The sequence below is a fragment of the Pinus tabuliformis genome, chromosome 7, assembly GCF_031772625.1.
Source record: "Pinus tabuliformis cultivar Carrire ecotype Pingquan chromosome 7, CPIR1, whole genome shotgun sequence".
Taxonomy (NCBI): Eukaryota; Viridiplantae; Streptophyta; class Pinopsida; order Pinales; family Pinaceae; genus Pinus; species Pinus tabuliformis.
Genome location: NC_142293.1, coordinates 1,011,547,484 through 1,011,619,572, shown reverse-complemented (window position 1 = coordinate 1,011,619,572; position 72,089 = coordinate 1,011,547,484). Strand labels below are relative to the sequence as shown.

At 37.6% G+C, this 72,089-nt stretch overlaps 1 protein-coding gene and 1 long non-coding RNA gene across 4 annotated transcripts; both read right to left on the bottom strand.

Annotated features, from left to right (window-relative positions):
- Window positions 1-17,006: 17,006 nt before the first annotated feature.
- On the bottom strand, window positions 17,007-17,911 carry LOC149250998 (uncharacterized). The gene is made up of 3 exons (XM_089456507.1): window positions 17,454-17,911; window positions 17,316-17,376; window positions 17,007-17,117 (listed from the first exon to the last, which is right to left on the bottom strand). Exons 1-3 carry the CDS (start codon window positions 17,717-17,719, stop codon window positions 17,043-17,045), a joined length of 402 nt encoding a protein of 133 aa, XP_089312633.1. The 5' UTR covers window positions 17,720-17,911; the 3' UTR covers window positions 17,007-17,042.
- A 5,302-nt stretch (window positions 17,912-23,213) lies between these two features.
- Window positions 23,214-32,289, bottom strand: LOC149250997 (uncharacterized). Of its 3 annotated transcripts, XR_016265967.1 has the most exons (7): window positions 31,953-32,289; window positions 31,543-31,804; window positions 25,606-25,727; window positions 25,398-25,495; window positions 24,587-24,619; window positions 23,857-23,910; window positions 23,214-23,637 (listed from the first exon to the last, which is right to left on the bottom strand). It is a non-coding gene; the product is annotated as an uncharacterized LOC149250997 (long non-coding RNA). The 3 variants fall into 3 exon arrangements; XR_016265965.1 differs by lacking the exon at window positions 23,857-23,910 and having other exon boundaries at window positions 31,953-32,284; XR_016265966.1 differs by lacking the exons at window positions 23,857-23,910; window positions 31,543-31,804; window positions 31,953-32,289 and having other exon boundaries at window positions 25,606-25,810.
- Window positions 32,290-72,089: the final 39,800 nt, after the last annotated feature.

The window sequence follows — 72,089 nt, the reverse complement described above, 5'->3', positions numbered from 1 at the left end:
GAATGGTACTGTTTCGAGAAGTAGAAATCAAGACCTTGGATCTAGTTTCCACCATCCAGGCTGCAAGGAATTTTGTATTCATTATACAATGGAATATTCATAAATAGATGGTTGTGCCCATACTGTGTCTACATGAGTCTATTTGTGATGTTTGCAAGATCGTTCCTATATCAGAGCAATTTAGCTAGTTTTCTAGTTAGTTTTGATCTGAGTATGGGAATGCCTACCTCAGCGATGATATGATCTCATATATATATATATATATATATATATATATATATATATATATATATATGTAGGAGTATTGCAGTGTTGGAATGGAGAGTAGAGACATTACATATGGTATCAGAGTGGTAGGTTCAATATTGAGGTCTATGGGTCAACCTATAGCTAGAAGATAAGAATGAGCACTAGCTAGATCATACTTAGGTTTGAATAGGAGGTGAATTATCACCTTCCACTACATAATTGTTGGAAGGAATAGAAGATTGGAATACTTGAACTAACTAGTAGTAAACCAATTCATAAGAAGGTTGAGGAAGAGAGATATTAGTAACATACTATTTTCTAGAGTTATAGCTAGGATATGAGTTGTATTAAGGTCTGAATAACAAAATAGAATAAAAACCAATTACATTAAAAGCTCGAGTGTATATGTATATTCGAAAAGACCCCTAGTAAGGTGAGATGCAATACAGAAAGTTAAATTAACAAAAGACACCGTAATAAAACACTACTCAATTAAATAGATTTAAAGAAATTGGACGAGGCTAGTAGAAAAGAGAATGTGGTGGTGATATCTATATCGAGTAGTTATACCAAAAAAAAAAACAAAAACATGCTACTATTATATTGCTTAGATCTAAAAAGAATGAAATATCAATATATACTAGATGAGATATGTAATGAGTGTACAAAGATTGTCCAATATTTTGCATCGATCTTTTGTTGTTAGTGTTAAGTACTAAAAATTCAATATTATTACCCCATACACCAACTTGCTATAGAGAGAGATAACCTCATTTTAGCCCTTTTAAGCTTGTAGCTGACGTGAATAAAGTATAATAACAGAAGAAGTGATTCCATCCTCTGTTCTAAATGGAAATATAATACAAAGAGAAATTAAATAAAGTTGTTATAGGAAGTTCAAGGGAGGTATAACATACTCTAATAAAGAAGTAAAACATACATGTAAATATTTCTGTAGCATCGAACTACTACCTAAGAATGTTGTACAAGAGGAAACACCGATGCAGAATAGGCACTCATTAAATAAAATCAAATAAGGAAGGTGTAAAGATTGAATGTATAAGTATTTACTTGGTGATGAATCTTATATTATAGTATACAAATAGAAAAATGCAAAAATTGTCAGTCTTATATTCAAGCATATACATGTAGTAATCTAGCTCTCTAAAAATAAAAGTAGTAATATTTAAATTGTGTTTAATTGTGTAAGGATAGAATTAAGAAGATAATGTCCAAGAAATGCAACAAAGAAACTAAAGAACTACCATGTATTTAAAATTGTATCGAAAGTAAAGATGTAGAACTGCACGTACTCATGGTGTGTACTACTATTTTGTTATAGAAAGGGATACAATGGAAGGGAAATGTAGACCATATCATTGTAAAAGACTTGGGTAATTATTATAAGGTAATAAATCAAAGAAGGTAGTACAACAACATTATAATAAAGTGCTCCATACAAACAAATTGTTCAAAAGAAATCATGTATTCAATAGGAAGAATCATTTAGCAAAAATGGCATATTGTAAGAACATACCCAGGAGTAGATATATGTAAATATATATAGGTTTATGTGTGTATAATAATATAAGAAAGGATTTTATCCTAGGGATGAGGGGCATGCAATGCATACACAAAAACACAAGATGTTGTAAGGTATAAAGATACCAGCAGAGAATGGCTTAACTAGGAATTAAGAACCAATATCTTGCAAATATGGTGTACCACAATACAATAGTCTTCTTGAGCCTATTGAATATTAAACCAGGAAAAACTAAAACAATTCTATCAAGAAAATAGATGCTAACAACATAACTGAAGCTCCAAAAAACTAAAATTAATATTTTTACAGGGTTGAATGTCATGTGAAATTAATTAATATTTTTACAGATACATCAATTTTTACAGGGTTGTATATCATGTGAAATTAATTAATATTTTTACAAATACATCATTAATTAGTACTGTATTACAACAATTTACATTAATGAGATTATATTTACATTAATGAGATTCATAACCAGCGTTGTATATCATGTGAAATTAATTAATATTTTTACAGGGTTAAATTAATTAATATTTTTACAAATACATCTACTAATAACGAGCTATGATGAGAGAGCTTTCCTAATCAATGGACAACGTCCGTTATTAATTTCTGTCTCAGGTTATTGTTAACATCATTATTAGATAAGTTTACATAATAATAATAAAAAATTAATAATAAAAAAATAGATAATTTTATGTGTATATATATTAACATAATTTTTTTGGTAGAGTTTGATCTTGCATAGAAGTTGTTCACTAAAAAAATGAAATATACATACCTACTTATACACAAAACACACATGAACATTGATACCTCTATATGCATAAATGAGCATCTAAATACTTTAGTCCTTTTACATCTAGATTAAACATACTACATTTTGAGTTTGAAATTGATAGATTATTTTACTTTTTAATGTTGATTTCAGTTTAAAAGATTATATGTATTTTTAAAATTAAACCAATTGTCAAACAATTGATCGCCTTATTTTTCATTAAATTCTAAAATATTTTTAAAATTTGCAAAGCTATCGTCTAAACATATAGATTAATCAAGCAAATCATTTCTTAGTTGTTCAAATAGAACTTCAAATATTACATAGACTTAACCATAAATATCTATTTATGAAATTTTGATGTAAAATTGGAAAATTCCACTGACATTAATAAATTGCACATTTAAAAATTTATTTTAATATTTTGTTTTTTAAAAAATACACTCTTATAAATTATTCAATAATTTCTAATTAAATAGTTTTATGTGATTGTACCCTTCGAACATGAATATTTCTTTCAGAGTGAAACATGGTGGATAAACAAATACCCATATATGAAATAGACTCGTTATATAATACTTGTCATGCTGCATGTCCTTCGAATACTAAAGCTTATCCAATAGAACATACCTCAGAGTACCAGAGGAACCTATATATATATATATATATATATATATATATATATATATATACATCATTGTCTCAATGGAGCACATCATGTTGCATATTGTTCTGAATAGAATAGAGATATCAACCAGTGAAAAGGGTGATCCCAGAGTAATAGGTAGTTAATCCCAGAGTAATAGGTAGTTAATTATCTGGTAGGAAAAATGAGTTCGGATGACACTCCCATGTCAGAAGAAGCTCAAATGAAGCTCAAACATGGAGCCATGAAAGGAGGGCTCAACACCGCAGAGGTTTGTATTGTATTTGGTATTATTTTACCTACGTTTCTGTCTTTTCAATAAGCAACCCTACACTTATATAATGGAAATACACCCTGTGACTGCAAAAGCAAAAGGAAAAGGAAAAATTGCACCCTTCATAAGCTCTGTTTCAGCTAATCAGTAGGTCTAACTAAAACAAAATCCATAGGTTTCGAATAACACCCAATTGCATATCAAATTCCGCACATCACCGTCGATTTGACAGCTTTAGGTGAACTATTTCAGTTCCATTTCAAATCCCATTTCAAATCGGACAGTATACAATCCATTTGTGTTGTCATTGACATGCATAAACAATGCATAACCGACATACACTCATGACAACCACATCCAACAAAAAACCATCAACTTTCACATGGAGACACATAGACCACAAGCATAAGGATCACATATGCAACCAACATGAATGCATGCCCAACAAACGTCGCTCATCTAGTCCAAGGGGTGAACCATTCTCTGATACCACTCTACAATACCCTCCTCCCACATTTACCCAAGCTAGTGGGTCCACTGGGGTAAACATGTGATGAGAGGCCACTATGATATGATTTGACTCCCCATGAATAGTTAAGGAAGTGGAACCAATATGAAAACACCAAACTAACCTCCCTCAAAAGCTACATGACCTTGAGGAGCTAACCAATCCTTTGGGGTGACAAACCCGTGAGAGAACTTGCTTATTCACTAACCTAATACCCGAGTCGATCCCATGACAATTAAATAGTGTGACTAAGACCCTCTAGTCTCTCTCACAACAAGGCCTCTGAGCAACTATGGACTTTTTAGGTAGTTTTGTGTGAGTGACCCTAGATTCTTAGCCACTTTTTCAGGCTTTCCAAGAGTTAGGCTATGTCCCATAACTTCATGAAACTTTTAGAAATGATAAACAAAAGGGGAATAAGGATACTAATGCAAACATTGGTACAAGTACTTGATTGGACCCCCACTAGCCTTGATAGACATTTCTTCAAAAATATCACAAATATGCATTCTATAGGTCATAACAACGTATCTGATCATAGGGGTCTCATACTTATCTAAGAATCATTTATAATAATTGATGCATTATAAAAATAGTTGCATTATCAACTATTAGGTTATATATCCATTATTCATTCATTTACTAATAAAAACATGATGAGAGCCATACATCATAACTAACATAAAACATTCTCATAACCAACATATAAACAACATAAATAACAAGGTTGTAATAGCCATATAAACCACATAATAACAAGTACATTTACACATTAAATACAAGAGAAAAAAGTCTCTTATTGACAGATGCAAAATACAACAAAGTCCGAGACTTCCATGTACCACCCAACCACAAACTAGGTGGAACCAAATCTCTCTTTCAGCTAGTCACCCTTGTGCCATACTCCAATCATGAATGTGGGATCTCATGAAACACATCAAGAAAAACCAAACAAGGACTTTGAGAGGCCAAACCACCTCAACCCTAAACTAGTGATTTCACCTCAGGGTTGGAAATCACTAACCATCACGAGATTGGTCTCCATCCCAATTGTCGTGGACTTCGTAGTGTTTGTTCCAACCAAGGTTTCTAGGACTAGGAACTCAACCCACGGTTGTTTCCAAGCTTCCAAAGAATTTTTCCAACTAGGGTTTCCAGAACTAGTATCTCAACCTACCAAGGGCTTCCATACCATTCTTCTAGCCAAGACTTCAAGGACTAGTAACTCAACCCAAGTTGTTAGAGGGCTTTGATAGCATTTGCGCAACCAAGGCTTCCAAGAACTAATAACTCAACCCACAACCATAAGGAATAGGAGAACCAACTAGCAAAAAAAATTAACATCCACAACACCATGGATATCTATTAAATGGAAAGGATAGGCGAATCCACTGTCAATCTAGGAAATCCTCCATACCAATGACATATCATAGGTGAGAAACCACATGCATGTGCCATGCATGCCAAACAAGTAAGGAAATCATACATGCAACTTTGTACCATCAAGAAAATCCCATTGTAGTTGTTGATCCCAATGTCCTCTTGCACTTTACTACACTTTTTGTGCCTTATTTCTCCAAATACCAAGTATGCTAGACTCCTCCAAAAGTGCTCCAATAAAACTCCTTGTCCAAGCATATGCGAGAGAGAGAATAGAATGATAGCTCCCAAATTGAACTTACAAAAGGATACAAACTAATCCTTAGAAGCCTTTTTATTAATGAGGCCTCTATTTTTTTCAATTTTCCATTATTTTTCTTCATTTTCCTCCTCACATGAAACTTGTGACCTTTCACATCCCTTTTCTCCTACTTTCCATTATTTTCATAAATAAAATGTCACTTAATGCCTCATGCCTTTCCAAAGCCTTTTCCATTGCCTTTGTTAATTTCCTTAGCCATTAATTAATCACAAATGATCCCCATCACTATGTTTTTGCCCAACATTCAGCTTGGAACACGTGTCCCATGACCTTGGTTAATATTTTTCCTTTATTAATTTAATTACCTAGATTTTTTCCTTGATTAACTTTATTACAAATATGTGTCCTTTGAGTGCCTCCAATCACCTCCTAAGCTAGTAGAATGAATACACCTTCTGATGAAGCTCATATGGAGGAACTAAGTGATCATGAAAATGCCTCTAACCCTGTCTAACTGATCAAAATGTTAGGATCTCTAAAACTATTCGACATGAGTGCCTACACACCTCTAGCACATGCACAAGATGGAACACATCTTCACAAATCTATAACACCTCTCCAACATCATCATGGGCCCAAGACACCACTACAACAAGTCATGAGTATAGGACCAACATGAATACCTTACCTACCAAGATCCCCAACATGGATCAACACCTATACAAGCATCAAGCTACATGAATGCCAACATCCTACATCACTGTCAACATGTAGACGATCATGAGGTTGGCATCAATGCATCATGAAGATCATCACAAGACATCACCAATGCATCATGAGGCCAACACAACCATCTCAATGTCAACACAAGTAGAAGCAACCAAATAACACATGCATTAGTGAACACCTATAGTACATGCTACAAAGGTTGGCATCAATGGCAACACACACCAGCAACTAGGAAAGCCATAATGGCAACAATTTTTTATTTTATAAATGAAGAAAAACTGGGAAATTAATTTCTTAGTACAGATAGATTATAAGAGAAAAATGTTGCAAGTTTACTTTGGAAGTTATTATTATCCATCAAAAAGTCTTACGCATCTAATATGGATGGTTAGATTTTATTTTGAGATTATGATTTTGGAAAATTAAATGTTTCCTAGAAGACAGTGAGTTGTGGGCATAAGTGGGAAACAAGAGCTCATTAATGAGCATTTAACTACCTTCCACCTGTTGGTGATGTGGAGGTAGTTAATAACCACACAAATAGTGGTAGATGGATAATATCTAATTTTTATTTATTTTCTCCAGGGGGGAGAAGATTGTCATGTCAAGGTTGGGAATACTCATCCCTTAATTTCCTAAAATTTCAATTCAATGTATTTTACTTTATTATTTCTATGATAGAAACAAAATTTTTTTTTGTTCCTTATTTATTTTATAGTATGTATCATTCAAAGCAAGAAGAGGAATATAAAAAAATAAAAAAAAATTGTGTGAGTTATTTCAATTATAAACATGATAATCCTATGTTTTTACTTATGGTCTACTTTTAAAAATAGTTTTGTAAAAGAAAGGAATATTATATTGTTTGATTAGAAATCTGGAAAGCCTATACAAAGAATAGAGATTTTTGTCATTGTTGAATGGATAAAATGATAAAAACTTGACATAAAAGGATGGATTTATTGTTTGCAAATAATAAAGTGAAGATATTTGGAAAATATAAACATTGATGTTTTTAATGTTTTTAACGAAAGTATGACTTCTACGAAACTAGATTTGCTTACATTAACATACATGATATATATATATATTTCATATAAGTGTAGTAGTGGAAACAGTCCAAAATATAAATGCAGAAGAAAAGCATGTTATATACACATATATTGAGAGGTACTTTACAAATTTATAAATATTTATTAGTATCTATAAAAGAGTTATAGTCAAAATTTTATCCATATTATTATTGCATTACAAGCATTTGACATAGCAGTAAGAAATAAGTTGGAAAAGAAAAAGTAATTACAAAAAATTTATTTTAATATTGAGGAACATATAAACAAAAGAAAAATGAGGAGACAAGTTAAACATTTAAAATAGAGTTGTGAGTACTTAATTAGATTCTAGAAATATAATGTGCATGTTGGAAATAATACTGAGAGGGGCGGTGAATCAATATTATCTAATTCTTTTAATAAATCTTCTTTATTTGTTCTTTGAATTGTTTTTGCATGTCAGTACCATAAAATAATGAGCATGAACAAAAGAAAACAGATAGTCACACCAAAGAACACAAGATGTAAGGTGGAAACCCAATGTGGGTGAAAACCACCTGCTGCAATATGTCTCTATCTTCTTTCAAATTAGAAACTCTTTTTACAATGGTTTTGTACTGGTGCAATCCTTTACCAGTACGCAGGATGCAACCTGCAGAGAGCTACAACTCTCTCTCTCGTTTTCCAGTCTCTCCTGGAAGGGAGCTACAACCCCCTACTTCTTTTCTTACAAGGACCACTTTTCATAAATTTTCAAACTGGATCCATAAGCATCAAATAATCATCAAGTATAAGAGAATCACCCAGTCAACTGTAGTAACCATATAGGACCAAACCAGAACACAACAATGATAAACAATGATTTTAAGAGAAGTAAGCACCCTGCTCAACTGCTCGCCTGCTTACGTAAGCACCCTGCTCAACTGCTGGCCTGCTTACAGTACTCACCCTGCTCAACTGCTTGCCTGCTTATAGTACGCACCCTGCTCAACTGCTAGCCTGCTTATGTACGCACCCTGCTCAACTGCTAGCCTGCGTACCTCGCTTTGAGTCCATTGAACTGCCTGCGGACCTCCGCACCTGCAACCCTTCTATGCCTGCGTACCGGCGCACCTGAAACCCTTCTGTGCCTGCGTATCGGGGCACCTGAAACCCTTCTGTGCCTGCGTACCGGCGCACCTGAAACCCTTCTGTGCCTGCATACCGGCGCACCTGAAACCCTTTTGTGCCTGCGTACCGGCGCACCTGAAACCCTTCTGTGCCTGCGTACCAACACACCTGAAACGCTTCGTTCCTGCGTATGTACGCACTTTTCTCTCACTGTACCTGCGTACCTTCGGGCATAGATGATTTCAAGACTTCAGAAATAACCCAGACAGTCAGATCTACAGATCTGAACATGCGCCGAAGAGATCAGTAGATTCGCCTTCTTTAGATCTAGACCAGATCTAGCCCTCATAAGATATTCAACCAAAAACATACTCAAACCAAATGATCTCCTTTGCTTTATATAGGAAAGCTCTTCCTTAAAACATGGATCAATACCACGAGCCGACACCATAACAACCCAATACCGCCGGCTAAATACCAAGAGTAAAACATAAGAAAACCCCACATGTGAATTTCTTTGCCTTGAAATGTGTGCACTGGGGGTACGCACCTCCTGAACGACTGACCTGCAGGTATGTACGCACTCTATGTAACTCCGACCTGCGTGTACGCACCTTATGTAAGGTGTACCTGCGTACCCCTTATTTTCTTCAATATTTGATAGCTGATCATCAATCTCTGCTGCTGACTTGAAGTACTGTGATCTATCACCTGAATGGGTTGCCATCAAGGACAACACTTTAGCCATAATGCCAACAATCTCCCCCTTTGGACTTGATGGCAACCTCAAAACTTCAGCTTCATTCTCCCCCTTTGACATCAAGGGCAAAGGGTTATGCTCCCCCTAAGAACATGCTCCCCCTGAATATGAACCAGATCTGCAACGAAGAACCATAACCCACCATGAAAGAGATAGAGACATACTGCAGCTACTTCCAAGATCTCCTTCTGCACATCCTCCATAATGCCAACAATGCATTATATGCTCCCCCTGAACGTGTACCATCAATCAGAAGAGGTTCAACAATAAGATGATGCATCAACAACCCCCAGCTTTTGCCTGAGGTATTCAAAAGTGTCCCTGGGCAATGGTTTGGTGAGAATATCAGCAACTTGTTCCTTAGAAGGAACATACTCCAACTTGACCTTCTGTTCAAGCACTTTTCCCGGAGAAAATGATACTTGATTGGTATGTGCTTGGTTTTTGAATGCATAACAGGATTCTTTGAGATGCTGATTGCACTTGTGTTATCAAATAAGATGGGGATTGGTGGTGTACAAGTGATTTGAAAATCCTGCAAAGTCTGCATCATCCAAAGGAGTTGGGTGCAACAAGATGCAGCAGCAACATATTCCGCTTCAGCTGTAGACAAGGCAATCGAACTCTGTTTCTTGCTGAACCACGATACCAGTCTGGAACCCATAAAGAAAGCACCACCACTTGTGCTTTTCCTGTCATCCACGCTTCCGGCCCAATCTGCATATGTATAAGCATGAAGTGTAAGATCTGTATCTCTAGGATACCATAAGCCATAATTTTGAGTCCCTTGAAGATATTTGAAAATTCTCTTCACTGCCTGAAGATGAGTCTCCTTCGGATTTGCCTGAAATCTTCCAACTATTCCAACTGCATGCATGATGTCTGGGCGGGTACCTGTAAAATAAAGTAAACTTCCAATCATAGATCTGTAGGTTGGTTGATGTACTGCTGCAGATTCATCATTTGCACTGAGGCTACATCCTGTGACCATGGGTGTACATACTGGTTTTGCATCTTCCATACCATATTTCTTCAAAATCTGTTTGAGATACTTGGTTTGAGATAAAAAGATTCCTCCTTCTTTTTGTTGGATTTGCAAACCAAGGAAATATGTCAGTTCTCCTAGCAAGGACATTTCAAATTCTTTCTGCATGACCAAGGCAAAGTTTTGACTCATAGCTTCTTCATTGCTCCCAAAAATAATGTCATCTACATACACAACAAGTATTAGCAATTTGTCATTTTCAAATTTTATATAAATATTGCTATCTGCCGATCCTTTTGAAAAGCCTTGTTGATGAAGATATTTGTCCAAACGGTAGTACCAAGCCCTTGGAGCTTGTTTGAGACCATAGAGAGCCTTTTTCAATCTGCATACAAGATTTGGATCATTTCCAAGAATGAACCCATCTGGCTGTTCAATGTACACTTCTTCTTCCAAGTCTCCATTCAGAAAGGCTGATTTCACGTCCATTTGAAATACTTTGAAGTTTTGAAAACTTGAGAGAGCAAGGAACATTCGGATGGCCTCAAGTCTTGCAACAGGAGCAAAGGTTTCTTCAAAGTCTATTCCTTCTTGCTGCGCATACCATTTACAAACAAGTCTGGCTTTGTTTCTAATTACTTCTCCATTTTCATTCAATTTGTTTTTGAAGACCCATTTTGTCCCAATAACATTCTTATCTTTTGGTCTAGGAACCAGCTCCCAAGTGTTGTTCTTTTCGATCTGCTCAAGTTCTTCATCCATTGCTTTCACCCAACATTCATCTTTGCATGCCTCTTTCACATTTTGTGGTTTAGTAGAGGAGAGTAATGCCAAATAGCTTGAAGCTTCTGCAACTGTTCTTCTTGTTTGTACACCTGCTTCTTTCTGCCCCATAATCTGAGATTCTGGATGGTTCTTCTGAACATATCTGGATGGAGTCTTTTCTTCTATTCTTGTTTGCTCCTCTGGTTCTTCTTGAGGTTCTTCTTCTTCATCATTCATTCTGACGTTGGGGGTAGCCTTCATCTTCTTCGATGTCTTCATGATGTACTTGCCTAGGAATGTATCCCTTCTCATCAACTACTACATCAATGCTGTCAACAATTCTGCCAAGTCTTTTATTGTAGCATTTGTATGCTTTGCTATGTGGAGAGTAACCAAGAAGAATGCCTTCATCTGCTCTAGGTTCAAGTTTGCCAAGCTGCTCATCAGTATTCTTGATATAGCATTTGCTCCCAAAGATTTTGAAGTGCTTTACTGAAGGAGTCCTACCACTCCAGAGCTCATGAGGAGTTTGAGTGCTGTTCACCCGGACATTTGTTTTGTTGAGAATAACAACTGCAGCATGTGCAGCTTCACCCCAGAAAGTTGCGGGAGTTCCTGACTCATCAAGCATAGCACGAGCCATTTGTTGGACTGTTCTGTTCATTCTTTCCACAACTCCATTTTGCTGAGGAGTTCTTGCTGTAGAGAATTCTCTTCTTATCCCATGTTCTTCACAGAAATCGAAAAATTCATTTGAAGTAAATTCCCCACCTCTGTCGAATCTGAGGCACTTAATTTTGTGACCTGATTCATTTTCAACCAAGGCTTTGAAGGATTTGAATTTTTCGAATGCTTCATCTTGGTGCTTCATAAGTCCTAACCAGACAAACCTGGAGAAATCGTCAATGAATAATATCAAGTATTCTTCTCCTCGAGGTGTTCTTTTCCTAAAAGGACCGCATGTATCTGTATGTACTAGCTCAAGAGGCATGCTAGTTGATCCTTCTTTCTCTGGAAAGTTAGTTCTGGTTTGTTTTCCAAACTGACATGATTTGCATATGGTGTTGTCAGGAATTTTGATATCTGGAAGATCACGAACTGCCTGATATTTGCATGCTTTCCTTATTTGTGAAAAGCTTAGATGTCCCAACCTCCGATGCCATAACCAGTGCTCATCATCCTTGCTCAGATAGCATTGTTGTTGTCCTTCTTCAAATATGTACAGATTATTTGGAGTTCTTTTGCCTTTGATCACTGTTTTACCTGTATCAAGATCACGAACAAGACATCCATTTGATCTGAATATAACCTCGGTTCTTTGATCACACATCTAGCTGACAGTTAGAAGATTATGCTTCAATCCATCAACATACAAAACATTTCGAGCCTTGACCTTTTCTTTTAACTGAGCAATGCCTTTTCCTTTTATAGTTGCAGGAGTATCATTTCCAAAAGAGACTTTCTTTCCCTTTTCTAGAGTAGAATAAGACTCAAGTTTTTCTTTATCACCTGTCATATGCTTCGAACATCCACTGTCAATGTACCATAGATTTTCTTGTCCCTCTGCATAAAATGCTATCCCACATCTTTCTGTTTGAGGTTCCTTTATTCTCCATGTTTTGGTGCTTGAGGCTTGTTCCTTTTTCTGCTGAAACCTGCTCCTGCATTTAGAGTCTTCATGACCAAAGTTATTGCAAATAGAACATTCAACTTCATTTTCAAGAACCGAAAAGTTGTTATAGGTCCTTTTTGTAATCCCCGTCATACTTCTTTATTTTTGAGCTTCCCTAGTCATGATCGTTTTATATGCAACACATTGAGCTGCTTTGTGACCAAAGTTATGGCAAGAAAAGCATTGTCCATTGAAGAAACTTCTGCGGTTATCGAATCTACCAGCCAATTGATTGTAATTTCTATTGTCATCTATTCTTGAACCAAATTGAGAAGATTTTACCTGTGGTTGGTTGTAGCTTTTGTTCACCCTTAAGATGGATTGCCCCTGATAGTTTCTGTTTGTAATTCGTCCCTGCTTTACCTGATGATCTTCATTGTACTTTTGCTCATTTCTTCTTGCTGCATCAAGATAACTTTTTGAGGTGGATGCTTGAGAAGTTTCTCCATTATAGCCCAGACCTGTCTTGTTTAGTGGAGATCGCTGCACATTGATAATCTCATCCAAAGTTTCAGATCCTTTGACAAACTTGAGATTAATAGCTTTTGTTTTCTCAATCTCTTTTCTAAGACCAACAATTTCACCTTCTAATTTTTCAAGATGTTTTTCCTTTTCATCAATTTGAAATTGTAGAGTATCAATGATCATGTTCTTTTCTTCTATACATCTCTTGAGTCTAGTAATCTCATCATAAAGGTTATCCACATCTATAGCATCCATATAATCATCATCTTCAAATGCCATTAACAACTTATATTCATTACCTTGTTCATCTTCATCACTGTTTGATAGACCATCACTATCTTCATGAGTGTAGTAGCTTTTCTTATTTGCATTCTGTTTCTTGTTCCATCTAGCAGGTTCCTTTCCTTTATCCTTATAAGGACATTTTGCAGCATGATGACCTACTCTTCCACAAGCAAAGCATTTAAAAGGTAACTTACCTCTGAACCTTCCAAAACCCCTTTGAAGATTTCTGACAAAATTTGATTCTTCTTCCTCTTCTTCTGGGACGTGGCTCGCTTCATAATAATCTCCTTTGCCTGATGCCTTGAAAGCAGCTTCTCTTATGTCTGATGGACCTCCCTTTCTCATTTCATAAGCAATTAGAATTCCATGTAGCTGAGACATAGTAAGAATTCGTAGATTTTCCTTTTCTTCTATTGCAGATACTTTAGATTCAAACTTGGGGGACAATGATCTTAGAACTTTTTCAACCACAATAGCCTCTTTTATTTCTTCACCCAAATTTTTCATACAGTTAAAAACCTCATCTACCCGAAGAAAATAGTTAGCCACACTTTCATCATTATACATTTTGAGAGTCTCATACTGAATTCTGGGAGTTTGAAGTTTAGCACGCTTTACCTGTTCATCTCCTTCATAGCTCGTGACAATTTTGTCCCATATCTCTTTTGTGGATTTATAGTGCATTACCTTCATGAATTCTGATTGAGATATACATCCTAATAGAGTACTGACTGCTTTCGCATTTGTTTCATACTTCTTTTTCTCGGCTGCATCTGTAGGAGTAGCTGAAGGAAAAGCGTAGCCTGTCTCTACGATGTCCCAAACTTCTGTACCAAGAGATTGAAGATAGGCAGTAACTCTTACCTTCCAATAATTGAAGTTTGTCCCATCAAAAACCGGTGGCCTGATTGATGCTTCTCTCTCGTAGTTGCTCATGATGAACGATCTACCTTCAAGCGATCAAGCTTCTGTGAAGGACCTGCTCTGATACCAATTGTTGGAAATAATACTGAGAGGGGGGGTGAATCAGTATTATCTAATTCTTTTAATAAATCTTCTTTATTTGTTCTTTGAATTGTTTTTGCATGTCAGTACCATAAAATAATGAGCATGAACAAAAGAAAACAGATAGTCACACCAAAGAACACAAGATGTAAGGTGGAAACCCAATGTGGGTGAAAACCACCTGCTGCAATATGTCTCTATCTTCTTTCAAATTAGAAACTCTTTTTACAATGGTTTTGTACTGGTGCAGTCCTTTACCAGTACGCAGGCTGCAACCTGCAGAGAGCTACAACTCTCTCTCTCGTTTTCCAGTCTCTCCTGGAAGGGAGCTACAACCCCCTACTTCTTTTCTTACAAGGACCACTTTTCATAAATTTTCAAATTGGATCCATAAGCATCAAATAATCATCAAGTATAAGAGAATCACCCAGTCAACTGTAGTAACCAGATAGAACCAAACCCAGAACACAACAATGATAAACAAAGATTTTAAGAGAAGTAAGCACCCTGCTCAACTGCTCGCCTGCTTACGTAAGCACCCTGCTCAACTGCTGGCCTGCTTACAGTACTCACCCTGCTCAACTGCTTGCCTGCTTACAGTACGCACCCTGCTCAACTGCTAGTCTGCTTATGTACGCACCCTGCTCAACTGCTAGCCTGCGTACCTCGCTCTGAGTCCATTGAACTGCCTGCGAACCTCCGCACCTGCAACCCTTCTGTGACTGCGTACCGGCGCACCTGCAACCCTTCTGTGCCTGCGTACCGGTGCACCTGAGACACTTCTGTGCCTGCGTACCGGCGCACCTGAAACCCTTCTGTGCCTGCGTACCGGCGCACCTGAAACCCTTCTGTGCCTGCGTACCGGCGCACCTGAAACGCTTCGTTCCTGCGTATGTACGCACTTTTCTCTCACTGTACCTGCGTACCTTCGGGCATAGATGATTTCAAGACTTCAGAAATAACCTAGACAGTCAGATCTACAGATCTGAACATGCGCCGAAGAGATCAGTAGATTCGCCTTCTTTAGATCTAGACCAGATCTAGCCCTCATAAGATATTCAACCAAAAACATACTCAAGCCAAATGATCTCCTTTTCTTTATATAGGAAAGCTCTTCCTTAAAACATGGATCAATACCACGAGCCGACACCATAACAACCCAATACCGTCGGCTAAATACCAAGAGTAAAACATAAGAAAACCCCACATGTGAATTTCTTTGCCTTGAAATGTGTTCACTGGGGGTACGCACCTCCTGGACGGCTGACCTGCGGGTATGTACGCACTCTATGTAACTCCGACCTGCGTGTACGCACCTTATGTAAGGTGTACCTGCGTACCCCTTATTTTCTTCAATATTTTATAGCTGATCATCAATCTCTGCTACTGACTTGAAGTACTATGATCTATCCCCTGAACGGGTTGCCATCAAGGACAACACTTTAGCCATAATGCCAACAGTGCATACAATTATAAATTGAATATATTTTACAAATTCCTAGAAACTAATTAATAGAAAAAGTAATAATTAAAGTAATATAGAGAAATGTTTATTTTCATTCCACTTTCTTTTCCCTTGTACAAGTAGAGCCAAAGGGTTAGAAGAAAATCTCCGACCTAGAAAAAGAGTAGTTCGATTATAACATTAATGCTCAGAAAAATTCATCTTTTTCTAGAAAACAGTGAACAAGAGGAATTGTTTGTCTCACAGGTTGACAGTGAGGTGTGCACAGGTCACTGTACCTAAGTTTTAAAAAAAACAAATCTTAGTTACTAGCATTTAGGACATGATAGCAAAAACAAATCTCAGTTACTAGCATTTAGGACATGATAGCAAGTTCAGTTTTATTTTTGTTATGATGTTTCTTTTTAAAAAGAAAAAAAATAAACTCTCTGTTTTTAAATTAATTCCAAAATTTAGACAAATGGAAATTAACAGTTACTCATGGTAACTACATATAACTGTTGACAATTTTCAAAATTATTCAACAAATCATACAAAAGGAAAAAATGAAACATTGTAAAGGTTGATTTTAGTTACAACCAAAAGAAGAATAGAAGCATACAAGAGATTTTCGAAATCATCTGAGTCCATTTGCAGCAAGATTATATTTCCTTTCTGTTCTTAAAATGAATTGAGTGTATTTCTAAATAGAGACAACAACTCGTAGATTAATCTTTTTAACAGGCCTTTAGAATATCAGAGACAGTGAAAGAGAAGTCTGGTGGAAGCATTATAACAAACACAGAAGAAACAATTGTCGAACAACGAAGATTGTTCACAACAACTACCTACAGTTCTTGAAGAGTATCGAGCATGAGATCAAGAAAACTAACAGAGGGTTTCATAACAAGCACAACCAAATTCTCATCGAGAAGAAAACATCTATGACCAGGTACCACATAAATTAACACGCATTATCTTTCCTTGCAAATATTTTTTAAAGCAAATATACAGAAAATATTTAAATTCATTTACAGTCCAAAGTTAGGAAAAGTTCATATTACAAAACAGAGAGAGAAACATGGGTTCGAAACCCTGAGGATGAGTTCAACTCTCAAAATCCCAAGTTAAAACCAAAAGACCGATCTACCCATTACAATGACAAAAGTGATGACATAAGCTACCAACAGAGAGGCCAAAACCTGTGACCAAGACCCAGAACTATCAACAAATGCCAAACAAAAATTTCATGGAAAGAACCTACCCGATCTAGCAAATTGCGAGAGGAGCTGAGTCCCACAACTGTAGGGCCGGACATCCACCTGTAACCATTCAACGGGAAGAATAAAACCCCTAACTACATAATAGGAACCAAGCAAGGGTTTGTAACCCATACTTACCAGAGGAGGAGCTAAAATCGTAGGAGGAGAGGTCTCGACAAGCCATGAACCAACAAGGAACCTGTTCACAAGGAGCACAACCTATTAGTACCGATAAAATATGAAAAGTGGGAACTGAATCAAAGAGGGAAAGCTTACTTGTGTCTAGACGACGAGCAGAGGTCAAACATTGCGTCACCCCGTGGCCGCAACCTGGAAACACACTGACCAGCGGATATATTAAATAGTGGAGCCATTGGACCAACAATCAAAAACAACAGAGACACAAATACACTTAAGAGGAGGCAACCATTAACTACGCCCATAGAGCCTTCAGAACACAGGAGGCCACTTGCAGAACGCCAAGAGACGAGCTCGGAAACCCTCAAATAGACCGGCGGACAGGAAGCCACAGAAAACAACATTACACTAGCAAAGCCGAGCGAGCTGAGTAGAGCCGTGGCCGTGGAATACAAGTAGAGTGGCACCAAGAAACCCTATGAAAAATCGGATGTGAAAACTGGAGTGTAGAACCTCTCAGCGCAACCAAACGAAAGTAAAAAATGACAAGGTAAGTGGAGTGTTAGGGTTTCAAGCATAGCATAAGGCGAGAGGACAGAATCTGAGGTAGAGACAAGTGTCTCCCTCGCGGACAAACTCCTACCAAACAATTAAGCACAAAAAAATATCAAACAACCGTGAGATATCCAAAAAAATCATTCCACTAATAACTCAATTAATCAAACATTTACATCCAAACAGAAGGACAAGGGTTGGTCCCATCAATTTTGGAATCAAAGCAGGAACAGTGAACTGATTTTCTTGTAAAATGGAAGCTATAAGAAGAGGTTGTGGCAGAGGTATTCGAAGAGTAGTATATGAGGGATTGAGGAAAGAGATTAGGATCCTGAATGCCCATTTGGCGGCAGTATAAGCATGAAGGAGAAGGGATTCGAAAGTAGGAGATGACAATGAGGAAGAGGCTGTATTTACAACTGATGGATCAAATGAAGAAGGACCTGAGATCAAATTGTTAAGGTCAGTCTTGTTGGCTAGTAGTAAGCCAAAGCTTGAAATTCTGAATTACTATGGCAGTTTGTCCACAGAAGTGTTTTTGGATAGGATTAGTGAGCTAGACAAGTATTTTGAATGTGAGGAGGTCAGCGAGGATAGGAGAGTTAGATTCGTTGCTACCAAGCTGAAAGGACATGTGGCCTTACGGTGGGACAGTGTCTAGATAGAGAGGAGAAGATTGAATAAGTTACCAATTAAAAAGTGGACCAGAATGGTCGCCAAGATGAAAGGTTGGTTTTTTCCCAAAGATTACGAGATTGCTCTGCATCGATAGGTACAAAATTTGAAGCAAAGAGGAATGACGGTGAAAGAATATACTAAAGAATTCTATGAGGTGAATTTGAGAGCTTGTTATACTGAAGACACCCAAAAAAGACAGTAAGGTTTGTGAATGGCCTAAGGTTGGAGATATTGTACAAGATAAGTATTCTTTCTTCGAAAACCATAGAGGAAGCATACCATAGTGCCTTAAAGGTAGAAGAAAAGATCACAAGAAAGTTGAATGCTAGGAGAGGACGAGGAACTCGCAGAGGGAAAGGACAATCCTTTGGCAGAGGGAGAACTACCAACAGTATTGAAGACGGCAGTAGTTCAAAGACCTCAGGGACAACACAAAAGGAAGGAAGCACTAGGGGAGGAAGGCCATACGAGAGGGGAAGAGGAAATGGCAAAGGTAGAGGAGCTGCCTACCAGTGCTACAAGTGCCACAAGTGGGGGCAGAGATCCTTTGAGTGCCCTGAAGGAGAACATGCTGGTCAAAGAGGAGCATATGTTGCTCAGATTGAAGAAGCAGAGGCACCACCTCAGGAGTTAGAAAATGTACCGGAAATAGGAGAGGCCTTAGCCTTGAATAAGGTACTTCTGAAACGAGCAAAAGAAATAGCTGAACAAACCCAAAGAAAGGAATTATTTTGGAATGTGTGTAAGTCACACGGCAAATGCTGCAAACTGATTATAGATAGTGGAAGCACTGATAATCTAGTTGCAATAGAGATGGTGGAGAAGTTTGGACTAAAATAACTAAAGCATCCAACCCCCTATAAGGTGTCGTGGTTACAGAAGGGTCACCAACAACTCGTTGATGAGCAATGTGAGGTGGAATTCCATATTGGCAAATATAGGGGCAAAGTTATTTGTGACTTCATGCCCATGGATGTGTGTCATATTCTGATAGGTAGACTGTGGCAGTATGACGAGAAAGTTGTTCATGATGGGAAAACAAACTATTACAAATTTGTTAAGGATGGGATTAAGCATATGCTAGTGCCCATTAAGGAGGAGGAAAGAGTAGAAACTAGTGGAACAAAAGTATTACTCATGGGTGGAAAACAATTTTTGAAATAGATTGAATATGAGGAGGTGAAATATGCTATTGTAAGGAGACCAAGAACAATGTTGTTGTACACTGGAATTTCTGATTTACGTGAAGAAAACCAGGAAATGTTGTAGGAATTCAGTGACATTGTGGTGGACAATCTACGATATAAATTGCCACCAAAGTGGAGTATGAGTGATCACATAGATTTCATCCTTGGAGCTAGTTTACTGAACAAAGCCTCTTATTGGATGAACCCAAAGACAATGAGGAGATTAGAAAATAGGTACAAGAGTTGTTGGATAAGGGAGTCATTCAAGAAAGCTTAAGCCCATGTGCAGTTTCGACACTTCTTGCTCCCAAGAAAGGAGGCGAGTGGAGGATGTGCACAGATTCACGAGCAATAAATAAGATTAAGATTAGGTACATGTTTCCATTGCCACGAATGGATGATATGATGGATTTTTTGAGTGGGGCACCATATTTTTTGAAGATAGATTTGAAGAGTGGATACCATGAGATTAGAATCCGGGAAGAGGACGAATGGAAAACAGCTTTCAAAACTAATGAAAAGGGATGTATGAATGTCTGGTGATGCCATCTGGGTTGAGTAATTCCCCTAGTAGTTTTATGTGCCTAATGAATGAGATGTTGAAGGAGTTCATTGGGAAATTTGTGATTGTGTATCTTGACGATATACTGATTTTCAGCAAGACCAAGGAGGAACATTTTCGACATGTTCGATATGTTCTAGAGAAGTTGCACCAAAATAAGTTGCTGATAAATTTGAAGAAATGTACCTTCTTTGAGAATGATTTGGTCTATTCGGGTTTTGTGACTGTAGAAAATGAGCTGAAAATGGACCGAGAAAAAGTTGCAGCTATACTTAGTTGGCCATCCCCTAAGAGTCTGTTCGAAGTTCGAAGTTTTCATGGGTTGGAAAGTTTCTATCACAAGTTTATAAAGGATTTTAGTGGAATCTGTGCACCTATGTTGGATACAATCGAGAAGGCAAGTCAACCTTTTCAGTGGACTGAAGCTGCAGAAAAGAGCTTCCAGATGTTGAAGAAGAAGACCATTGAGAGTCCAATTTTAAGGCTACCTAACTTCAACAAACTTTTCAAGTTCGTTGTGATGCTAGTGGTACAGCCATTGGGGTCGTACTCCGTCACGAAGACAAACGAGTAGATTACTTTAGTGAAAAACTCAATGAAAGTAGAGAGAAATACTCATCTTATGACAAGGAGTTCTATGTTGTCATCGAAGCATTGAAACATTGGAGACACTATTTGCTCGGTAATAAGTTTGTTTTTATTTATGATAATTCTGCATTGTAGTATGTTATGCAGAAGCATAAGCTAAACCATAAGCATGCAAAGTGGGTTGAATACTTGCAGAGTGACATGTTTGTGTTGAAGCATATTAGCAGACATACCAACAAGGTGGCGGATGCATTAAGCAGGAGAGTTTTGCTCTTGCAGGAGAGCACAATACAAATACTGGGTTTTGAACAAGTGAAAGACTTGTATCAGAGAGATGCAAATTTTAAGGAGGCTTATGAAGCATGCCAAAACCCTTTGTTGAGAAATAATAGTCCGTGGTTGGACTATAACTTATAGGAGGAGCTGCTATTTAAGGGAGGATAGCTATGTATTCCCGACTATTCGATGAGTGAGAACATCATCCCAGAGAAGCATAGCAGAGTTCTAGCCAGACATTTTGACATTGGAAAGACCTTTGATCAGCTTAGTCACTTTTATTACTGCCCAAAGATGCGAAGAGATGTGCAGTGATTTGTAACCAAGGGTGAAGTGTGTGAGTTGGCAAAATGACACAGTGAGAATACGAGACTCTACACACCACTGCGTGGGACTTAGTAGGCTTGGACTTTGTCTTGGGTCTACCCAGAACACAACGAGGTTATGATTCCATTATGGTGGTAATGGACCCATTCTAAAAATGGCACATTTCATTCCTTGTAGGAAAACGATGCCACTCACTTAGCACACTTGTTTTTCATGGAGATTGTTAGGCTTCATGGCTTACGTAAGTCCATTGTCTTCTACATGGATGTGAAATTCACAGGACATTGTGGAAGAAGCTGGACACACATTTGAACATGAGATCCACTTATCACCCACGGACTGATGGGAAAACGAAGGTGGTGAACATAAGTTTAGGAAACCTGCTACAAAGTCTAGTGGGAGAAAATTCATGAATGTTGGATCGTGTACTTGCTCAAGAAGAATTCGCTCACAATGATTCACCAAACCGAAGCACAGGAAGTAGTCATTTTCAAATCTTGTATGGAATGCATCCCCGAGGAGTGCATGCGCTACAATTCACCAAACTGAAGCACAGGAAGTAGTCATTTTCAAATCTTGTATGGAATGCATCCCCGAGGAGTGCATGAGCTACACGATTTGGAGAGCTAAAGAAAAAAAGTGCTGATTGGGAAGACTTTTCAAGAGAAACTAAAGACCTACATGAGCAGGGGAAGATGAAGGTACACGACAACAATGAGAGGTACAAACATAAAGCTGATTTGAAAAGACATGAGGTACAATTTAATGTAGGGGATCAGGTCCCACGGCATGTGCGCAAGGAAAGATTTCCTAAGGGCGAATGCAATAAGCTAAAATTCAAAAAAAATTGGACCGTGTAAAATTTTGTGTAAGTTTTCTACCAATGCCTATGAAGTGCATTTGCCTCCAGGTATAGGAATATTGCCAATTTTTAATGTGGCAAATTTATTCCCATACACTACCAATATGATTTGGCACAGCAAAAGTGAAGAGTAGTTCATGGATGAGACAAATGCCTCACTTGGAATTGAAGGAATCCTCCACACAAAAGTGGCTAGGTGGACTCGGAAAAAGGAGTACTTATAGTACCTTGTCAAGTGGAAGAACAGTTGGAAGAACCATCCTATTGAGGATAGTTAGTGGGTTGATGAAGGACAGATACAACATGCAGCGTATTTTATGGAGGAGCTCATGGACCGAGCCATGAATATTTACTGAGAGCTTGATGCAAGAGCATCCAACTAGGGGTGAACAAGAGGAAGTGTTTGTCTCACACGTTCACAGGTCACTTACCTGAGTTTTAAAAAAAAATCTTACTTACTAGCATTTAGGACATGATAGCAAGTTTTTTTTTTATTTTTGTTATGATGTTTCTTTTTAAAAAGAAAAAAAAGACTCTTTGTTTTTAAATTAATTCCAGAATTTAAACAAATGGAAATTAACAGTTACTCATGCATGTAACTATTGACAGTTTTCAAAACTCTTCAACAAATCATACAAAAGAAAAAATGAAACATTGTAAAGATTGATTTTCATTATAGCCAAAAGAAGAATAGAAACATAAAGATATTTTTGAAATCATCTCAGTCCATTTGTAGCAAGATTATATTCCCTTTCTATTCTTAAAATGAATTGAGTGTATTTCTAAACAAGGACAACAACTGGTAGATAAATCTTTTTAACATGCATCTAGAATATCAGAGACAACAAAACAACTACCTGAAGTTCCTGAAGAGCATCGAGCGTGAGATCAAGAAAACTAACAGAGATTTCCACCGAGAAGAGAACATCTACCACTAGGTACCACATAAATTAAAATGCATTATATTTCATTGCAAATATTGTTTGAAGCAAATCTATATTTAAATTCATTTAAAGTGGAAAGTGAGGACAAATTCATATTACAAAATAGAAAGAGAAAAGTGGGTTCGAAACCCTGAGGACGAGTTTAACTATCACAATCCCAAGTTAAAACCAAAATACCTTTCTACCCATTAAAATGAAAGAAGTGATAACATAAGCTACCCATAGAGAGGTCTAAGACCAAGACCCAAAACTATCAACAAATGAGAGACACAAATTTCATGGAAAGACCCTACCTGGCTAGCAAGTAGCCACGAGTCCAACAACTGTAGCACGAGACATCCACCTGCAACCACAGCTCATAACATTTAACAACTGGAAGAATAAAACCCCTAACTGCATAAGACCCCTAACTGCATAAGAGGAAGCAAGCAAGGGTTTGTAACCCATACTTATGAGAGGAGGAGCCTAAATGGTACGAGGAGCCTAAATGGTAGGAGGAGAGGTGTGGAGAGGCTAGCACGAAGATGAAAAGTGGGAAGTGAATCAAAGAGGGAAAGCTTACCTGTGTCTAGCCTACCAGCACAGGTCGAACACTAGGCCACCTCATGGCCACAACCTAGAAACACAGTGACCAGTGGATATATTAAACAGTGGAGCCATTGGACCAACAATCAAAAACAACAATGACACAAAAACCATTAACAGCCCCCATAGAGCCTTCAAAACAGAGGAGGCCACTTGCAGAATGGGGAGCTCTAAAACCCTGAAATAGACTGGTGGACAGAAAGTCACAAACAACAACATTACACTAGCAGTGCCTAGCCAACAGAGTAGAGTTGTGGCGGAGGAATACAAGTAGAGTGCCATCAAGAAACCCTACCAAAAATGGCAGGTGAAAACCGAAGTGTAAAACCTCTCACGGCAACCAAATGAAAGTAAAAAATGGCAAGGTAAGTGGAGTGTTAGGGTTTCAAGCATAGCATAAGGCATGAGGATGGAATCTCACGTAAAGACATGTGTCTTTCTCACAACCAAACTCATACCAAACAATTAAACTTAACAAAATATCAAACAAGGGTAGGATATCCAAAAAAAAATCATTCCATTAATAATTCAATTAATCAAACATTTACATTTGGACAGAAGGACCAGGACTGGTCCCATCACAACTCCCTTAAAGGAAAAGGGTGATAATACCTGGAATATAAATGACAAGTATATAATTCGATAAGCATATGAACCTTCAATATGCGAATAAGAAATGTTAAGACCTGTAAGAAAAAGGTTGGTACCTTTGAAATATAGTTGTAACTCCTTGTCAAAATCTGCAAAGAATAAACAAGAATTCAGATAAAAAAGAGTAAGAAGAACTTGAGTATGGAGATTGTTAAAGGAGAAACTCTACTATTCTAAATATGAAATTAGGAAACTAAATTAAACCGTGATTTAAGAAATATCAACACAATCATGGTTGCCATGATAATTTGAAAAATTAGAATGAGAAGAGAATATTAAAGTTAACCCTCACAAGAAGTAGTAAAATCCCTTTTCTAATAAACCATAATTAACTAGTGGACTTGAAGTAACTTGTATAATATATATAGTATTTCTCCTATGAACGTAGAGGACAAAAAAAAACCGTGAGGGTTTTTAGTCAAACTGGACCAGCAGGGTTACCCATAAAACCATAAGGATGAAATCCCTTTTTGAAACCCTTGTAGCAACAATTACAAACTAGGTATAATAACCAAAAGGAAAATTTAGAATCATAACAAAATTTATTAGTCAATTCATAAACACGACAGTATCTAAATGTGTCTACAAGTTTAACCATTAGGTCTTCAATGACATGAATGGAGATCATAAATTTGTAACCTCTTTCACTAACTGTAACCATTCGAATGATGACAAAAATAGAAAACGAAAACAACCATTCTTGATGCAAGAAACCCTAAGGTCTAAAACATGATGAAGCCCTTCCTTGCAACCCTAGTAGGTGTAAACATAATCTGGAGTCTAGAAAAATAAGGGAATTGATATCTAGACATTCTTCGTAGATAAAAGAGAGTAATTATAACGAGAAACGTCCTCGAAAATGTTTACCTGGTAAGAACATACTGGAGCAATCACTTTCTGTTTACCTCCCGAAGGACAATGTTGAACGTAAAGAAGCATTAGCTTTAGAAAACATCTTTGTAAACCTGCGAAGACACAATCATGAAATTACACAATAGCTTAAATAATTTCAAACGTAGGTTCACTTAAAAATTGAGCATACAAATTTTGTAGAAGTCAACCTACATATTCTTACATTTGTTCAGGTTGTTGGCACATTTGAGGAGACGACCATACACACTTGACAAAACACAAGATTCAGTTGCCTTCATGTGACAGATGGAGTAGTATGATACAGAAAACAATTTTAGAATCCACCTGTTGGCATTGTGTTGACAAACATGGTTGAGAATCGTTGAAAAAAAAGGGTGAAACCCTAGACGCAGAATGGCATATCAAGAGAGAGGTAAATGAGAAATGAATCGGAAAAAAAAGAAAACGGTCATTAAACTAACAACAAATACCTAATTGCATCATTACCGTTGATCTAGAAGTAAATAAATCTGAGTCATTGATTAGGTCATCCCAGTACTACATACTTGTCAAAAGAGATGAACTTCCACTTCAAACATAGAATAATCCAGAAGGGTGTTGACAAAACATGAAATTCGGTTTTATATTTGTATAATACCACATCGAAAAGAGAAAAACGAAACCAAAACCTTATGCGTGTCTAATTAATTCAAAGTCAAGGAATTTCTTCAAGAAGAATGTATTGCATACGTTTGTGAATCGTTAAAGTATTACTTATGTTAAAAATGGTTTAAGTATGGTGGAAGGGTCATGAATAAATGTTGATGTCAATAATCTATACATATCCAACAAGTGCTGCATTCAGTCCAGTAGTCCTTGCATAACATATAATATGTCATTTGTTAATGCTCATAACCGTTTTATACACATGGTATCCATGGGAGGGTTAGAAGTCTAGCAAAAACCCTATTTCACGTGAACAAATCACTTTTATCTTCAGGTTAGGATAACTTCACACAAAGTTTGGGGTGAATTGAGAAATGTATGACCTGTAAAGTAAGGAAGAGAAAGTCAATTTAGGAATTAAGTTGAATGTCTTTGGTACAACGGAAGCAAAATTCTTTTATTTCCTAAGTTGTATGTGTAACCATTGAAAATAATATAGGGGATTAGTGGTTGCTGTGTGCGCTTCAACACTGGCCCTGGTAAAGTGTATATTGCTGTGTGCGCTTCAACACTGGCCCTGGTAAAGTGTATATTGCTGATAACTAAAGCTAACAGCATGTGGCAAATAATATTTAGAGGTTTAAGTTGCTTACAAGATATTCGGAGGAACCACCCCTTCACTTTCCTCTCTAGGAATAACTTTTTAGAATTGTACTAACTTTACAAAAATGCTGATACATAATCTTCATAATGATTCCAAACCTATTCTGAGCATGACAGTTGTGTTCTAGTGCAAACCAAAACATAAAAGTTTGATGCATAACCTCCCAAATTAATTTTTCAGTTGTAGTGGAATAAATTTTATACAAGGGAAAAACATAAAAATCAACCAAATAAATACTGAAAAGATATTGCATGTTTGAACATACTTCCATTAGGAATCGACCTCTTAATGTATGAACATATAAAATGATCAACAACGCACTTATGTTTCTACTGAATAATGTAAAGAGTTAATGTCTTGCACACAGAAGCATACTAACTGAGGACCATACAAAAGAGTACACAGTAGAATGTTAAATGTGATACTATGTGAATAGAAGTTCAAAATTACACCAATTATCATCGTTAAACCATCAACAAACCTAGTTGACAACAAAGAGGATAATCAACCATCAAAAGGCATTCAAGTACCCTGGTGGCCTTAAGATTAAAAAGAAAAAAATAATTATATTACAAACAAGAATTAAATGCATATGAAAATATGCTTGTCATGGAATATCCTTACTAGATTTAAAAAAAATAAAAAATATTCGACTTGATTCTCAAGATCTCCCTTAATTGGAACTATATATATATAAAAGGAATTACACATCTTCATACTAAGGCCTTCTCATTATTCAGATCAATTTACTTACAAATATATTTCCATAAAATAATTATAATAAAAAAATTCTTATAACTTATTAATATCAATATCATGTCTTTATTATAATTTAAATATTGGGTAATATGCTTATTAATATCTATCTAAATATATCAATTCCATTTCGAATATAAAATTAATTATTTTATATAATTTTTAATTTTTAAAATAAATAATAATTTTTTTTTATATTATTAATATTAATTTTTCCTTATTTATATAAAAAAATACAAATGAAATAACAAAACACTATAATAATTTTTGTTATTTCAAATATCAAAGTGAGTATTTTATTTTTTATTTTTTTATTATTTCAAATATAAAAATGAGTAAGTTTTTATTATTTTAAATGTCAAAACAAAAACAAAAGTGAACTGCAATTAGTGTTGTTCCTTTTTTTTGTGTTGAGAATTGTATGTCTCCTTTAGATCTTTACCAGTGGCCGAAAAAAATCAGGTAGTTTATGTCATTCAAATTTCAAGGGATGAGATTTTTATTGAATTTATTTCTTATGCACGGACTGTCTTTGTACTCTGATTACGTTCTTTAATTTTATTCAGTTAAAAAATTTAACTTTCAAGGCCATACAGGAATTTTTTACTTATTTACTTATTTACTTTTTATGTCTATATTGCCATAGATTTGCTCTATTTTATAACTAGCAATTTTATATCATCTTTTTTCTAAGTTATATAGATAAACTTGCTCTATTTTATAATCCATTTGATTAGGTAACATCCTGCTTCATCCTCTAATTATTATATTCAATTTTATAACTAGCAATTTTATATCATCTTTTTTCTAAGTTATATAGATAAACTTGCTCTATTTTATAATCCATTTGATTAGGTAACATCCTGCTTCATCCTCTAATTATTATATTCAATTATAGTCATATAATTGGAAACTTTTCCAATAAATTAAATGTGAAAATGTATATTACAAAAAGATAGTATAAGAAACTGTTTTAGAATAATTTAAAATATAAATAGATATAAACTCCTCATTCAATGACCTGCACAACTCACAAAAAACAGTAACTGTCTTCCCCTCCAAATTCATAAATTCAGTTGACTAGAGCTTAACTCTCTTAGACATAAGCTTAATCCCACTCAAAGTTTTCAAAAATGTGAAATCAAATCAGGGCGAATGTTGGCTGTGTATTTGTCTGAGAAAGGTTTCAATTCGGAGGATGTACTCCAAACGATGAGTCCAAAATTAACATGTTTGTCTTTGTAAAACTATTAAAAGAATAATATAACGATAAATTATTAGAAAATGTAACAATTCTATTGTTAAAATTTATAACTGCCTACATTTTATATATTAAATAAATAATAAGAAAATTTTGAAATTAAATAATAAGTTATTCTAAAATTGCAAACAACTTCACCTTTCTCTACCTCTTAACATAAGAACTACTCTCAATATCCTAGCAACTCCCCAAGCTTACTTTAACTTTATCAACAATAACACTATGGAAGTCCAAAATGTTATATTTTTTAAAAAAGTATCGAAATCACTGATAGGAACACATTACCGTTTTTGTAGTTGTTGTAACCAGACTGCCATGGATGCAGAGCCCAATGTGCCAACAAGCAAATCACCGACCCACATGCCAGAGTGTTGAAATACAATTTGCTCTGTATAAACCCAAATTGCTGCTTGGGAATGGCTCTGGACAACACATAGCCCCCAATAAAATTCACCCATATTGAACTCCCATACACTACTGCAAAGGCCAACAGATGTACCAGTCGTAATCTGGTCCTAAGCCCCTCCTTTGAAGCCTGTGAAGCAGGCATCGCATTTACAGAAGTTGTCACTTAAAGTTGGTTGAAAAGGAGGAACACTGGCCAGAGCATGTTGCCTGACCACATGTAGAAGAAACTACAATATTATACCTTGGATCATCCAATGCACATACTGTGTTTGCTTCCCGTTCTTGTGGACTCTGGAGGCATACACATGTTATTAACCAATAATTTTCCTTTCCCTCACAAGTTTCTGGGTAGTGTAATGGGATGGAAAAGTATGGTAATGGGATGGTAGGTTTTCTCATACAGAAAACTAGTGAGAAGAAAGACATTCATAGCCATGGAAAGACATCAAGTATTTGTTATTCATACTGCCTGGCTTTGCCATTAAAGAGAAGGGAAAGTAACTTTTTTTTTCCTGATTTTGTCCTTGTTGCTGCTTTCTTCATTTGGATAAATGCTTGATGTGAAGCTTTTGTCTGCCGCTGAGCTTTGTGGGTGCCATGGTTACTGAATCTCAAAGCTTGTGTCTCATAACCGAAAAATACCTACGAATAAGTAAGTGCTAGATGACAGCTGAGAAAGAAACACAACACATGAAGCAAAAATAACAACAAAAAATTACACGAAGCTAAAATAGCTAAATACAGAAGTTAAATGCTGGTCAAACATTAACACAAAAGTATGGCTGAGAATGGATCCCGTGTAAGGAACCTTCTCAAAGATCACAATATAGAAATTGTACTTAACTAATACTCTGTAAATATAGTCAAAACAAATTCGATATGAACCAAAAAAAGAAAGTAGAATGTACTATGACAACGAAAGTTGTCTCTGTCAAAAAATATAACTAAGTTGCCGAAGGCAACCCCGGAAGAGCAACCGGGTGGGTAACAATTAGGAAAATGGGTACCTGTAAAAATTTACAAACAACGATTTAATGAGAAAATTGTACACCACCGAAATTGGGGTTACCAATAAGAATGTAAACAAAAATCTTTTAACGAGAGAAGGACTTCACCTAATATAGAAGCAAATAACCCTGCTATCCAACTAGAATATATAGAAGAAAAACAAACTCCATTATATGCGGAAATGTTAAGACTGTAATGCGTGAATGAAAGAGAATTCAATATGAAATGACAGCCTGAAGTATTTTATGTACTATGGTCATATAAAAGTTAAGGCTAGAAAAAAAAAAATACGGTAGAGAGAAAAACAAAATAGTTTAGGTGCCATTTCTTGTATCGGAAATAAAATTAATGAATCTTCCTTTCTAAATTCGAAGAAACGAAGTATAAACCTAAAGGGAAATAAAATTAATGAATCTTCCTTTCTAAATTCGAAGAAACGAAGTATAAACCTAGAGCGTTATGATAAGGAAAACAAATTAATCCGCTATAACGCTAAATAATGGTCACAGGAAAAAAGACTTGGAATCCCTGAGGGAAATTGCAGTCTGTATAATGAAGACATTATAACAAAATGTAAAAGCTATGGAAACAATCTTCGTATCCAAAGTTTCAAATCAAAGAGAAATTGGAAGGGTCCAGAGAAACCTACCGAAAAATCTGTACAATGCACTCGTAGAGTAATAGATTCTAAACTATGCCCGTGGCTTAAAGGTTTTCATAGAAGTCGTCGAACCCTTGCGGTTACAGCCACAAAGAGTTGACTGAAAATTTAAATTAGGAAAGCGAAGACTTGGGGTTTACCCAATTTAAAATAAACTACTCACTAAACTAAGAGCAATGTAGATTAACTTTGTGAGAGGGAAAAATAACCCATTGAACAAAATCTTCAGGACCGAGCAAAAAACCCTTATCAGAGAGAAGTTAACCATAGAACTTCTTCGAAAACATTGGGAAATGAGGAATGATGGTAAATTACCTGTTGATTCCTGGTGGATGTTCACATCCCTTTTTGTGAGAAGTTTATATAGCAGTCATATTCCTTACAGCTTGTCATTTCAAAGGATTAGCAAGCCAGACCAAAAAAAATGATATGCCAAATACATCATACAAGCATAGAAGAGATGTTATTGTTACAAGAGAGTTCTGTAAGAGAACGAGATTGCCTTTATACGCAGAGTCGGGGTCAACTATTAATAACATTTCCCTCCGGACAGAAGGAAAAATAGTCTACTTTGGAATGCCAGATGGTGAAACCATGGAACTGGTGGAACCACAAACACTTGTTATACCATACTGTACCATACTATGAGGGTAAACCATATTTAAAAAATTAAATATAAACCAAAGAAAAGGGGTTTAATGGCAGTCTACTGAAAGTATTTAGGATTGAGTCTTACCGTGGGCTTTACAGGGGAAATGGCCTTTGGAAATGAGCATATCTGAGTGATAATATATTATATACGATGCAGCGGACTGAGTCCACAACGAGATGAGAGGAACCTTGAATTTCTTGGCAATGAGTACCCTCCATGGCAGAAACGAATCTGCAATGATGCGGGAAATTTGATTGTCCTCCTCTTTGTTCAGCGTCTCGATTACTTCCTCCGCTGTATCATTGTATTGAGAGTAAACTGTAAAAATCCTTCGTTGTACAAAGACCTATCAAAATCCATGGCCAAGTTATTTGAAATCTCTGCACAGCTAATGTCTAAAACAGTTGTTTGAACAACATTGTTGATGTATGATTGCGAATGAGATGAAGAACATGGTAACATATTGGACTATGATCATTAACCATTAAACTTACCTCACTTGTAGCGATTCTCAGAGTCAATCATGTGTTTTTTGCAGCGATCTCACCCATGTCTTTTCTGCTCTCAGTGCTTGCCTTGTCTTCTGTGGTGCAGGCGCAGATGAAAGGAGTCTCCATTTCTGCCACTCCTCCATTGTTGCCACTCCTGCAGACTTCGGCTCTGAAATAAGGATGGAAGATAATACACGTGCCCGCATTATTCGCAACAAGCAGAAACGAGAGATGTGATATCACAGAATGCAGAAATGAGAGATGTGATATCACAGAATGGAAGGACAGTGTCCATGAAAAATGGTGTGTCAAAGAACCATGGCAAACATAAAACCACGGTGAAAACGATGGAAGATGGCAAAAATATGAGAAGGCAAATGGCACACATGCAAGAGCGGCTGTGGGACACTATTCAACATTAAGATGAAACTCTTGGTTAAAGTTTCTTTACTTTAATATGAATTAATACTAAAAACAATAAGAGCTCAGTTGAACCTTCGGTTAAAGAGATATAATTTAAAACGAAAGAGGAGACTTTGGTTAAAAGTGTATATAATTCAAAAAGGGCGGATAAAACTTTGCAGAAAAATTCACAAAGCTAAACGAGCCACCCAAACTTTGGTTAAAAAAAAAAAAATGGATTTGGAAATTTAGCAACCTGCAATAATACCTCCAATATAAAACTTTGGATAAAAAGCAAAAAACATTAAAGCTCTAAAATAAAACTTTAGGTAAAAGCAAAAAACATCAACTAAATGCTCCGGTCAACTCAAATTAATCAAAAGTCAACGCGTGATTGAACTCTATTAAATAAAGTTTACAACAGAACTTTATGATAAAGTGAGAATCAGTGTACCAAACGTTTTATCCAAATGGTAACGAGAGCCATATAATTATTTATAAGTGAAACCTTCTATCATACTTATAAGTGAAACGTTTTATCTAAATAGTAAAGAGAGCCCTATAATTATTCATAAGTTTACTTGTTTGTAAAAGAAAAAGTGGTTTAATATTAAGGTGGGTGACAGTTTAAGTGTTGTATTGTTGTGTAAATAAGAATTAAACATTTTGGTTTAAATATATATATGAATTTATATGTATAGTTGTATTGGATTGAGAATCATTCTATGGATAAACTTTTGTGAAAAAAAAGTGAAATAAGAGAACATTGTACTCTTGAATACAACTTCTTTAGTAGAATTTTAAAAGTTGGTTCTCAATACAAAATTTCAAATACTAGCAAAAGAGTGATAAAGAAATGAATTCTATAATGATTATATACATTTAACAATGTGTAGTAGAAGACCACATCTTTATAGTAATTACTAAGGCTACATATGGATCCTTAGACTGACAACTATTAAGAGTGGTAAATTACCAAATGGTTGATCTTAAAAATAAAATAGTTAGTATGTTGAGGGTATTTACAAGCTGTATCAAAGTTGTAGTTACAACAGTGGGTCTCCTGAAAACTGAAACAATTACACTTGTTATGAACAAATTGTGAAAAAGAGCTAAAGAATTAAAGAATGGCAGTGGAATTTAATGGACAAACTTTTGTAGGATCACCAAGGGGTGATGAAGAACATGACACTAAAATGGGAAGGGTTCAGGGTGGAACGAATAATGCAAAAAGGCAAGATTCTGAACTATTGCAAGTGATAAGGAGTTTAAACACAAATCTAGATGATGTTAAAAAAAATCAGGAAAGGTTGGTCAAAGCTAGAATGGAGAAAGAGGAGATCAATGGATACCTATTAACTAACTTGGAAAATGATAAAGTTATTAAAAACACTCATAGAAAATTATCTAGGAGTAAATCCTCTACCACCACAAGAAGAAGCAACTGAATAAATTTTAGTGAGAGTCAAACAAATGAGTCTAGTTATCAGGAAGAACAAAAGTCAAGTAGCAGCACTTCCTTGTCGAGAAAAAGGAGATCATCCTCTACAGGGAGAGTTTAAGAAAATCATATGATGCAGGAGCATCTGGTCGACAGGGAGAAGGCCAAGAGAGGGTGGACAGAGTTTCGGAAGAAGATTGGGAAAGTTGAAAATTTCATTAAACTCGACAGCAAGCCTGTGAGAGTTCTTAGTTTTTTTTTTTTTCTGTTGTTTAATTTCTTTCAGGGTCAACTACAACATTAAACTCTGTTGTCCTAATTTATGTTTATTTTATCTTAATTACTGTAACAGGTTTTAGTTAGAAGTGTTAAAGCTAGATTAGTGTTAATAAGTATGTAACAGCAAACCCTTATAGCATAAAAGGGACAAGTAAACCAACAAATAGTAAAAGGAAACATATGCCCGTATCAACTGTACAAAACCGAAATAGCATAACTACCAGGCAGTTAACCAACTGCTCAAACTATTGTACAAAAGGGCAAACGAAACAACCCAGAGGGGTTCAGTTCAGGAGCGGAACATGTAAAAGAGGAATACCAGAAATACATACATTATTTTCCTTCATCAAATACAGTGCACCATTAAAAATACAAGTCTATGATTTATGTCCTCTGCAATAATATGTACATGCATATCATCGTAATTTCAATTCATTTCAGGCAAACCAAAATAACAGAGTTCTTTACAATTCCAAAGAGTCCGTCGACTAGCTAAGAAGAGAGTGAGTACAAGACGGGAGGGCGCAACCCAACACAGCAGAACGAACAGACCACGGTCTAAACCGGTAAGCCACAAAACCATTACAAATAGTTCATATGCCATAAAAATATTACATAGTATGCCTGTGTAAAACAATATATACAAAACTGTTTCACGAGGGTTCATAGAACCGAGCTATCAAGAGCTCACAGAAAAACCCCAAATTACGGTTACGGGTTGGAGGTAACCCTGACATACACAGGTCCGACAAATACACAGAATGCACATAGCAGACAAGAGTAAATGCGGCCAAGACCAAGAAACACCGTGAGAAAGTAAAGCAAAGATAGAGCTACCCGGTAAAGAGCGATTGTAGCCTTGGTGAATCCGCGGAATCCGGCCACACCTGCCAACACAAAGCAAGGTGAAGGGTTAGGGTCTGAACACCGATAATAACCCTGCAAACAAAGTTGTTAAATGAAACTGCAATCAAAACAAACAAATCCATGTAGGAGGGTGACGGAGGAGCCATACCTATAGTGAGCCGAGACCCAGGCCAGCGGAAACGAAGTGCTAACCCTGAACACAAAGGGGTTGCGGAACGTTAGTTCCGGGACAAACTATGGACACAAATATTTAGCATGGAACGAGGCCATACCTGTTCTATAAAGCCGAGCGTTGGAGAAAAGCCAAGCTGGAGAGTCTTCAAACTGTGAGTTTGACAGCGGAACAGAGTAGCAACCATTCATCACCAACATTCACCAAAGAATTGCCAAAAAGACCATAACGAACAGTAACCACCAGAATAGAAACAGTAAAGCTCACACAGTCGAGGAACAAGTTGAACACGCAGAGAAGGACCGTAACTTACCAAGAAACCCTGAAGTAAGCCCTTTGACTCCCATAGCACCGGATTGACGGAGTGGAAGAGCATTGTTACACCATAAGAAACTAGCGGAGCTCAACAGGGTTTCCCCCACAAACAGAAAAACCAGAGGCGGAGCGAGACTAGAACGACAGAGCAAGTCACAGAGTGAAAATGACTGAACAGGCGCGAAATGGCGGAGGAAAAGCGCGTTAAGGGGATTAGGGTTTGTCAACCCCGAGGAGGGCAGGTGTCGTGAAGAGAGGCCGAGTAAGGTACCATGTATTGAATGCCAATCAACCACCACAAAAATCATTTACAATCACTTTATAATCAACCAAGGATTAGTGTGAGTCCACGTAGACTGAGTTAGCGGGGGGACCACGTGGGCTGGCCCCATCAATTGGTATCAGAGCAAAGTTTTTTTTTTATTTATATAGAGGAAGATGGCAGAAGGGCAAGTGCCAAGACGAGGACGTGGAAGAGGAGCACGTAGAGGAGCAGATGAAGGATTGAGGGAACAAATTAGAGTTCTGACAGCTCGCTTGGAAGCAGTGGAAGCGGGTAGACGAAGAGACCCGGAACTGGGAGATGACAGTGAGGAAGAAGTGGTAGCTGCTACAGACGGGTCCGATGAGGAGGCTCCAGAATTGAGACTGCTGCGTTCAATTTTATTGGCCAGCAGCAAACCCAAAACAGAGATTTCGAATTACGATGGCAGTCTGTCTGCTGATATCCTATTGGATTGGATAAGCGAACTAGATAAGTATTTCGAAAATGAGGAAGTTAAGGAGGATAAGAGAGTCAAGTTCGCTGCTACTAAGTTGAAGGGACATGCCCTCTTGTGGTGGGATAATGTCCAAGCAGACAGAAAAAGACTGGACAAATTACCCATACGGAGTTGGTCAAGGATGGTAGCAAAATTGAAGGGCAGATTTCTGCCGAAATATTACCAGGTGGAACTATGTCGGCGGGTACAGAACCTGAGGTGAGAGGTATGACTATCAAGGAGTATACGGAAGATTTCTACCGGGTAAATCTACGTGCTGGTTACACGGATGAAACTCCAGAAAAAACAGCGAGATATGTCAATGGCTTGAGGATGGAAATTCTGGATGAAATTAGCATTCTTTCTCCCCGAAATATTGAAGAAGCCTTTCAGAGCGCTGTAAAGGCCGAGGAAAAGATTAACAGAAAACAGAACAGCAGAAGAGGGAGAGGAAGTAGCAGAGGACGGGGACAATCCTACGGTAGAGGGAACAGTGCTGCGAACAGCGAAGAAGGCAGCAGTTCAAAAACTTCAGGGACAACAGAAAAAGGAGATAGCACCAGAGGAGGTCGGTCATACCAGAGAGGACGAGGGAATGGCCGTGGAAGAGGGACTAATGTCCAGTGCTACAGGTGCCACAAATGGGGGCACAGAGCCTTTGAGTGTCCAGAAGTTGAACAGGCCGGTCAGAGGGGAACGCTGATGGCACAGCCTGAAGAAGCTGAAGCACAACCCCGGGAGGTGGAAGACATGGCGGAGAGAGGGGAAGCTTTGATTTTGAACAAAGTGTTGTTAAAGCCAACCAAGGAAGTGGCTGAACCAACACAGTGGAAGGCACTGTTCCGGACAGTCTGTAAATCGCATGGTAAATGCTGCAAGGTAATAATAGACAGCGGGAGTACGGATAACTTGGTTGCCACAGAGATGGTGGAAAAACTGGGGTTGAAGCGGCTGAAGCACCCCACACCTTACAAGGTGTCGTGGCTGCAGAAAGGCCACCAGCTGTTGGTTGATGAACAATGCGAGGTGGAGTTTCGCATTAGCAAATACCACGATACAGTGGTCTGCGATATTATGCCGATGGACGTGTGCCACATACTGCTCGGAAGACCATGGCAGTATGACAGGAAGGTGACACACGATGGGAAAACTAATTTCTATAAGTTTGTAAAGGATGGGGTCAAACACACACTTGTACCCATCAAGGAGGAAGATTCAGCAAATCAAGTGGGACAAAGGCGCTATTAATTGGCGGAAAACAGTTCGTAAAGCAGGTTGAGGAAAATGAAATTAATTTTGCAGTTGTGAGGAGGATGAAGCCAGTATTACTGAACTTGGAGAAATCAGAATTGCCTAAAGAAGTACAAGAGCTGTTAGAAGAATTTCCAGCTATTGCAGCTGATGAATTACCTGATAAGTTGCCTCCCAAGAGGAGCATCAGCCACCATATTGATTTCATACCAGGAGCAAGCTTGCCAAAGAAGGCAGCATACAGAATGAGTCCAAAGGACAATGAAGAAGTACGAAGACAAGTGCAGGAGTTGTTAGATAAGGGACTGATCAGAGAGAGTTTAAGCCCCTGTGCGGTACCTACAGTCCTTGCACCCAAGAAAGGTGGAGAATGGCGAATGTGCACAGATTCGCGGGCTATAAACAAGATCACCATTCGATACAGGTTTCCCTTGCCTAGAATGGATGACATGATGGACTGTCTTAGTGGGGCAGCATATTTTACAAAAATAGATCTGAAAAGTGGGTACCATCAGATCAGAATCAGAGAGGGAGATGAATGGAAGACAACCTTCAAGGCCAACGAAGGGCTGTACTAATGGCTAGTCATGCCATTTGGGTTGAGCAACGCACCGAGTAATTTTATGAGATTGATGAACGAAATGTTAAAGGAGTTTATTGGAAAGTTCGTGATAGTCTATCTGGACGATATTTTAATTTTTAGCAGGACGAAAAGAGAACACCTTCAGCATATTCGAAGGGTATTCGAGAAGCTGCAGCAGAACAAACTGCTGATAAATTTAAAAAAATGCACTTTCTTACAAAAGGAGTTAATTTATTTGGGATTTGTAGTGGCAGAAAATGAGTTAAAGATGGACCCAGAGAAGATTGAAGCGATCATGAGTTGGCCGTCACCTAAGAGTTTATTCGAGGTACGTAGCTTTCACGGCATAGCAAGTTTTTATAGAAAGTTCATAAAGAATTTTAGTGGAATCTGCGCGCCCATGCTAGAGACCATCAAAAAGGCCAGCCAACCTTTTTGCTGGACTAAGGCAGCAGAAGACAGTTTTCAACTTCTGAAGCGTAAGATAACGGATAGGCCAATCTTGAGACTGCCCGATTTCAGCAAACCTTTTCAGGTTCGGTGTGATGCAAGTGGGACAGCTATTGGCGCTGTACTCAGTCAAGAGGACAGACCAGTGGCGTTCTTTAGTGAGAAACTAAATGAAAGTCGGCAGAAATACTCATCATATGACAAAGAATTCTATGCAATGGTTCAAGCCTTGAAGCATTGGAGGCACTATTTACTAGGAAGTGAGTTCATTTTGTTCTCTGATAATTCTGCGTTACAGTATATAACACAGCAGCACAAACTGAACCATAAACATGCCAAGTGGGTGGAGTACCTGCAAAGTTTCACTTTTGTGTTGAAGCACATCAGTGGGCAAGCCAACAAAGTGGCAGACGCTTTAAGCAGAAGAGCCCTGCTCTTACAGGAAAGTGGCATACAGGTGATGGGATTTGAGTATTTGAAGGATTTGTACCAGAAGGACGCGGATTTCAAAGAAGCTTTTGAAGCATGCCAGAATCCCGTACTGAGAAATACAAGCCCATGGCTAGATTTCAATTTACAAGAGGGATTACTGTTTCGAGGGGGACAGCTATGTGTTCCAGATTGTTCGATGAGGGAAAATCTCGTGAGAGAGAAACACAGTGGCGGACTAGCGGGACATTTTGGCATCGATAAGACATTGGAGCAGCTCAGGCATTTTTATTACTGGCCAAGGATGAGCCGGGACGTACAGAGGTATGTAACCAGGTGTAAAATCTGCCAATTGGCGATGGGACACAGCCAGAACACGGGGCTGTACACACCTCTACCTGTTCCAAGCAGGCCGTGGGATTCGGTCAGCATTGACTTTGTCCTAGGATTGCCTAGAACGCAGCGGGGGTATGATTCAGTGATGGTGGTGGTGGATAGGTTCTCAAAGATGGCTCATTTCATCCCTTGCCGGAAGACTAGCGACGCCACAAACGTGGCACACCTTTTCTTTACGGAAGTAGTACGATTACATGGCTTACCTAAAACTATAGTTTCAGACAGGGATGTGAAATTTACAGGTCATTTTTGGCGCACCCTGTGGAAAAAGCTGGGCACACAATTAAATTTCAGTTCTGCGTATCATCCGCAGACTGACGGACAGACAGAGGTGGTGAACAGAAGTTTGGGCAACTTGTTACGAAGCTTGACAGGAGAAAACTCGCGATTGTGGGATCGAGCTCTGGCCCAGGCAGAATTCGCTTATAACGATTCGCCCAACCGAAGCACCGGGCTTAGCCCATTTCAAATCTTGTATGGTATGCATCCGCGAGGAGTACATGAATTACGAGATTTGGGACAGCTGGAAAGGAGGAGTGCAGACGGGGAAGATTTTGCCGAAGCGATGAGTGAACTACATGAAAAAATTAAGTCAAGATTACAAGACAGCACGCAGAAATATAAGAAACATGCAGACATAAAGCGGCGAGAGGTAAATTTTGAGATTGGGGACGAATTCCTTGCGCATCTGCAAAATTCTGCGCAAATTTTCAGCGAATGCATATGAAATTCAGCTGCCACCTGATATAGGCATATCACCCATATTCAACGTGGCAGACCTGTTCCCATATCATGCTCAGATGGAAGATGATAGTATGGTACAGCCACAACGGGACACCCAGTTCGAGAGCAGTCTTTGGAAGAAACAGTTGCCTTCGGTCTGGACCCATGAGATCGAGGGAATCCTCAGCACACAGGTGGCCAAGAAGACGCGCAGGAAAGAGTATCTACGTTATCTCGTCAAGTGGAAGGACCGTCCAATGGAGGACAGCTCCTGGCTCAACGAGACACAGATTTAGAAAGCTGGCTACTCAGTGGAGGAACTCATGGAACGGAGCCATGAGCTCTCTCTTTTACCCCGGCAGCCTGATGCAGGAGCATCTGGTCGACAGGGAGAAGACCGAGAGAGGGTGGACACAGTTTCGAAAGAAGATTGGGAAAGTTGAAAATTTCATTAAACTCGACAGCAAGCGTGTCAGAGTTCTTAGTTTTTTTTTTCTATTGTTTAATTTCTTTCAGGGTCAACTACAGCATTAAACTCTGTTGTCCTAATTTATGTTTATTTTATCTTAATTACTGTAACAGGTTTTAGTTAGAAGTGTTAAAGATAGATTAGTGTTAATAAGTATGTAACAGCAAACCCTTATAGCATAAAAGGGACAAGTAAACCAACAAATAGTAAAAGGAAACGTATGCCCGTATCAACTGTACAAAACCGAAATAGCATAACTACCAGGCAGTTAACCAACTGCTCAAACTATTGTACAAAAGGGCAAACGAAACAACCCAGAGGGGTTCAGTTCAGGAGCGGAACATGTAAAAGAGGAATACCATAAATACATACATTATTTTTCCTTCATCAAATACAGTGCACCATTAAAAATACAAGTCTATGATTTATGTCCTCTGCAATAATATGTACATGCATATCATTGTAATTTCAATTCATTTCAGGCAAATTAAAATAACAGAGTTCTTTACAATTCCAAAGAGTCTGTCGACTAGCTAAGAAGAGAGTGAGTACAAGACGGGAGGGGGCAACCCAACACAGCAGAACGAACAGACCACGGTCTAAACCGGTAAGCCACAAAACCATTACAAATAGTTCATATGCCATAAAAATATTACATAGTATGCCTGTGTAAAACAATATATACAAAACTGTGTCACGAGGGTTCATAGAACCGAGCTATCAAGAGCTCACAGAAAAACCCCAAATTACGGTTACGGGTTGGAGGTAACCCTGACATACACATGTCCGACAAATACACACAATGCACATAGCAGACAAGAGTAAATGCGGCCAAGACCAAGAAACACCGTGAGAAAGTAAAGCAAAGACAGAGCTACCCGGTAAAGAGCGATTGTAGCCTTGGTGAATCCGCGGAATCCGGCCACACCTGCCAACACAAAGCAAGGTGAAGGGTTAGGGTCTGAACATCGATAATAACCCTGCAAACAAAGTTGTGAAATGAAACTGCAATCAAAACAAACAAATCCGTGTAGGAGGGTGACGGAGGAGCCATACCTGTAGTGAGCCGAGACCGAGGCCAGCGGAAACGAAGTGCTAACCCTGAACACAAAGGGGCTGCGGAACGTTAGTTCCGGGACAAACTGTGGACACAAATATTTAGCATGGAACGAGGCCATACGTGTTCTATAAAGCTGAGCGTTGGAGAAAAGCCAAGCTCGAGAGTCTTCAAACTGTGAGTTTGACAGCGGAACAGAGTAGCAACCATTCATCACCAACATTCACCACAAAATTGCCAAAAAGACCATAACGAACAGTAACCACCAGAATAGAAACAGTAAAGCTCACACAGTCGAGGAACAAGTTGAACGCGCAGAGAAGGACCGTAACTTACCAAGAAACCGTGAAGTAAGCCCTTTGACTCCCATAGCACCAGATTGACGGAGTGGAAGAGCATTGTTACACCATAAGAAACCAACGAAGCTCAACAGGGTTTCCCCCACAAACAGAAAGACCAGAGGCGGAGCGAGACCAGAACGACAGAGCAAGTCACAGAGTGAAAATGACTGAACACGCGCGAAATGGCGGAGGAAAAGCGCGTTAAGGGGATTAGGGTTTGTCAACCCTGAGGAGGGCAGGTGTCGTGAAGAGAGGCCGAGTAAGGTACCATGTATTGAATGCCAATCAACCACCACAAAAATCATTTACAATCACTTTATAATCAACCAAGGATTAGTGTGAGTCCACGTAGACTGAGTTAGCGGGGGGACCACGTGGGCTTGCCCCATCATCATACCTCCCAATTTGGATGGTGAACCAAAAGAAGGAGATGTGACATGGCTCCTCAATATGTCTAAATACTTAGAAGTATAAAATTATCCAAGTAATCTTAAGGTAAGATCCTAAACTTACTAGTTGACTAATAAGGTAACCTTATGGTGGGATGAAAATAAGGTTGTCAAAAGAATCATAAGTAAGAATTTAATTTGGAATTTGTTCATGAAGGAATTTAAAAATAAATATTTGACTAAGAGATTTTGATGAGAAGGCTAGGGAGTTTCATGACATGAATTCGTGACAACTCGCTATGGATGAGTTTGTTAACAAATTAATGAGTGTGTTAAGGTATGTTCCTTATTTGAAGGAGGATAAGGTAAAAACCAATATTTGTGAGTTGTATATATTTCTCTTATAGAGAATGAACTTATTTGGTCAACCAAAAATAATGCATGAAATCATTAGAAAAGCTAAATTATGTTTTAATTACAACAAACAAAAGGGGGAGAGAATTATAAAGGATGGGATACAAAGAAATCAAATAAATTTAATACCAAGTGAAAAGGGTTTAAAAAAACCACTTTTACAAAAGGTGTGCAAGCAAGGATCTAAAACAAAAAAAATAATAGAAAGGAGGATTTGTCATAGGGAAAAAAATAAAAATCAGTGAGAGAGTAAAATGGCCTATCAAATGTTGTGGTTGTGGTGAAAACCACATGTGGAGAGATTGTCCACAAAATCCATTAAAGAATAAGATAACATTAAATAATGTTAAGTAAGCATTCAATGTAAATGATTTTTAGTGTAACATACCCAAAATTGGTGTTGCATTGGATGGGAGGAAAGAAGATCATGAGTTAAGCATGGTTGAAGAAGAAGGTAAACTCTATGATAAAGTTCTATTTGTATTAATAGATCCAAGATCTAAATTAATTTATGTTTCCCATTTTGTAGATGAAAGGTGTAAACTTCATAAACAAAAAAATATAAGCCATGTTTCATATAGTTGGCCACACAAACTAAGAGAAAAGTGAAAATCCTTAAGAACTGCACAATAAATCTGAATGGAATGCAAAATGCAAACTACCCTTAATCTGAATATTTTTCCATTGGGATATTGTGATATCCTCATTGGAATGGACTGGATAGAAGCACATAAAGTGATATTAAACTACTTGGAAAAGTCCTTTAGGTGTGTTGATGATGAAGGAAAAGCTTGTATGGTTCAAGGGATCCCCAAGAGAATTTTATGTTAAAAAAATTTATGCTATACAAATGAAGAAATATGCCATAAAACGGTGTCATTTGTTTATATTTTAAGCACAAGGTTTGCCTAAAAATAAACAACAACAATCATTAGAAGAATATCTTGTATTAGAATAGTGCAAGGATGTATCTCCACAAGAAATACCAAGACTTCCTACAAGGAAGGATATTGACTTTACCATTGATATTATACCTTATGGTGTTCAACTCTCTAAGGCCCCATACAAAATGAGTGCTCTTGAACTAATGGAGTTGAAGATTCAATTGCAGGAATTATTAGACAAAAAGTACATATGACCAACTATGTCTCCTTGGGAGCACCTATGTTATTTGTGAAAAAGAAAGATGGAACATTGATATTGTGCATAGATTATAGATAGATGAATAAGATGACAATAAAATATAAATACCCCTTTCTAAGAATAGATGACTTATTTGATCAAGTCAAAGGAGCTTCCATATTTTCTAAAACTGATCTAAGGTCAAATATCATCAAATATTAATACATACACAAGATAGTCTTTCACACACGCTATGTGCACTATGAATTTGTAGTACTTCTATTTGGGTTGGCTAATGTACTTTCTACATTCACTTGCCTCATGATTAGTGTAGTAATTCCGTTCCTAGATAAGTTTATAATTTTCTTTATAGACTATATTATAGTATACTCAAATATGAAGGAAGAGCATGACCAACATTTGAAGATGGTCCTCCAAACTCTAAGAGACAATCAACTATATGCTAAATTCAACAAGTGTTCATTTTACCAACAAAAAAATACATGTAATATGGGAAGAAGGAAATGTTGTACACCTTGAGAAAATAAAAGAAATTATGGAGTGGTCAACACCCAAGAAAATGGAAGAAGTCAGATACTTTATGGGCATCATAGGATATTATAAGAGATTTATAGAGGAAATTTCTAAAGTTTCTTATCCTAATAAAATTTGTCTGAAGTCAAAAGATTCAAGATAGTTTTGATAAACTAAAACAACTTTTGACTACAACTCTAATTCTAAAATTAGTTCATCCCAATAAGGAATTTATGGTATGTACACATGCAAGTAAGGAAGGTCTAGAGAGAGTTTTGATGGGGGATGGTCATGTTATTTTCTATGAGTCCATAAAATGAAAGAACATGAAAATAATTATGCTACGCATGATCTAGAATTAGCAAAAACCATTCATGCATTCAAAATGTGGAGACATTATTTAATAGGGAGAATATTTCAACTAAGGAAAGATAATGTTAGCTTCAAATATCTATTTGATTAGCCTAATTTAAATGCTAGACAAGCAAGATGGCTAACATTTATTAGTGAGTATGATTTTGAGATTAAACACATCAAAGGGAAAGAAAACAAAATAGTTGATTCCTTAGCTTAGAAAACTTAATTAGATTTGTGCTACATCAACAATTATCTGTGGCAAACAAATTTGGTAAAAAAATGTTAAAACAACTACAAATTATGATTTGGAATACTTGAAAATTAAAGAGAAAGTTTAGAAAGTTGATAAATTAGATGAAGAGAAGGATGATTTTTCAGTTAACAACCAAGATTTATTGTTGTTTAAAGGCATAATTTACATAGCTAATGACATAAATCTGAAATTTTTGTGTCTTAGACTAGCTTCATAAAATACAAACAATTGTTCATAGTTGTTCATAGTGGTTACAAAAAGTTAATCACTGTCAAGAAAATATTTTTATTGGCCAAATATGAAAAATGAAACAATTGAATATGTAGCAAGATGTCTTGAATGTCCGCTAGTTAATGCATTTCATCAACACCTTGGTGGTTTGCTACAACCACTAACCATTCTAGAGTGGAAATGGGAGAAGTTTTCAATGGATTTCATCACCATGATGCCAAAAAAAGTAAACAACATGATTCCATTACATGATTCCAATATGGTTGTGGTTGACAAGATTAACAAAGAAACACATTTCATTCTAGTTAAATCTAATTCTACTTTTAAGGCCATAATTATTGCAGAGATCTTCATGAGAGAAATTTTTAGGCTTCATGGGGTACCTAAGGTTGTGATTTCAAAGAGAGATGCAAAGTTCACCTCAAATTCCTCGAAGGGGTTATTTGAAATATGGGAACTAAGTTAAACTTTAGTAAATCCTATCATAGTAAGAGTGATGGTCACTAGAAAGGACTGATGGTCACTAGAAAGGACCAATTAGATAATATGGGACATGTTAAGGATGTATGTGAAAGACAAACAAACTAAATGAGAGGACTATTTTCATTTAGCTTAATTTCCTTAGAACAATGGATAACAAACCTCTTTAAAAATGAGTCCTTTCCAAGTCATATATGGGAGAATATGTAAAGTAACATTAAGTTGGGATCATCCTTAATATAGATTAGGATTATGACAATACATGTTAAAGGAAATGGAAGAGATAGTCAAGCAAGTTAAACATAATTTGAAAATAGCCCAAGGTCACCAAAAAAAGCTATGCAAACCTAAAAAGAACTCAAAAGGAATTAAATGTAGGAGATCATGTGTACTTGAAGGTCAAGCCTAAGAAGAGTCACTCAAACATAGAAACTGTGCTACGTTATCTGCTAGATATTATGGGCCCTTTGAAGTATTAGCCAGAGTTAGACATGTTTCTTACCCATTAGCCCTACCAGCCAATATTAATATTCATATTGTATTTAATTTTTCATTATTAAAGATGTACATGGTTCATCTCTTGTTATTGATTGACATGTTGTATAGGTGGAACAAGAGGGAGAGTTTCTAGTAGAGATGGAGGTGAGGTGGAGGTAGTTAACAACCATCCAAAGAGTGGTAAATGGATAATATCTCTATATTTTTTTACTTGATTTTGCCTCACAATTTCTAAGGAACCTAATTGAAAAGAGACTAAAGAGAGAAAAAGTAAGAGATAGAAAGGATGTAGGCCTATTTTTTTGGGGTACAAGAGGATTGTTGTGTCAAAACTCAGAGGAGACTTAGAAGAGAAATTGTTCAAGCGCATGTCTCTTACTTTATTCTTTCTATAATAGAAACAAAATTTTATTTTGTTCCTTATTTATTTTATAGTATGCATTGTTTAGAGAAGAAGAGAAATATAAAAACAAAAAAGAATGTGAGTTATTTGAATTATAAACATGATAATCTTGTTTATTTATGGTAGTCTTTTCAAAATAGTTTTTTAGGAGAAAGGAATATTATACTGTTATATTAGAAATGTATATACAAAGAATATATATTTTTATAGTTTTCAAATGAAACATTACCATAACAACTTCACATACAAGGATGGATTATTATTTTCAAATAATTAACTGGAGATATTTGGGAAATATAAATACTGATGTTTTTAATGAAAATATGCCTTCTACAAAACTAGAGTTACTTTCATTGACATCCATGAAACAATTCAAAATATAAACATTTTAGAAAAACATGATATATATAAATATACTCGTAGGTACTTTACAGATTTATAAATATTTATTAGTATCTATGAAAGAGTTCTATAACATATCCATAAGAAATAAGTTGGAAAAGAAAAATCAATTGCAAAAAATAGTTTAATAATGACGAACATATAAACAAAAAAAAAAGAGGCTCGTTAAACATTTAAAATAGAAAAAAGTTGGAAAAGAAAAATCAATTGCAAAAAATAGTTTAATAATGAGGAACATATAAACAAAAAAAAAAGATGCTCGTTAAACATTTAAAATAGAATTCTGATACTCCTTGATTAAATACTAGAAATTTAATACACAAACAATTATAAATTATTACTAAACCCATTAAATAATTGAATATAATAAATTAGTGAATTTCTATCAAAATAGAATACAAGAATCTAACCAAGTTAGGCTTGTTACGGGAAGGGATATATTCAGTTCCTAAAGAAACTGAATATATTTTACAAATTCCTAGAAATTAATGGACATAAAAAGTAAGAAATGTTTATTTTCATTTTACTTGCTTCGCCCTTGCACAAGTAGAGCCAAAGGGTTAGAATAGAATCTCCAACCTCCAAAAAGAATAAATCGACTATAATATTAATGCTCAGAAAAATTCCTTTTTTCCAGAAAACGATTTGGAGTCGACTCCCTTGAAACGAAAAACGATTTGGAGTCGACTCCCTTGAAACGAAAACAAGGTATAATACCGGGAATGGAAGTGACAAGTATGCAAGCTAATTGATAAGCATATAAGCCTTCAATATCTAAATAAGAAATCTTAAGACCTATAATAAAAAGGTTGGTAACTTTGAATTATAGCGGTAACTCCTTAGCGAAATCTGCATAGAATAGCGAGGGAATTCAGTTAAAAAGAGTCGGAAACACTTGAGTATATATATAATTTATTAGCTGATAATGTTTTGAGTATATATATAATTTATTAGCTGATAATGTTTTCAGAAAAGAACCTAGATGTCGTGGGATATTGTTAAAGGAGAAACTCTACTACTAGACATATGAAATTAGGAAAGTAAATTAAAACTGTGATTTAAGACATATCAACACAATAATGGTTGCCATGATAATTTGAAAAATTAGAATGAGAAGATAAGGGTAAAACTGTCACAAGGACTGGTAAAACCCATCTCTAATAACCTATAACCAAAGGAGGCAAAGGGACTTGAAGTAACTTGTATCGTAAATATAATATTTCTCCTGTGAACACAGAGGACGGAAAAACCGTGAGGGTTTTTAGTCGAACTAGACTAGCATGATTACCAAGATTGCCCATATCAAGAAATAATACAAAAACCCTAAGGGTGAAATCCCTTTTTGAAACCCTTGCAGTAAAAATTGCAAAATGGGTATAATGACTTAAGCAAAACCCAAAACTGAAATAAAATTTGTTTAATCAATTCATAAACATGATAATATCTAAAGGTGTATAGAAGTTTAACCATTAAATCTTCAATGACTTGAATGGATATGGTAAATTTTATACCTTCAGTAACTATAACCCACCTATAACCATTCGAATTAAGACATAAATAAAAAGCGAAAAGAACCCTTCTTGAGGCAAGAAACCCGAAGGTCTAAAAGAGGATGAAACCCTTCCTTGCAACCCTAGTAGTTGTAAAAATAACCTGGAGTCTAGAAAAATAAGGGAAATAATATCCAGACGTTCTTCGCAGATAAAGGAGAGTAATAATAAAAACAAAGGTCCTCAAAAATGTTTACCTAGTAATGATGTACTAGAGCAATGACTTTCAGTTACAATGTTGAACGCAAAGAAGCATTATCTCCAGATTTAGTAAACGTCTTTGTAAACCTACAAATACACAATCATGAAATTATAGTGGAGATGATCAAATAATTTTAAATGTAGCTTCACTTAAAACTGGAGCATACAACTTCTATAGAAGTCAACTTAAATGTTCTTAACCTTTTTTAGGTTGTTGACACATTTCAGACGATGACCATACGCACTTGAAAAAACACAAGGTTCAGTTGCCTCTGTGTGAGAGATGGAGGTAGTATGACAAAGAAAATAATTTTAGAATCCACCTGTAGGAACTGTGCTGATGAAAATGGTGGGGAATCATTGATAAAAATTAAGGGTGAAACCCTAGCCGTAGAATGACATCCAAAAAGAGGTAAATAATAAATGAATTGGCGAAAAAGAAAACCAAGTAAGGTCATTAAACTAACAACAAAAACCTAATTGCATCATTACCATTGATCTAGTAGCAAATAAATAAATCTGAATCGTTGATTAGGTCATCCCAGTACTGCCTACATGGCAGAAGAGATGAACTTCCCGCTCGAACATAGAATAATCTAGAAGGGCGTCGATAACACATGTAATTTAGTTTTATATTCTTATAATACCACATCAAAAAGATAAAAATGAAACCAAAACCATATACATATATCATAATTCAAAGTCTAAGAAACTTCTTTAAGAATAACGTATTGCATACATTGGTGAATGATTAAAGTATTACATATGTTAAAAATGGTTAAGTATGGTGAAATAGTCACGAATAGATGTCCATGTCAATAGTGTATACATATCCAATAATTTAGATTGGACAAGATCCATTTCTAAATAGAGGTCTCAAGATAACTCTCTTTATTATAAATTGAGAATCAATATACCAAATGTTTTAGAGAGCAATAAAAATATTTATAAATTTAGTTGTTTGTAAAAGAAAGAGTGGTTTAATATTAATATGTGTGACACTCTCGTATTGTTGTGTAGATAAGAATTAAACATTTTGGTTTGTTTATATATATATATTGTATTGAGAATTATTCTCTTTATAAATTTTTGTGATCTAAAGTTAAATAAGAGAACATTGGATTGCATAGCTAGTATGTGAGATACAATTTCCTTAGTAGAAAATATAAAAGTTGGTTCTTAATGCAAACTTTCAAATACTAATGAAAGAGTGATAAGTAAATCAATTCTATAATGATTGTACTCATTTAACAATGAGTGGTAGAACACCACATCCTTATAGGCATTACTAATACTAAATATGGATCCATAGAGAGACAACTATTAAGAGTGGTAAATTAGTGAATGGTTGTTCTTAAAAAAAATAGTTAGTACTTTGAGGGCCTTTACATGTGGTATCATAGTTGTAGTTAAAACATTGGGCCTCCTCGGTCATGAAAACTAAAACAATTACAATTGTTTTGAACATATTATGAAAAAGAGTAAAATAACCACAAGATTTGATTGAAAATTTTATGTAGGATCACTAAGGGGTGATGCATAACATGACACTGAAATGGGAATGGTTGGGGGTGGAATGAGTAATGAAGACAAGATTATGAACTAGTGCAACTCATAAGGAGTTTAAAAATATATCTAGATGATATTAAATAAAATCACCAAAGATTATTCAAAGCTAGAGAGGAGCAAGGGGAGATCAATATGAGATACCTATTAAGGAAATTAGAAAATGAGAAAGTTAGTAAAAAGACTCATAGAAAAATATCTAGGATTAAATTTGTGTTGATGGTGTTCGACCCACCAACATACAAGGGATCACCGCGATATGAAGTCCCAACTAGAACTCACACCTTTTGGTATGGTCCCATCTGGGTACGATGGCTCGATTGCCATTGTATTAAGGATTTTCCTCAACTCTTTCTTGTCACCACAAGAGAGTGGTCTTCTTTGTCTTCGAGAAGTGAGGTTCACGTGCCTCATGATTTCTAGTGTTACTTGTGTTAATGGTTCTTTCACTATAGAGGGAGAGGGTGAGAATGAGTCCCAAGTGAGTTGGGAGGAAGCTCTAACTCTGCTAGGAACACACAACACAACACGATGCACACAACTTCGAGAGGAGTAGTTCACACGGATGCGGTAGTCACAACACACAAGGGAAGATAACACATACAACACTCAGGAGATGAGTCTGCAAGAGTGTAACGATTTTTACAACCAGTTTTATGTGAAAGGTTTGTCTCGTGTCCAGTGAAGTAGTCACCATAGGCCAGACAATGTTAACAACATATACAACACATTTTCATTAACAGATTATGTATTACAACAAGTGAAATATGTTCAAGTGTTCAACACACGTTAAAGAAACATCCATTACAAGTGTTCAAGATTAGCCTTACAACAATTATAATACGTGTGAAAATGTGTTGGCCTCTTAGGAGGCTTCTTAATTAAGCGAAAGTTCCAAGACACATCGTTACACCATACATCACCAACCGTGTGGGCAGGGCGTTGGAGCCACTACTTACTCCTCAAAGATGTAGGTTTTAACCCCATATATAAATTACTTGCATACAAATTCTAAAAACAGAAAATAAACTATGGCGAGAACATAACACATAAAACAAATATACACAAAGATTTTCCCTTGGATACCAAAATCGAGACTACTAGATTGATTTTTCATTATGTTCCTTTCATTGTTACAAACATATATATACATGCTGAAGAATCCATAAACCCCAATCCATTAACCCTGGATTAGAACATAACCGTAGCTCCCTTGACTGATGCTACAAATACCATGGACTGAAAACCATCATGCCCAAAACCATGTACAAAAACCATGCACAACACCATAGGTAGGTTTGCTAGTCGCAGAAAGAATATAAAACAAACCAAACAAAAGGAAAGATTACAGACTATCTTGGCTATATGGGAGGAGCTGTGGTGAAAAGTCCTTTGCATGTACAAATGACATGGTATTTATAGCCAAGGGTGAAGTTGACCTTTGTGGTTGTTCGACTACCCTCATGAGTGTTTGACTTCCATGACTTTTCGACTTTACATGACTCTTTGTACAACAAGTGGGTCTCTTGGACTTGCATGTTACATTACATTGATTGACAACACGACCCACAGTAGAGATGTGGACCACATGACTCATGACACGACATGACAGTGCTAATACATTCATGTTGTTGTTGGAGTACATGTCTAGTTGCAGTGCTAATAGGTATTAGATGTCTTCATGGTGTGTCACAGCTTCACCTCCGCATGGCAAAGTGTGTGGAGTCTTTGATGGTTGTCGGTTCTCTTGATGTTGCTTTGGCACATTGCTCCTTGCTTGTATGTTGGAAGGCTTGATAGGCTCATCTCTTCGCGAAAGGCGCATGTTCATCCGTTCCTCCATCCGTCCGCACATCTTAGATAATTTCTCGATCGTCCGTTCGCGAACACATCTTTGCATGATCATCCGTTCGTGGCCACATCTCTTCACATGTATCATTTGTTAGTCCATTGGTGAACCTGTCCTTCTGCATGTGCTCCCTTCATTCATCCTATTTGTCGTTGTGTTGTGTTTGTTGTTGTATGTGTACCTACAGTCACTCATGACAAGACGATATCAACTCCAAAAAAAACCTCCTAGTCTACCATGATACATGATCATTTTGGATGCAAGTGAACACGAGAGGTAACAAGGCTATGAGGTGGGATGGAGGCTCCCGACACTGCTGATGAAAATTGCGCAAGAGTCACTGGGTGATCAAGACGGGCGATCTGGATCAACAGTAATTGTCCGCGAGGTTTAGCTCACGCGAAGCTGCACAATTTCGAGAGGAACAGTACGGGTTGCTGGAGGGCACGAAACACAAAATATGCACATTTTCCATAATGAGCAGACAATGGGGGCTTGACAAAAAAATTTGCACAACTTCTTGGAGGAATAGGTCGAGCTGCACAGAGGATTGGAAGATAGGATTTGCGCAGATTCTTGGAGCATTGAGCTAGGAGCATGGTAACCAAAACTATGCAATCCCTTGAGGGAATTGGCAACAAAAACTGCACAATTCCTAAGGTGAACTAGCACTCAGCTGTGAGGAGCTTGGCAACAAAAACTGCGCAATTCATGGAGGGAGCTGGCAATCTGTTGTTGGGAGTTGTTAACGAGAGAAACTACACTGATGCTTGGAGGCTGGGCTGCTAATCATCTCTATGCAATTTATGGGCTAAACATATTGCTCGACGCTAGAGGGCTTGCTCATGCAAACTGTGCAATTTTCTAGATGAGTAGCGAGTCAACTTTCGAGAGGGTTGGCTGGAAAAATTGCGAAATTTCTTAAGAGAGAATGCGACGGGCATTGGGTGTATGTATCACCTGTCTGTGCAATTTTCTCAATCAGCACAGTAGGCAATGCTTGCAGCCTCTTCGCAATGTTTTAGGGGAGTTAGTCCCTGGGTGGCTACCGGGTCAAACTCTTCGGTTGACCAACATGGATTTTGATTGATTTGCTCGCAGGAAGCACAACTTGAAATGACTTACTTGGTGCTTCTGTATTGTTCTAGATGGAAATCGATCGAGTCAATGGTGGGGTTATGGTCCGGCTGTCAGAGGGGAGTCGAGTGGTCAGAACTTCAACAAGATGACTAAGTGTGTGAATGAGTGAAAGATGCATATGTGATCTTGCAAAGACACACTTACATGACTCAAAGATTAGACAAATTAAACCATCCAGAAACAAATGTTCAACATGACTAATTTACAGTGCATTCAAAAAGAACAACACTTGTGATTGATCGTTGATCAACCCTGACGATGCTTGTGCGATAGTGAATGCGACTTCGTGTGTGAGTGTGGCAGATGTTTTCATAGTGAACACAACATGTACACATGAAGCGAAGACCTTAAGCATGACCAGAACACAACCGCAAGAATGACATTGACATCAACATGCAAAAACTTGGATGAAATGAACAAGCAAGGTGGATGCAAGGACTCACACGGGCTCACGGAATGAACCCGAGTGTGTGTAGTCATTAAGTGAAACTCTAAAGGGAGGCTTCGAAATTAGGTGCAAGCCAAAAGTTTGGAGGGTGGTTATAGCTGCTACAACACTTCGTGACACATATGTAGAACTCCAAATTCTCTGTTTTGGTTCATTGCTAGCACAGGGCCTTGGTCTTTCGGGGAGTATTGAATCATTGTGCGGGTTACTTTGGCTTCCCCACTTACCCCATGGACATACATGGTTCACCTTTTTCGAACTCATTAAAACACAAGCAAACATTTAGCTCGATCACAATGTTTCAAATCCAAGAAGGTAGTTTAGCTCGTGAGTTGAAGATTTTCAGAGTATAAGTTTTCATCTCTGGTGTTGCTCTGGTGCTAGCAAGCCTCGATAGTACCCCAACGGAGTCACGTAGCAACACATGCTTTGATCCACTACCAATGAGCCTCATGAGTACCCCGATGGAGTTGCATGCTTTACCTCTCGGCGCAGGAAGCCTTTCTCTTCTTTCGCCTTTGCATTTTTCAAGAGAACTGTGCATAGGAACTTATTTATTTTTGGGGCGGAAGAGGGATCCTGACTTATTGAGAGTAGAAGAGGTTTTTCCTTTAGAGAATCATGTAAGGCCTCTCACATAGGTTTTAGCATTTATATTTTCCCCTTCTCCGTTTCTACTAGTTGGATGAGCTTAAACATACAGAGCAGAAGGCTAAGTACACGCACGGGGCTTCCTAGTGAAGACACAGGTTCATGGTTGGACCAAAAATTCCCTTGCAGATGACTCGTATTTTCTGTCAAGACTTCATTGGTTGAAGGTTATAGCAAAGCATAGAGAAGATGGGCACAAGATTGGCCAAGTGCTTGCAGTTTCACAAGTCCCTTCAAATTTCAACCACATACTCTATTCAAAAGCCAGAACATAGTAGTTGGCAGCACTTATTTCTAGAAACAAAAATAATAATATATCGAGCAAATAAAACAAATGTAAACAAAAATAGTAAGAAGGACAAAAAAAGTAAAAACAAATATAGTGAGAAAAGCGAACAGGATGAAAACAACAAGCTTCTGATAGACTATGTACATGGCGTGGGGCGTGGCCTGGCCTATTGGAATCAGTGCTTGAGATCTTGGCCATTGGCTAGAAGTTTGTTAACCCTCCTGCCAAGTGATTGCAGATAGTGTGTGTGTGCCAAAATTCTCACGGACCAGTATTAGGCTATCGGGTTCCATTGCTGGAACTTGGTGGTATTCCAAAATACCTTTAAGTGAACATGACACCACCGCTTCATACAGTGTGTGTAACATAGGCTCAACTAATGGCACGGGGTAGTTTTTTTTTATTCAAGGAGCGGTTCAAGTTTCTGGAATCAATGCATAAGAGGATTTCCCCAGATTTCTTATGTGTAGAACTTAAATTAGAAACCCATGTATGATGATGAAAATTTCAAGTAATCCAAACAACCAAAATCTTAGCCAATTCTTTCCATATGAGGAGTTCAAATGGCATATGTGCTTTACATGGCTTTTGCTACAATGGCTTGGCTCCTCCTTTACTTAGAATCTCTTGTTGGATTATTTGTGTGTCGTGTGAACTTAGGTCATCATCTCCCCATGTGGGCACATCGTGGTATTGTTTGATCAAGTGGTCAAAGACTTGCTACTGTTGTGGTGTACGGTTTGTACCGAGACTGGCCATATTCAGATAGTGATTGGTCCCAAGGTTGCTCTGTTCACTCATAGTGGTCATCTTGTGGGTTCTGCTGTTTGTGAGCCCTTGATAGAAATTCTGCAAAAAATAGAGCTCGTTGAGAGAAACCCCACCTTTAGGCATGGGGTTTCCTTTATTTCCCTTAACTACAATTTTCAGGGGCTGCTTGTGCTTACCTTCATCAATTGTTACGTCCTTGAAAGCATAAACATTGTTCGCGGGGTGTAGTGTCACTTTGAGTGCAACCAAGTTGACGTTGAAGGTCCTTTGTAAACCCAACATGAGTTCTTCATACTTAGCAATGCTGTTTGTGCTCTTGAACTTCAAGCAGCTTGAAATCATGCATTTTCTATTGTTTTGGGTGACTGGGATATACTCAGTCCTTGAGCCATCGGGTGTCTTTGATTTGTCAAAATCCATGGCCCATAACTTGTTTGTACATAGGCTACCTGACATGCCAGTACCGCTGCTACTACTATTGTTACTTCTGTTGCTGCTATTGGTACAATGCATTATACATATTTCATTACCATTAGTTGCGCAAGGAAGGAGTCTCAACTATTTGTCTCATGGGGTTGGAGCTAGCCGTGCAGGATAACACCCCAATGTTGTTTCTAGGAGGCAGTTGCCAAACATGAGTTCTGCGAAGGCCAGTGTTTTATGCTCACTGTTAAGGGGGTTAACATTGTTCTTCATATATCTCTTAGATAATAATTTTATTTGGTTGCATTTTCCCTTGTACAATAGCCACATGTGGTACCGTTCTATAGCAAAATATTTGTCCAACTTGCTCGACCAGTCTCTGCTGAGTAGTAGACCGTATGCTTTCGGTATGTCCACAAAAACTATGTTAATGCATTGGTGGACTCAACTATCATGAGATAGTTGAATGATCATGTCTTGCATTTCACCTATGGTTGGTACTGACGTTTGATTAAGTTGGATGATTTGCACAAATGTCTCGCTCCATTGTGCATTGATCTTTTTCGCAATGAAGAGTGAATTGACATTGGTGGGCATGCTAGAATCAACCAAGCAGTTATGAACGTTGTAGTTAAAAATTTCAAATGATAGCAGGAATGGAGGGCAACCTGAGTTTTCTTCTTCCATCCAGAATGCATTGAGCATAGTAGAAATTCATCTGATATGTGTGATTTCTCCCTTGCTGGCAGAGGTTGTGCTATTTGTCGGTGTTTATCCCGATGCGCGCAATATGATGTCTCATTGAATCTCGATCTTAGCTAACTCGAACAAACTGATGTTCACCAAAGTTTTCTTCATGTCATCCACAATGTTGTAGTCCAGAGGTGGTAGAGTCACCGAGTTGTCCGAGGTAGAATGGATGTTTGTGTTGTTTGATGAAGTGTTCTGCAGTTTGGTGCTCATGGAGGTACTCTTGTCCATTGTTGTCTTCCTCGACTTATTTTGTGTTTCCTGCTTTGCGCCGGCTGGTGGATCATCCTTCCTCAACAACAATCTCATCTTTTCTTGTGCTTCCCCAAGTGTAAGGGGGGCCCCTTTACTCCTAAGATTGTAATGATCATTTTGCTTTGGGGGCTGCTTTTCAGTGTTCGTCTTCGCCATTACTTGCGAGCACTAATATGTGTTCACCATATGCCTAGAACTTGATGATTCATTAGGTGCAACCTCTTCGTCATCATGAGTGTCTTCCAGCTACTCTTGCATATTGCTTTCTGCATCAAGTGTACGACTATAGATAGAGCTTGTGACTTGCTTCCAGTCTAAACAAGAGTTCTCAGGATGATATTCTTCATGGAAAGAATAGAACTTAGGATCAACGCATTGTTTGACCTAGAACATAGGTTTCTGCATAGTTTTTGGAGCAAAATTGTTGCTACCTAATGAGCTACTTGCTTGTCTTTGTCTAGGTAGATGGCTGCTTGTAGATGTGTCCATTTTTCATTGTTTAAGCTGAGACACTTCTGTTGTTAAGCTCTTGATGAGGCGACTGAGTGTTTCATGTCAGTTGCTTCCTTGTCTCTACCCTTGCTTGCCATTACTTGGGACTTCCTGCTCGTGTCTTTGGAGCCCTTTATTGGTTCATCATCCTTGATAACTCCAATCGCACATAAATCTTTCTCAATAGCAAAATCCTCTTCGCAGCTTTCCAAGAGTGTTGGTTTCGCAGCTCGTTTGATGAACTGCGTAATGCTGGTTGCAGTGTGGATGTGTAGTAATCAATAGTGATGGAGTCATGAGGTTTAGTGTCTGGTGCAAACTTGTTCAATATCCGTGTAAACCTCTGATTGAATTCTTTTAATTTTTCTTTTCCCTCCATATTCAGGCTTCCCAATTCATTGAGTAGCATGGTTGGGGTCTTGTCATCAACAAAATTTTCAAGGAACATGCATTTGAATGCACCCCAGTTCTATATGGAGTTTTGTGGAAGGTTGTGATACAAAGCAGCAGCGCGACCATCCAAGGTACATGGGAATAGACTACATGCTACTTTGTCATACTGCACCTCAAGGGTCTACAACTCCAGGTGGAATTTGTGCAATGGTCTTCTACCTTCACCGTGTTGTCAGGGTTGAACTTGATGTTCATTCCCTCTGCGCGCTCTGGCATCATGTGTAGAACATCCGGGAGAGCCAATGGTCCCTGAGTCATCCATTCTAGATTTGGGTGAGACATTTCTTCTTCTTCTTCATCCTCCTCCTCTCTTTCAGAATCCGATGGTTCTGGCTCTGAGTCTGTGGGTGCTTCTCCCTCCACCTCCTCCATTGCCTTCCTCTCTGCCTCCTATACTGGAGTCTAATCTCTAGATCAAAAGAGTGTCATGTTCGCCTTACCGAAAGACCAAAGGCTTCTCTCCATCTTCAATAGCTTTTGTAAAACCTTTAAGTGTGGTAAGGACTGCTTCTTCCACCAATGATACAACAACTCTTGTTGGAGTGGCTTTTGGATTTCTTGATGTGTATGGAAGATGTTGTATGCTTGCGATTAGTCTGACTGCTTTTGCGAACTGATGAGTGATGGGACGGACGGAGCGAAGTTGATGATACAAAATCTTGTGTTCAATCCTGGGAGGTGAGGATCAACCAACTACAGAGTTGCTTGTAGGTGAGGAGTGCGAGTTACTACCTTGACCAGATGGTTGATGAATGATTGTGAGAGGATGTTCAACCATATACAACTAGCTGCTGTCCTTCTAGCACCAAAAATGTTGATGGTGCTGAACCCACCAACATTTAGGGGATCACCTCAGTATGAAGTCCCAACTAGACCTGATACCATTTGGTGTGGGAGTCCCATCCAGTATGATGGCCCAGTTGCCATTGTCTTAAGGATTTGACTCAACTCTTGCTTGTGAGCACAAGAAAGTGGTATGCTTTGTCTTCGAGAAGTGAGGTTTGCATGCTTGGTGATTGCTAGTGTTACTTGTGCCAATGGTTATTTCATGATAGAGGGAGAGGGTGAGAGTGAGTCCCAATTTGGTTGGGAGGAACCTCCAACTCTACTAGGAACACACAACACAACAGGACGTGTACAACTTCTCGAGGAGCAGTCCACATGGATGTGGCAGTCACAAAACCCAAGGGAATATAACATGTAAAACACTGAGTAGATGAGTCTGCACGAGTGCAATGGTTGTTACAACAAGTTTTATGTTAAAGGTTTGTCTGGTGTCCAGGGAGGTAGCCACCATGGGTGAGACAACATTTGACATATAAACACATTTTCATTAACATATGATATATTACAACAAGTGAAATAAGTTCAAGTGTTCAACATATGTTAAAGCAACATGCATTACAAGTGTTCGATATTAGTCTTACAACAGTTACAATACATGTTTGAAAATGTGTTGGCTTGCTAGCAGGCTTCTAGATTAAGCGAAAGTGCCAAGACACATCGTTACAACATACATCACTAACCCTGTGGGCAGGGCATTGGAGCCACTACTTACTCCTCAAAGAAAATATTACAGACTCTCTTGGCTATGTGGGAAGAGCTAAGGTGAAAATTCCTTTGCATGTACAAATGAGGGGGTATTTATAGCCAAGGGTGAAACTGACCCTTCTAGCTGTTGGACTACCCTCATGATTGTTTGACTTCCATGAATTTTCAACCTTACATGACTCTTTGTACAACAAGTGGGTCTCTTGGACTTCCACGTTACATTACATTGATTGACAACACGACCCACAATAGAGATGTGGATGACATGACCAATGACATGACTCGACATGACAGTATTGGTACATTTGTGCTACTACTGGAGTGCATGTCGATCTCCAGTACTGCTGGGTGATGGATGTCTTCATGGTGTGTCACAACTTCACCTGCAAATGGAAAAGTGCATGGAGTCTTTGATCGGCGTTGGTTCGCTTGATGTTGCTTTGGCACGTTTCTCCTTACTTGTATGTTGGAAGGATTGAAAGGATCATCTGTTCGTGAAAGGTGCATGTTTGTCCATTCATCCATCCATGACCACATCTTGCATGTTTGCTCATCCAGCCATCCGCAAACACGACTTTGCATGATCATTCATTCGCAAGAACATCTCTTTACATGCATCATTCATTCATCCATTGGTGAACATGTCCTTGTGCATGTGCTCCCTTCATTCATCCCATTCATCGTCGCGTCGTGTTTGTTGGTGTACCTATACTTATAGTCACTCATGACGAGACGACATCAAATCCAGAAAGACCTCCTAGTCTACCATGATACATGATCATTTCGGATGCAGGTGACCAGGAGAGGTAACAAGGCTATGATGTGCGATGGAGGCTCCAGGATTTGCTGATGAAAACTACGCAAGAGTCACCGGGTGATGAAGACAAATGATCCAGATCAACAATGATTGTCTGTGAGGTTTGGATCTAACAAAATTATGCAATTTAAGGAGGAACAGTCTGGGCTGCAAGAAGGTAGGGTAGACAAAATCTACACATTTTCCGGAATGAGTGGGCAGCTGGGGCTTGACATCCAAATTTGTGAAATTTATTGGAGGAACAGGCTGGGATACAGGGAGGATTGGCATACAGGATTTGTGCAGTTTTTTGGAGGAATGGGGTGGGACCTTGATAGCCAAAATTGTGCAATTCATGGAGGGAAATGGCAGCTGGCTGCTGGGTCACTGTTAGTAGAAACTGCACAATTCCTGAGGGGAACTGGCAGTCAGCTATTGGGAGCTTGGCAATAGAAGTTGCACAATTCCTGGAGGGAACTGGCAGTCTGCTGCTGTAAGCTATTGACAAGAGAAATTGCACTAATGCTTAGAGGCTAGCTTGCTGATCATCTCTATGTAATTTATGTGCCAAGCAGATTGCTAGACAACAAAGCGTTTGCTCATGAAAACTGTGCAATTTTCTGGATGAGTGGTCGTTCGATTGTCTCGAGGGTTGGCTGGAAAAATTGCACAATTTCCTAACAGAGATAGGGACAAGCACTGGGAGTCTTTTCGGCCTATCTGTGAAATTTTCTCAAACACAAGAGTAGGCAATGCTTGCAACCTCTGCATAATTTTTAAGGGGAGTCAGTCCCGGGGTGGCTATAGGGTCAAACTCTTCGGTTGACCAACATGGAGACTAATTGATTTGATCGTGGGCAGCACAACTTGAAATGACTTTCTTGGTGCTTTTGCGTTGTTCTGGGTGACATTCGATCAAGTTGATGGCGGGGTGATGGTCTGGCTATAAGAGGGGAGTCGGGTCGTCAGAACTTCAACAAGATGACTAAGTGTGTGAATGAGCAAAAGATGCATATGTGATCTTGCAAACACACACTTACATGACTCGATGACGAGATGACTCAAACCATCTAGACACACATGTTCAACATGACTCACTAATGGTGCAAGTGAAAAGTGTAACACTTGTGATTGATCGTTGATCGACCGTGACTATGCTTGCGCAATAGTGAATGTGACTCCATGTGTGAGTGTGACATATGTTTTCATATTGAACACAACATGTACAGATGAAGTGCTTGAGCATGACCAGAACATGGCCGCAAGAATGACATTGACATCAAAATGCAAAAAATTGGATGAAATGATCAAGCAAGGTGGATTCAAGGACTCACACGCGCTGACGGAATGAACTCAAGTGTGTGCAGTCATCAAATGAAACTCTCAAGGGAGGCTTCAAAATTGGGTGCAGGTCAAAATTTTGAAGGGTGGTTGTAGCTAATACAACAATTTTTTATCACCAAAATTAGAAGAAACTCAATAAATTCTAGTGACAATAAAAAAAATGAGTCTAATGATCAAGAAGAATAGAAATCAAGCAGCAACATTTTCCCAAAAAAAGGAGATCATCCACTCAGTTACAAGGAGAGTTTAAGAAAATCATACCTCCGAATTTTAATGGTGAATCTAAAGAAGGAGAAGAGGCATGGCTGCTCAATATGACTAAATACCTTGAAGTATATAATTATCCAAGTAATCTTAAGGCAAGACTATAAACTTACCAGTTGAATGGTAAGGTAGCCTTATGGTGGGAAGAAAATATGGTTTTCAGAAAAATCAAATGTAAGAATTTAACTAGGAAGTTGTTGAAGAAGGAATTTAAAAATAAATATTTGATTGAGAGATATTTTGATGAGAAGGAAAGGGATTTTAATTGGTTGAATTTGGGACAACTCACTGTTGGAAATACTGAGAGGGGGGTGAATCAGTATTTCTTTTCAATTGTTACTTTTACCAGTTAGATCACTTATATTTAGAACACAAAATGAACAATGGGAATAAATGCTTTTGTTAATATAATATTTACAATGAATCAAGTAAAATGTATATAGGGCTCCAACCCTTGATGAAGAAATTGATCTTCAATCTCCTAGGCTCCAACCTATTGCCAAGCACCAACTTTGACTTTAGTGAGGTTTTGACCTTTAGGGCTTTGACCCTATCTTTTCCAAGGCACCAATCTTGAGTTTAGAGGCTCCAACCCCTATGGAAACAACCCTTCTTTGGTACAAGCTACAACTTGGTTTCTTCGATCCTTTAGGGCTCCAACCCTGTCTTATCCAAGGCACCAACATTGAGTTTAGAAGCACCAACTCCAAGGACACCAATCTTATATTTGCCAAGCACCAACTTGGAATTTCCAAGGCACCAACCTTATCAACTTTGAGCCACCAACCCCAAGGGCTCCGACCCTATAGCTTCACTTTGTCAAGTTATTCTTGGTTGGACTTCATGGCTCCCAAGGTCTTCTTCAGCAAGCGTGGTCAATTGTCAACTTCACTATAGTATTCACACTACATAATCAATGACAACCTTATCTTCTTAGAAGATATCGCCACTACTCTTCATGTCACTCAAACAAAATCTCCAAGGTCACCTCATGATGGCTTCAATGCATCATGGTCTCCAAGGGTGTCTCGAAAACTTCAAGGGTTCAAGTGCTCCAAAGGATTGTCAAGGTTTATCTAAAGAATGCTCAAAGAACTGCTTCTCTAGAGATGCCCAAACTCCCTCAAGTGTCAGCATTCCATAACACCAGAAATCTTCTCACAAGTCTTAGGCTGCCTGCATAATGGTCTTCAAAATATTCTTAAGTCTCCTTCAATAGTCTTCCAAAAAGGCTGAAGCTCTGCTTCAAATATGTTCCAAAAACTCCACTTCAGGAGGTCTTCCAAACAAGTCTTTAAAGTTTCTATGAAATTGAATCTTAGTCTGATCTAAAAACCTTCAATAATATCTCAAAAGAATGTTCCAAAATTTTGCTAATCGTTTCCTTCAAAAACTATTCCAGAATTCTGCTCCAAAGGTGTCACAAAGAATAGCCCAAACTTGGTTTCAAAAAGGTGTGAAGTATATTAGTCTTGCAATTCAAGCTCACAATTCAAGCCTCTAATTTAGAACTTTCAATAAGTTTTATCCATTGAGTTTGAATTTTAAATGCCACCACAAATCTGTAATACAAGTGTGATTACCATAGGTTTGTTGTCCAGTGTCCGAGCCTTTATTTCTAGCCTCAATTTGCTGACAATCTAAAGGTAATCCGAGGTACAAACTAATGTGACTGCCCTTGAATTTCAGCTCCTCCACAGAATGAAGTGTAGATCAACCGAGCTCCTATAGTCCACACTTATCACATGCCTCAGGTTTGGAAATTATCCACAGTCACTAATCCGAGTTTGAGCTTCTTTAACAGGTAGCTGTCCTCCAAAACTGGTCCGAGGATTGCACTAGTCTATTGACCACAAGTATGAAATCTGTTGTCTGAGTTTCTCCTACAGATGGGTCTACAATCTGAGGTTACAGGTGGCTCTCAAGGGTGCATAACTAGGTAGACTTCTTATCACAGGTCCAAGACAACTACAATTCCTAGCTATATAGATGATTAATTCAGATTTTAACCCAAGAAAATATTTCTCCAAAGGATCCCCTTGGTATCCTTGTCCTATATTTTTCTGTGTCTTATCTTTGAAATCTTCACTGAATTACTTGCTAAAATGAGGTGTCTCAATTCATATTAATATTGGCTTCACATTTAAGATGAATGGACGTGTCTTATGGAGGGAGGCCGATATGACAAGCCTAGCACACGTCATCTCAAGGACCAAATGAATATTCATAACTTAAAAAATTAATATCTCACAACATATTTGGAGTTTCAGGCCAAGTAATAGCTCATTGGAAAGCTAAAAATATGCTCTAAAGGGTGGTGAAAGTCTCATAGAGAAATTATTCCTCTAAGGAGGTGAAATATAAGTTTTAATGTGACTAGTCGTTATTTAGTCCAGAAATATAGGACAACAATATTTTTCATGGATGGGCTTCTCATGGATGAGCTTACTTTTGTTTTGGTTTCTTCATCAAGGCACCTAGGCTCATAAGTGTCATCATGTATCCAAGATAGTGATGTGTCATCAATCATATGCAGCTTCATGTCATCATGTAGTCTTCCATCATCAAGATCACCGAAGGTAAGGACATGTAAGGTTATGGCATCACACCATCATCAAGACCATCAAAGGTAAGGACATCATCTAGTCCTTCATCAAATGTGGTCAACATATGTCATCAAGGGCTTATAGATCATCAAGGGCATGATTGACACTTCTTGTCTTATACATGATTGATCAAGAGTTATAGTCATCCTCTGGCATCTTCAAGAATATTTGCCATCCCGACCACTGCCATTTTGACATCAATGACAACCTAGATTAACAATATCCCCCTTTGTCATTGATTACAATATTGTTTCCCTTTCAAACATTTTCTCCCCCTTTGACATCAATGGCAAACGGGGTGCCCAAGAACTCCCCCTATCAAGCTTATCCTTTTCTTCATGACTAGTAGTTCTTCATAGGTATGTTACTCCCCATATTATGGTGCTCTTCGTTCTGGAAATGTGGTCCATGATATGTTTGTATTTCTTGATGTGGTGAACCAGCTTCTCCTGCCTGCACAACCTCCTCTGGCTCAGGAAATATTACCTACTTCGTTGATAAAGTGGAAGACATCTTAGCAACAATCCATTCGATAGATAAGAGATCAAGTTATTCAATGGAGTTACTCTGGAGGGATGATCTATCAATGGATGATTGTCCATGTGGCTTATAAAGGATTTCATAGGGACGATTCACAAATAGATTTTGCAAGAATGCTTAATCACAATAAACTCCCCTTAATTGTATGCATGGTCTCCCTTTTGGTAGAGTCTCCCCATCAAATACTTCGAATATCAAGGATAAATTCATCACATCAACAACATGTGTTTTTGGCTCGAGTGTTCAAGAGACTTCTAGATTCAATTTGCTTCCTTCTCGATACTTGTGTAACTTTCTTCTCTATCACGATTCTAGCTTGTGTAGGGGCCCAAGTCAAGTTACGATCATGTGCCATATGTCCAATGTTATGACACTTCAAGCACTCTATGTTGTTCATGAATGAGAAGCCAAGACTTCTTCTTGCAAAAGTATTTCTAGGAGATTGACGGGGACCATTATAATTATATTTGTGATATGCTCTACAATATTTTTCCATGTGCCCAAAGTTTGTACAAGAATAGAAATAACCAAGAAATATACTTTGGTACTTGGGAGAAGAAGGTTTCCTTGATGTACTTATGAATTGTTTTTGCCTCGAGATCCTTTTGATGATAACCATTGCTTCTTGCATCCTTGATACCATCTACTTTTCTTCTTGGAGTAGGGTTTCTTCGATAGTTGTCTTCACTCTTCTCCTTTCCTTTGCTAGAACTAGGAGCATCAACATTTCTTCCACGCTTTCTCACATCCTTGTTGTTTGAAGCATTAGGGTTTGCATCTTTCTTGCTTGAGGATTCACCTACACAGCTAAGACATGATTTATCGAAGGGAGACCTTTGATGACTTAGGATGTCATCTAGGGTTTGACAACTTTTCAAGTTTTTATTCAACAATTCATATTCCTTTTTAAGAAAGACAATTTCTTCCTTCATTTTCTTGCATTACTCATCCTTCTTTGATAGAATTATCTCCATTTATTCCTTCATCTTGGTTGCGTCACATGATTGGGCCTTAAGAGAAGTGATTTTATTTTAACTTGGTGATGTCATCATCCTTTTCTTCTGGTTGGAATATCAGGGTGTTTCTCTCCTTCTCTGTTTCATCAACTTTTCCTCTGTGAATGTCAAAGCTTCTATTACCTTCTTATCTCCTTGTGCTTGTTTCCTTGTTTCTTCTAGTTGAGATCTAAGGGAGGAGACCTCTTCCTTGTATTGACCAATCTCTTCTTCAAGTTTGTTCAAGCTTTTGTGCCTTTGTTCAAGGTGCCTTGACAAGGTATCTTCCCATTTCTTTGCATTATCCAATTGATTTTTCATGGATATAACTTCTTCATGATGCTTTCTCTTGTTTTGATGAAATTATTCCTTAATCTTGGTGAGCTCCTCATCTCTTTCTTGTACTTAAAGATTGACAAGTTCAACTTCCTTCCTTGTCTTGTCCTAGTCACCAACTTTCACTTTCTTCTCAATTTCCTCATTTTAATTTTTCAAATTGTTAATATCGAACATGATAGCCATAAGTTTAGTGAGGAGATACTCTTCAAAATATTTTTCATTGTCTTCATCTTCTAGGTCTTCTTTAGCCTTGATGTTATCACTCTTATCTTCACCTTCCTTGATAGGCTTTGGATTTCCTTCTTGTTTTCCATCATTTTCTTGACTAGAGATCATTGTCAATGCTCCTTTTGAGTGAATATCATGAAGTTTATCCCATATGCCTTTTGTTGACAAACATTTTTCAAAATTGGCCTTCATAGAGTCAAGTAGCCCATTCAAGGTTTCTTTCATTTCTCTTGTATTATGTTCCTTGGATTCTACATCCATCATGCTATCAGCAATCACCGATTTCCAGACTTCAATGCCTTAAGTCTTTAAGAAATTTCTCATTCTTTCCTCCCATGTATCAAAGTTTCCATTGAACAATGGAGCCTCACAAATTGATTGAATTTAATTTCGGTGGTTGAGGGAGACACATATTTAGAAGGATTTGAGACATTCTTCCTTGGCTTCACCATTTGTGTTTTAATGATCAACCTTCAAGCTATTAGGCTTTGAGTGAAGGTACTGGCTCTAATACCAATTGTTGGAAATACTAAGAGGGGGGTGAATCAGTATTTATTTTCAATTGTTACTTTTACCAATTAGATCACTTATATTTAGAACACAAAATGAACAATGGGAATAAATTCTTTTATTAATATAATTTTTACAATGAATCAAGTACAATGTATATAGGGATCCAACCCTTGATGAAGACACTGATCTTCAATCTACCAGGCTCCAACCTATTGCCAAGCAACAACTTGGACTTTAGTGAGGCTCCAACCTATAGGGATTCGACCCTATCTTATCCAAGGCACTAACCTTGAGTTTAGAGGCTCCAAACCCTAGGGCACCAACCCTTCTTTGGTACAGGCTCTAACCTTATTTCTCCTATCCTCTAGGGCTCCAACCCTATCTTATACAAGGCACCAACCTTGAGTTTAGGAGCACCAACTCCAAGGACACCAATATTATATTTTCCGAGCACCAACTTGGACTTTCCAAGGCACCAATCTTGTCAATTCTAAGGCACCAACCCCAAGGGGTCCAACCCTATAGCTTCACTTTGTCAAAGTATGTTTGGTTGTACTTCACGGCTCCCAAGGTCTTCTTTAGCAAGCCTTTTCAATCTTCAACTTAATTGTAGTCTTCACGCTACATCATCAATGACAACCTTACCTTCTTAGAAGATATCACCACTGCTCTTCATGTCACCCAAACAAAATCTCCAAGGTCACCTCATGATGGATTCAATTCATCATGGTCTCCAAGGGTGTCTCTAAGACTTCAATGGTTCAAGGGATGCAAAGGATTGTCAAGGTTGATCTAAACAATTCTCAATGAACTTCTTCTCAAGAGATGCCCAAACTCCCTCAAATGTCACCTATTCATAACACTAGAAGTCTTCTCACAAGTCTTAGCGATGTCTGCATAGTGGTCTTCAGAATCTTCTGAAGTGTCCTTTAGTAGTCTTCAAAAAAGGCTCAAGCACTGCTTAAATTATGTTCCAAAAACTCCACTTCAGGAGGTCTTCCAAAATTGTATTTAAAGCTACTATGAAATTGACTCTTAGTCTGATCTAAACACCTACAATAATATCTCAAAGGATTGTTCCAAAATTCTACTAATAGCTTCCTTCAAAAATTGTTCCAAAATTATGCTCCAAAGGTGTCACAATGGATAGTCCAAACTTGGTTTCAAAAAGGTCTAAAGTATATTAGTCTTGTGATTTGATCTCACAGTTCAAGCCTCTAATCCAGAACTTAAAATCAGGCTTATCCACCAAGTATGAAGTTTAAATGGCACCACAAATCTACAATACAAGTGTGCTTACCACAATCCCGAGCCTTTATTTCTAGCCTTAATTTGCGGATATTCTAAAGGTAATCCGAGCTACAAACTAATGTGACTACCCTTGAATTTCAGCTCCTCCATAGAATGAAGTGGAGATCAACTGAGCTCCTATAGTCCACACTTATCATGACCTAAGGTCTGGAAATTATCCACAGTCACTAATATGAGTTTGAGCTTCTTCAATAGGTAGCCGTGCTCCAAAACTGGTCCGATGATTTCACTAGTCTATTGATCACAAGTCTGAAATCCGCTGTCTGAGTTTCTCCTATAGATGGGTTTGAAATCTGAGGTTGTAGGTGGCTGTCAAGGGCACATAATCGAGCAGACTTCTTATGACAGGCCTGAGATAGCTACAATTCGAGCTGTATAGATTATTAATTCATATTTTAACCCAAGCAAATATTTCTACAAAAGATCTCCTCGGTCTCCATGTTGTCGTGTATTTTTCTGTTTCTTATCTATGAAATATTCACCAAATTGCTTGCTAAAATGAGGTGTCTGAACTCATATTAATACTGGTTTGATTGTTTGTATGAATGGATGTGTCTTATGGAGAGAGGCTAACATGACAGGCCTAACACAGGTCGGCTCAAGGACCAGATTAATATTCATAACTTAAAAAATTAATATCTCCCAAAATAGCTAGAGTTTCGGGCTAAGTAATAGCTCATTGGAAATATAAAAATATTCTCTAAAGGGTGGTGAAAGTATCATAGATAAGTTCCTCCTCTAAGGAGGTGAAAAATACTTTTTAATGTGACCGATTGTTATTTAGTGCATAAATAAAGGACAACAACATTTTTCATGGATGGGCTTCTCATGGATGAACTTTTGTTTTGGTTTCTTCATCAAGGCTCCTAGGCTCACAAATATCATTATGTCCCCAAGATAGTGAAGTTTCATCAATCATATGCAGCATCATGTCATCATGTGGTCTTCCATCATCAAGATCATTAGAGGTAAGGACATTTAAGGTTATGGCTTCACGCCATCATCAAGACCATCAAAATTAAGGACATCATCTAGTCCTTCATCAAATGTGGTCAACATATGTCATCAAGGGCTTCTAGATTATCAGGGGCATGATTGACAATTCTTGTCTTATACATGATTGAGCAAGAGTTATAGTCATCCTCTGGCATCTTCAAGAATATTTTCCATCCCGGCCACTACCATTTTGACATCAATGACAACCTAGATTAACACTCACAATGGATGAATTTGTTAAAAAATTCATGAGTTTGTTAAGGTATGTTCCTTACTTGAAGGAGGAGAAGGTAAAAATCCAAATATTTTTCAGTTGTCTCCCTTTCTCTTATAGAGAAAAGATGGAATTTGATAAACAAAAAACAATGGATGAAACCATCAGAAAAGCTAAACTATATTTTAATTAGAGAAAACAAAAGGGGGAGAATTATAAATGACGAGTGAAAATGAAATATGATAAATTTAATAGCAAGATAAAGTTGTTTAAAAATCCCACTTTTAAGAAATGTGTGTAAGAAGGGAACTATAATAGATTTTTTAATCAACAAAAAAGTGCTGGGTAGATAGGAGGATTTGTCACATGAAACAAAGATTTTAGTGATTCAGTAAAACAGCATATCAAATGTTGGCATTGTGGTGAAAACTACATGTGGAGATATTGTCCAAAAAAACTATTAAATAAGAATCTAACATTAGATAATGTTCAAGAAGCATCCACTGTAAATGATGTTTCCTGTAACATACCCAAAATTAGTGTTGCAATGGATGGGAGGCAAATAGATAATAAGTCAACCATGGTTGAAGTATAAGGTAAATTTTCTGATAAAGTTGTGTTTGTACTCATAGATCTAGGATTTAAATTAAGTTATGTTCCCCTCCTGTAGTTGAAAGGTTTAAACTTAAAAATAAAAAAATATAAACCTTGGTTAGTAGAGTTGGCCGCAAGAACTAAGTGTTGGCAGGAAAAACTTCCCTAAGGTAAGGGTTTACAACCTCGACAAATCAAAATAAAACTATCAACAAGAAGAATACATCCAAGCAAGAAAAATACGTAAAATACTAAATCTGGGTTTGAGAGGAGTACCCGTAGGTCCTATGGTTGATGTCAACCCCATAGGGTCCAAACCCTTTGCTTCCTCCAAATTGATTAGACCCGCAACACAACTCAGAGAAGCATATACATAAAAATTAGTTCAAAGCATGTGCATAATAAACATGTTAGGTCATCAAGCATAAACATATAAATCATGATATCATAAATATAAGGAACAAGACAAAGCTTCTTTATTTATATCAACAACTAGTAGTGGAAGAATAAAACCTGATCTGACTACAGTATCAATGAAAGGCTTCGTCTGGATCCATCCAGTCCAAGACTCAAATATCACCTCTAAAGCATGTGCAAAAGGATGTCATATAATGGAGGATGAACATATATGCAAGGAAACAAGGGTTTCTATGACTAGGAGTATGAGAGGCATAGGGAAATTTGACTAGAAACGGGGACAAAAGGGACTATAATTTTGATATCATATCTCCTTCTATGATTTAGGCCTTCCCATGAGGTGTACAAATACCACCATAAATCATTTGAATCAATTAGGCCACAGGTTCTTGTAGGTTTGATTACGGTGAAACCCGTAAACCCCGTCGAAGAAATAGGAAATATTTTTATTTTTTCATATTTTAAATTATGTACATAGGTTCTATATTATGGTACTCGCTTGTGTATGTGGTTTTGAAATGGTCGAGTCGCATATGGAATTGAAAATATTATTTTTTAATAAATAATTAAGTCTGAATGGGAAAGGGCTGCGCAAGGCCATATCAGAGTATCAAAACTACAGGATTGTTGAATGATGATATAGCAAATTCCCCCCAATATATGATGCTAGAAGGAATACATGATTGAGGAAATGTATTAACTACCAAGAGAAATCATTTGAGGACATGAGAGGAGATCACCAAATTCCAACCTACTGAATACCTATAGAAGGAATCAGAAAGAAGATTCATGTATGAGGTGGGCATACCCATGCTCAGAGATAGTAAAGCATGTCCACTGATCAAGTACAAAGTGGATCCATCATGTATACATAAGTGTAAAAATAAGACTAAAAAATACATAGTGGATCATGTGATGATCGTCATAAAGGAACACAATGAATCTATGTCACAATATCACATATAGAAGAAAATATGATTAATGATGCTCGAAGAATGTGTGATCAATGATGTTGTATAATTGATCGTCATAATAGTACCATGTCATATAAGTGGAATAGTGGTAATGCATAAACTTGGGTTTTAGGATATAGAATGTTGTTGAGATGAAATGCAACATATAAGGGTGGTTGTTAGCACTGGAAGAAAACTGAAGGAGCTTACAACTGAACGAATATGCTGACACAACCTGGGGTATTCACCAACTGTAGATGGTACATTTCTACATTATGGGAATAAATGAGCTGAATTAGACCACATGAGAAATCATTTGATTACCTATTATTGACAAATACAATTAAGAAATGTGAGACAACTCACCGATAATGATGATGAGAGTCAAGGTACCCCAATACAATCTAACAAGTGAAAATAAATGTGTTGAAGTCAAGCACTTGAGAGAATTTATTGATCAGGAGACATTGATGTATTCTCACTGTCGATAGTGAAGGAGTCTGTCATTGATGACTGCAAGCCCTAAGGTACTGATAAAGGGACTTTAGACCTTGTTCCTAGAGAAATGAGTTTAAGGTTATGGGAAAATATTTGCTGGAAGGAAGGCATTAAGGCATCCCAC

Bases quoted from the DNA above. Each gene is read 5' to 3' on its own strand.
- LOC149250998 (XM_089456507.1), bottom strand. From the start codon at position 17,719: ATGTTGTTTTCTGTGGCTTCCTGTCCGCCGGTCTATTTGAGGGTTTCC. The intron at 17,377-17,453 runs GTAAGCTTTCCC...CCTTGTGAACAG, and splicing joins TGCTCGTCGTCTAGACACAA to GTTCCTTGTTGGTTCATGGC. The intron at 17,118-17,315 runs GTAAGTATGGGT...TCTTGGTCACAG, and splicing joins CGATTTTAGCTCCTCCTCTG to GTTTTGGCCTCTCTGTTGGT.